General features: G+C 38.4%; 2 protein-coding genes across 2 annotated transcripts; both read right to left on the bottom strand.

The window, feature by feature from the left end:
• Positions 1 to 40,159: 40,159 nt before the first annotated feature.
• On the bottom strand, positions 40,160 to 48,485 carry LOC105034691 (eukaryotic translation initiation factor 5A-2). Its single transcript, XM_010909937.3, has 5 exons — positions 48,206 to 48,485; positions 43,364 to 43,486; positions 43,219 to 43,275; positions 43,047 to 43,121; positions 40,160 to 40,668 (listed from the first exon to the last, which is right to left on the bottom strand). Exons 1-5 carry the CDS (start codon positions 48,326 to 48,328, stop codon positions 40,567 to 40,569), a joined length of 480 nt encoding a protein of 159 aa, XP_010908239.1. The 5' UTR covers positions 48,329 to 48,485; the 3' UTR covers positions 40,160 to 40,566.
• Positions 48,486 to 56,932: 8,447 nt separating this feature from the next.
• LOC105034690 (probable LRR receptor-like serine/threonine-protein kinase At2g24230) lies at positions 56,933 to 60,293 on the bottom strand. The gene is given in 3 exon segments (XM_073256172.1): positions 56,933 to 58,311; positions 58,314 to 58,631; positions 58,634 to 60,293. Coding segments are annotated over 3 exon segments (2,562 nt in total). The 5' UTR covers positions 59,775 to 60,293; the 3' UTR covers positions 56,933 to 57,208.
• Positions 60,294 to 72,089: the final 11,796 nt, after the last annotated feature.

Raw genomic sequence — 72,089 nt, 5'->3', positions numbered from 1 at the left:
GATATTAGAGTTTAGGTTATGATACTAAAAATATGATTTAAGTGGTATTTGAGTTTAAGATTATAATTATTCAGAATTATAATTTTAGTGATATCTGAACTTAGGTTATGATCATGAGGAACATGATAGATATAAAAGAGAAGATTCAATATTTAGATTTCGAATCAATAGATATTAAGATAAAATTTATGCATAAGTGGCATATGATATCTATAATAGAATTGACGAGTTATATCTTGGATTTCAATCAGTAGGGTGGTCTGAATATAAGAAGAATTGACCCTAGAAGAAAGCGGAGGTATTGATATGTTATGTTGAGCATACTAGATGATTTTGGAATGTTAAACTTATATGATTGAAGATCATGATATTTTTTTCTAATTTTGATGATAAATGTCTAAGCATTATGAATTTTGGACTTATCAAAAGAAAGTTAATTAGGATATGATCTAAGAAAAAATTACATCATATGAGAGAAAAATATTTTTGAGCATTGAACCTATAAGAGGTCATATATAAAACTCAATTTAGATGAAAAAAATATACTTGAATTTTATTATGAGAATATGAGATACACATCTTGGTAAAATCTTTGGTTACTCAAAATATCATATTCTGAATATGATTTCTTGATCTTTCAAGTTCCATTGAATTTCAAATCAAAAGCTTACTTTTCTAAGTAGATCAAAAGTATTTTGATATTGTTATTATATTAAAGAAAAAAATTTATTTTGTCAGAGTATGATATACAGATTATGATGAAATCTTTAATAATTCATATTACCATCTTTGGATTAGATTTTTTTTATTTTTCTTGTGATTGTTGAAGATGGTGAAGTGTATTAATTATTCAAGTCAAAGTTTGGATTTTTTTTTAATTGAACTAAGACATCTTGCAGTATTAAATTTTGAATGACTTATACAAGGGACAAGATTTTATATGGATTTATTGATTAATATTAAGGGTTGTGATGAAAGAAGCTCTATAAGAAATAATCAAGTTGATTCTACTTAAGGATGTTGGCTTGAGTTCTTCTAGTTTGTCAAGTTAGAATTAATTCTTTTAAAAAGAAAGATTGATTTAGAAATTATCTAAATGATTATAAGGTAAATCTAAAGTTAACTCTAATTGATTCCAGACATGTTGGATTTTTGAAGAGTGATGAAACTTATACAATAATTTCAAACATAGGAAGTGGATCAAGATTTAATTATTATATGCTATATCCAAAGGTAGTAAAGATAAAGAAACTTAAAATTTTATCCTAAGTCTTATATGAAATTTGAAGGTTGGATCTATTCTGGATTGATCTAACATATAAGGATATTTTTTTATCTTTGATAGACTTATATAATTTGATAAATTAAGATCAGAGTGTGCAGCAAAAGCATAGTGGATTAAATTGATTAAAAATATTAATCTTTTAAATCAAAAGATATTATGATGAAATACATTAGTTGTAAATAAGGAAAAATTTTATTGATAATGAAAGGATGCTATAAATTTTGATCTAATCTGATCATAGCCAGATAATTTTTGTCAGTAGGTTGCTTCATTGTAGATAATATCAAAAAATTCTAGATATCTCAAGTTTATTAACAGCTTGATAGTTCTGATATTAGTTCAAACTTAGAATGTCCTGACATAGATCTCATATTTTTTTAAAAAAAATTTAATATTGTTACTTGGACTGATATAGAAGATTGAGATTTTCTTAAGATGAGAGTCTACATATAAAATTTGTTGGAAGGTCAAAAGAAAAAAAAATCGATGATTGTGAAGAGTGCCCGATGTTTGATTTTTATTTATTTTTCTATCGAGGGTAGTCTGAGATAATTATAAATTTCGAGTGAATATATTAGATAAATAACTAGAGTATTTTAATACAAGATCAAAATATTACTGTTCTTCAAAAAAAAAATTTGAGAAATCAATAAGAAGGGATGAGTTTGAGATTTTTAATAATTTTTGTTATAACAAGATTATGAGAAATAAATAATAAAATGTAAGACATTATTGGAAGCATGAGAATGACATGAAGAATGGATATTTTAAAATATATACCTCAAATAATATAACTTAATTTTGAGGATGAAATTTTTTTAAGGGGGGAGATTGTAACAGCCCAGGTTCTTGGGCCTGTAAACCCTTGACGGCCCAACGAAGAAAAAAAAATTAACGGAAGGAGGAAGACTCCTAATCGGAGTCTTCTTCCTCTCTGTTTTCGATGAAATCAGACTCAAGGAGTCCGACTAGGGTAGAAGACCTTCCCTATAAAACCTCCTTCCCTCCCTTAAGACTCTCCACCGACGATCTTCGAGCTTGATCTCTTGATTTCTTCCATTGAAGTCGTGACCTCTCATACTCGTGCTCGTCGAAAATCAGAGCCGACGATGCTGCTGAAGCTTGAGGTAAGCCCTTCTCCTCCTTTCTCTCTTCCTTCTCCTCTCTTCCATGGCTTCGTGCACTCTCGTCGGCCTTCAAGATCGTCGAAAAATCCATGAAAAGGGTGAATCCTGTTTTGCTCTGTTTCAACCGGATCCTTTCCTCTATTTTTCGGCCACCAACACCGTCAGTTACAGTGTCTCAACTCTAGGATACAGGACCCTCATCCCTCTATCCCTCTTCCTTGAAGGTCTTGGTCGTCGGTGATCGGTCAATGATCGAAAAATAAAAAGAAAAGGGGTGGATCCCCTATTTTTCAAATTTTTAAATATCCTGCCGGCTGAACCTCATCGTCGGCCATCCTTTGCTCCACCGCCGCTCGACCTGCTGTTAGACCTTTGACGAAGCCATCGCCCTCACTGGAGTCAAGCTGGAGCCCCTCGTCCGTCCCCTGTTTCAGCCCAAGGGAGGCCGTGGGAAGAAAAGGAAAAAAAAAAAGAAAGAAGAAGAAAGAAGGAAAAGAAAAAAAAGAAAAAGAGAAAAAGAAAAAGAGAAAGAAAAAGAGAAAGAAAAATAAAAATAGAAAAAAGAAGAAGAAGAAGAGAGAGAAAATTTTTCTCTCTCCTCTCCCTCCTTCTCTCTCTTTCCTCTCTCCTCTCTCTACATTCTCTCTACATTTTCTCTCTCTAGATTCTCTCTCTAGCCTTTCTCTCTCTTTATGGATTTTATCTCTCTAGTGTCTTTCTCTCTCTGATTTCATCATGAATCATAGGATAAAATTGATATGAAAATATGACGACCTGAGATTACTCTGAAATTCGTGCAGTAGATTAGATTTTCGATCCGATCTTTATTCGAAATTGATAACATTAGTCATGATTAATCCATATTGAGTCACCCGGATATGACCTCTGATGATCTCGATCATGATTGCCTCATCAGAAGGATACAAAGATTCTTTCCTCACTTTCTCTCTCTACTTTCCTCTCTTCATGGATTTTTTTTCTCTAGAAGTCTTATGGATCAGTGGAGGAACTAGATACTTAGACAAATCCTAATTTTGGTTAATCCTGAGAGAGGTCCTAAATTTGTGTTATTATGATCGATTATCGGATAATTTTCTTCATATATGATTTTTATATTTGATTAGGATTATGAAGAGATAATTGTCTGTACAATATTGAGTGAAATATTTTGTTAAAAAAATTCATAAATCAAAGAAGAATATTTATTTCTGTGTTGGATCAGTCACCGATAAAGGTAAGAATCATGTACATGATCATCATTATATATGTTATTTTACCATTGATTTTATCTCATTGATTTTGCATCGTTGGATTTGAGATCGATGAATTTGTTATATCTGAGACACTATTATTTATTGGATGTGATTTTGAGCATGAGTATGTTATATCAATACATATGTATCAGCGATTGATGGCATGATTATATGGGTATGATATATTTATTACACTGTAAAATTTGAATTGATTAATGAAGTTAAATATTATAATTTCATAAAAATAAAAAAAAAAATGATTTGGACTGACCTTGTCATGTGGAATAGCCTGTCAGGAGCTTATGCCTGAGATAGCCCCCACAGGCTTATATGTGGAAGAATCTGATCTGAGAAAATCATGAATGATTTGATCTGAAAAAATCATGGCCACTTTGATCCAAAAAGATTATGAATATTTCGATCCGAGGAAGATCACAGAAATCGATCCGAATAAAAGATCGTCGCATGATCCTGGTAGTCCAAAGCTAAAGCCAAAAAGAAAAAGATTAAAAATGATGTGATAATAGAATAAAATAGAAAGATAAGACATGAAACAATCATTGAATAAAATTATTTCATTTATTAACATATGATAATGCATCTCTTTTGATAAAATAGATAATCTATAAATATTTACAGTATTCTGGACAGTGAACATCGACTTTTATGTGTTATTGCTTATCTTTATTTTCAGATTATATTATTATATTGGTGTGATATGGTAATTCTTACTGGGCTGTAAAGCTCACACCCCTTCATCTTTCTTTTTTCTCAGAGTTATAAGATGTCCATGGTTGGCTATGGTATGGATTTGTGAGTGAGCGGATGCATAGATAGAGTACCGTTAATACCTGATCAGAGGATTGAAGGAATGTTAATTGTAATTATGCAAATTTTATGAATTATTATTGAAATTAAATATTATGGTTGATAAGGTTGTAATGATTTAATTTGGCCTTGCATATTCTTTAGGACTTGCTCTAAGGAGTGTGCAGCCATCACGTATTCGATTCGGATGTTGGGTTCGGGGCGTGACAAGCTCGATCAGGTGGATGCCTTCCATAAGTGCGAGCAACAGGTGGTGTTAGTCATATCTGAGCAGATTGGTGATCCTTGGCTTCTGTTTAAGATGTATGTGAGAATCGAGAATAGCAAGTAGAAGATGCTTTGGTCTGAGATCTTCAAAATGGTGATGTAGGGCCTACTTTCTTTTATCATTGCAGACTTCAACTGTATAGTGGAGTCCCATGAGAAGATGGGCCGTAGGCAGTACGTGGATAGTATTAACTCCAGGGAGTTCATCAGAGACTTGGACCTAATTAATCTTGGCTACACCAAGCCTAGATTCACTTGGTGTAACAATCGAATTGAGGCTGCTAGGGTTTGGGAGAGGATCGATCGGACGTTGGTCACCACCACTTGATTTTAATGTTTCTTGAGGCACTAGGTACAGCACCTTCTGAGGATCGCTTCAGACTATTATCCCTTCTCATCACCACTGATGGCCTACCTTGTCTAAGACTTCTTTAGATTTGAGAAGTTCTAGATCTTCTATCCAAGATCCTAAGATCTAATTAGGGATGTTTGGAGGATATCGATCCATGGTGATGCGAGATATCGGATGAGCAGAAGGCTTGAGTTAGCACAATGTAGGCTCATCTGATGGAACCAATTGGAGGTTGGTGACATCTTTAGGTAGATTAAGGGGATGGAGGTGGACATTGCAGAGCTCCAAAGGAGAGAGGATCAAGAGAGGGGTCTTCGGGAGCCTAACTTGAGGGAGCTTCGACACTAGCTCTCTGTCCACCACTCTCTATTGAGACAGCAGGAGATGTTGTGGAGGCAGAAGTCAGGGGCATAGTAGATCAGGGAGGATGACCAGAATAATAGGTTCTTTCATCAGTCAATGATGATTTAGAGGTCTATCAATCGCATCAAATAGCTGAAGAATAGCAATGGTAGAGTAGTGGAGGGCAGTGATGAGATCAGAGGATAGATTCTACAATTCTTTAGATCGTGCTGGACTGCCCCCTTGGGCAGAGATGCCCCCCTCCAGTGATCCAAGCCTATTTGCTGCATCTCTCACTACTACAAAAGGACATATGGCAGATTTACTACTGCAGCGGTTCAAAAATCGCTATCATAGAATCTACGCAGCGGTTATACATAACCACTGTTATAATTTTGACCTATAGCAGTGGTTATTCGTAACCGCTATCACAGGTTGCATATAGCAGCGGTTATTGCATAACCACTATCACAGATCAAAATCTATGGTAGAGGTTACACATAACTGTGGCCATACGTCTGATATATAGCAGTGGTTAATTAACCACTGCCATAGTTTTGACCTATTGTAATGGTTATATGTAACTATGGCTATATCTCAAATCAATGACAGTAGTTATTTATAACTGCTGCCATATCTTCCAACTATGGCAGCGATTATACTAACCACTGCCATATGTAGTATGGCAGCGATTATCTAACCACTGCAATGGACCTATAGCAGTGATTTTGTTTAACCGCTACTATATAGAAGAATATAAATTTTTTCATATTTTTCTCTGAATATGATATAGATTTGAAATTTAAAGCTCATCTTCATAGTTCATTATCTAAATAATTATTGTTAGAGTATCATGACAAAAGATCGCCTTGATCGATAGCCCTAGCTATGTTGATCAATATAATTCGATTTCGACGGTCAGGAATGACTGCATAATAATCTGATTGATAGAGATCATCGATGGATCCAAAAATTTATAATGATCTTGATGACATTTGTAGCACACTATCAAAATTTTATTTTAATCGAACATTATTATCATGATCAATTTAGGATGCGATGATTTTAATGTTAAATAAAAAATGAGTGATCAAAAAGTCAAACTGCATCCGATTAAGATGATTTTTTAGATAATGATCTTTGCTATCACTTTAATTGTTTGAATGGTGATGATCATAAAATTCAAATCACATATACATGAACCATTGGAGAACAGATATCGAAGTTGTAAGAGAAGAAGGAGCTAACTCGTATTTGTTTCGATCGAGAACGGATATTGAAGTTACACAAAATATCAATCAGAATCTAAAAGGTGTCACTTTAATTATTATAAAAAATTAAATAAATCTTATCCTTCAAATATGAGCTCATTCTTCTCTTGCAACTTCAGTATTCATTCCTCGATCAAAACAAATACAGCTAGCTCTTTTTTCTCTAGCAACTTCAGTATCCATTCTTCGATGGTTCATATACACGTAATTTGAATTTTATGATCATCACCGTTCAAATGATTAAAGCAATAGCAAAGATCATTCATCTAAAAAATCATCTTAATCGAACGTAGTTTGGCTTTTTCATCATTCATTTTTTATTTCATGATTAAAATCATCGCATGCTAAATTGACCATTATAATGATGTCTGATTGAAGTAAAATTTTGATAGTATGCAAAAAATATCATCGAGATCATCATTGTAAAATTTTGGATTAATCGATGGTCTTTATCTATCAGATCATTATGCGATCGTTCATGACTGTCGAAATCAAATTTTATTGATCGACATAGTTAAGGCTAGTGGATCGAGGCAGTCTTTTATCATGATACTCTAACAATAATTACTTAGATAATAAATAGTGAAGATAAATTTTAAATTTCAAATTTATATTATATTCAAGAAAAATATAAAAAAATTTATATTTAGGCTCTATAGCAGTGGTTGAGTAATAACTGCTGCTATAGATATATTGCAGCGGTTTCTAAAACTGATTCATAGGTCTATAGTAGTAGTTGCCATAACCATTGCTAAATATCTGTTGCAGTGATTGATAACTGCTGTCATTGACCTATTTGAAAATTTTTTCACCTCGCACCCTATCTTCTTCATTTCCCTCTTCCCTCTCTCTTCTGTCTTCCCTCTCTACCTGAAACCCTACAAGCCCCATCGTTGGCTCGCTCGCTCGCCGCCCCCTCCCTCTAGCGCTGCCACCGACTCCACCCCCTCGCCCTGCCTCCCTTGACCCGACCCCCTTGGCCTCGCCTCCCTCGACCCCAGCCCCCTTTGGCCGCCGCCCTCCTTTCTCTAGTGCCGCCCCCTCCCTCGGCCTCGACCCCTTTTGGCCCCGTGCCTCGCCTCCCTTAGCCCCGGCCCCCTTTAGTCGCCGCCATTCTCCCTCTAGCATCGCCCCGTCCCTCGGCCCTGGCCCCCTTTGGCCACTGCCCCCCTCCCTCTAGCACCTCCCCCCTCCCTCTAGCGCCACCCCTCTCCCTCGACCCTGGCCCTTGTTGGCCATTGCCCTCCCTCTAGCACCACCCCCCTCCCTTTAGCGTCGCCCCCCTCCCTCGACCTTGGCCCCCTTTGGCTGCCGCCCTTCCTCTAGCACCACCCCCCGCCGCCACCCCCTTCCTCTAGTGCCGCCACCGACGACCCTCGCAGCTCTGCGTGACCCCCTCCCTGCAGCAGGTATGATTTTTTTTTAAATTTTATTTCATAATAATAACTATAATCATTTATAATATTTATAATAATATTTATAATAATTTATAATAATATTTAAAGAAACCCCATTGGTGGGTTCTCGACTGTGCCGACGGTTGTGGGCTGTGCCGGTAGGTTCTGGGTAGTGCTGATGGTTGTGGGCCGTGCCGTCGGGTTCTAGGCCATCGAATTCTGGGCCATTAGATTTTGGGCAATGCAGGTGGGTTTTGGATCGTATTCACAAGTTCTGGGCCATACCGCAGATTTTGAATCGTGTCCATGAGTTCTAAGCCATGCCGATGGGTTCTGGGTCGTGCCTATGAGTTCTGAACCATGCTGGCAGGTTTTAGACCATGTCAGAGGCTGTGGGCCGTGTTGTCAGATTTTGGGCTATGCCGACGGATTCTGGGCCATGCGATGGATTTTAGGTCATGCCAGCAGGTTTTGGGTCATACCCACGAGTTCTAGGCTATAGAATTAATGTAATTCTTGTTTTAAAATTTATTGCATAAAATTTTCTTTATGTTAGTGTTATTTATTTATGCTCTACTAATATTATTGTTCAATAACATGTTATATTTGTTAATATTCATTATCGAAATATCATCTAGCTTTCACGCCTGCTGCTCGATGGGCCACGCGGAGCTCTGCCTCTGCATCCACCTCTGCATCCGCATCAGCTTTGGAGGCACATACTTCTCCTACCGCATCAGCTTCGGCTTCGACTTTGACTTCGTAGGCATATCTTCCTCCCACCAGCACATCTGAGTCTCCAATAGCAGCCACATCTCCGGCATATACTCCACCCATCGATCTAGCTCCATCGGCATCCATGTCGCACGATTCCAGTGAAATTAGATTTTCATGGTGTCAATTATTTATTTATTTATTTTTATATAGTTATTGTACACTCTTATATATTCGTAATGTATTTTCATTATAGGTGCATTATCTAGTAGGACATTTCATGATCCCACATGCATCCTGTATATGTGGAACTGCCATCCTCAAGTCATGGTGGAGTACGATCAGGAGGGGAGGCCAATAGGAGAGACCGTATGGAAGATGCATTCTTTTTTCGGAGTGCTTGTGAGGCAGTCCGATATCATTCCCATACTGTCCGTAGACTGACGATTGATGGACCTCAGGTCAAAGACCAGATGTGGGAGGAGATTTGGGTAAGTGTATCTTAATTATATATATGTATGTGATATGTTTACACTATATTTGATTTGAATAATTTCGTAATTGACTTCTAATAATTTTGTACAGAGGAGGTACAACTTTTCAAATCATGAGAGGGCTCAAGATATCCGACTGTAGAAGATTGAAGAGTTGTACCGAAACTACAAGGTCAAGCTCCACAAAAGATGGCTAAAGTACCGTAGAGATACTGAGGAGGATGGTCAGGCATTAGAGGAGCCAAAATTTTCAGATTTAATTTGTAACTTATGAATTTTTTATTACACTGATAATTATATTTGATTTTAACTTATGTGATTTAAATATTTTTTAGGCTGCATCTCGTCAGAATCAGAAGAATCGGATTGCTCAGAAACACGCACACTCTCGATCGTAAGTCTATGGCTAGTGGTGTGCAGATAGGTAATGAATTATAATCCTTTAGTTTACAAGTTTTTAAATTATTATTTTTTTACATATTTCTAACAAGCTGATTGATTGTTATAGCTGACGAGAGAGGAGGTGATATCCAGCCGTAGCACCATCTTTCGATCGAGTCATACGAATAAGAAGGGCAGGCTGATGAATATCATGATCGGGAGGATTTTTGTAAGTAATAACTAGAGTATGATTAATATGATTAGTATTATAGCATTTCTTATGAGATTTTATTTGAATTTATAATTACTAAAGTAGTTAGACGTGTTTGCGAGTGAGGGCCCAGACACTTCTAGCTCCTATGACCATCTGTCTCAGGTCTTGGGACCTGAGCACTCTGAAAAGATTCGTTGCAGGCCTGGACATACGCCAACGAGCTATTGGTCTAAGATGAGCATCTCTTCACATGCTTCTGAGGTCGTCAGTCAGGAGTAGCTTGACGAGGCCTTGGTGTAGGCAGCTCAGGCTAAGGAGTGCGCATCTCAAGCTCAGGAGCGTGCATCTCAACTACAGAACGTCATATCCACTATGGTGATATAGCTCTCCGCTCATCTTGGAGTTGATTTTTTGAGCATTTAGGATATGTTGGCTAGCATTTCAGCTCCAGCCTCTCTAGCTCCTGCTCCAGCCCCTTCAACTCCTGCTACAGCCTCTCTCGATTCTGCTTCAGTCCCTCCTGATGATGATGAGATGCTTGAAGAGGAAGATTTTGATTTAGAAAATTTTTGATATATTTTATTTTTATTTAAAAATATTATAATATAATTTGATCAGTAATATAATTTGAGTATTTGAGATATATTTCTGTATTATTATTGAGTTTTATATGAAATTTTTGGTTCTTGTAAGTTTTAGTTTGAGTAATTATATATTGAACTACGTCTACTAGATAAAAAATAGCAAATTTAAGTGGTTGAAAAGTTACTAACTATAGAAAAAGGCTATGAACCGCTGTCGTAGCAAAAAAATCACTTCATAGCCTACGCAGCAGTTGCACAACTACTGCCATGGTTTTGTGCCTACCACTGCCATGGTTTCATGCTAATCGCTGCCACAAATCTATGACAGCGGTTGACAAACTACTTCCATAGATCTATACTAGCGGTTGCATAACTGCTACCATAGTCTATGGCAGCAGTTTCTTAACCATTACTATATAATTTAGAGTAGCGGTTACCCAATCGCTACTATAAAAGCTATAGCAATGATTGAATAATCACTGCTATATATGATATGGCAGCGGTTATCTAACCGCTATAATAGCATCTATAGCAGCAGTTTTTCCAACTGCTGCTATATTATAAGATATAGCAGTGGTTGAATAACTACTGCTATACCTAGAATATAACAACGGTTATATCAACCACTCAATAATCGCTGTCATAGACTATGACGATGATTGTTAGAAAATCAGATAGACTAGCATGTATAGATTTCAAAACATTATCCAATCAAGTTAAGAAGTTAGTCCTTATCTCATAAGTCACTTGTCTTTTAATCTAATTTTCTTTCTAAGAAAACTAGATCCAACTGAAAAGGCCCTTACCTCAAATGTCAAGTGGATGTGGCACCCTCATTTTATAAGGCAAGATTTAGGTGCCACTTGATTTATAAGGTAGGTAGTTGGGGCGCCAACTCTTGACATCCTTAGGATTTTAAGTGCTCAAGAGAGGAGGCATGGCCCTCTCTCTTTCTCCTTCCATGCCAAGGCAAAAGAGGGGCAGGCTCCTCTCTCTTTCTCACACCCACTCCAAGGGATTGCGCCCTTTGGACTTTCCAAAAGGAGAGGCTTGCGCCTCCTCTCTTCTTTCCAATAATTCCATGCTACATAAGAAAATAACAATGAAGAAAATGATGTGATTAGTTTGCCAACTAGTTGGCTTGATCCAAATCTTTTGGGTCCTCAAATAGGTGCCTAGCTAAACGCAAATCAAAATGGATTTGATTAGGTTCAAGGCTATGGACTTGATCTAATCCTTATCTAATAAGGAATCGAAGTCCAGAAAAGAATTGAGTTTAACCATGTGCTAGCATGGTTCTCTTAAACCCTATAGAATTTACTAAATCCTAATCTAATTAGAATTTCATAAATTCAATTGATTAATTCAAGATTAATCCCTTAATGTGTGACGCCATAGGTTTCATTCCATTTGGTAGTAAGACATATTGTGATTTCTATCACAATATCATCGAAACTCTCTTCGATGAGTTGAAATAATTCCAACTCTGTCCTTCGAGGATCATCGATCATCAAGATGATGTTCGATGAGTCCCACAATCTGCTAATGATCCTAGCAGTATGTAGTGACAATCTAGTAGAATGAAAGTGTGAACCTCTAGGTGCAGTTATCGTATGATTCAGTCTTCTATTGTGAGTTTTGACTTGACGGAGGTCATGGAGAACTCGTCAGACCTTTCTTCAGTCATATGTAGATTGGCTCGATTGAGTTTACTTGTGAATCTCATAGAAACTCTTTTTCAGTATTCACACTTGCTTTGACCAAAGATTTTCTGAACTCTGTCTCACAAATCGTATAGGACTTTTTCTTTTCTACCAAGATCGATAGATTTTTCATGGTGTATCCTACTCCTAATAGCGCACCTGAATCTACTGTAGACAATATACACAGTAAGATCCAAATGATTAGGGACCAAAAAAATATACAGTCAAACTCAGTAGCCTCGCTGCAAATAGTCGATGACACTGTAGGTCAAAAAACCACTCATACCACTACAGCATTGAGATAACCACTGACGAGTGAGTAGACATCTAAGTGGTTTCTTATATTGGTCATGCTTAATGTAAGTTATTCTTTAACAACCATCCGCACTCTCATCTAGTGTCCCTACACTGCAATCTGAGACTTATTTGCCCATAAGAGAGGTGAACAATGCACCTATCTTAAATGGATTGATTACTATCCTCCATAATGATCTTTTGATCGAAAGCATTTAGAAACTAACCACTAATTAATATATATCTCAAATTTTTAACACCTTGAGAATATACAAAAATTATTTTTGTTAATTTTTAGAATAAATCATGGACATATAAATATGATTGAAATAAAAAATATCTTTTATTAATAATAAAAATGTTACAAGTATAAAGATAAATCCTGAAAATATAAAATATATCAGTCAATAATTGACTTCTAGGGCACTGATCTAACAAACTCCCACTTGATCTAAAGTCAATTGGCTATATATCTAAGCCTATCTTCTCAAGGTGAGCTTCAATTTTTTACTGGTTGAGAGACTTGATCAGCAGGTCCATCACATTTTATGCAGAGTCAACTCTCTGCACCTCGATAAACTTCTTCTCGAGGTATTCGCATATGATGTGGAACTGCTGTTCTATATGCTTGGACTTTTGGTGAGACTCGAGCTCCTTAGTTAGGGCTATGGCACCGTTGTTGTTGTGGTGTAGTTTAATAGCATCTAATGGCATCACATCCAGCTCTGCAATAAACTTCTTAAATCAAAAAGCTTTCTTAGCAACTTCAGAAGCAGCGATGTACTTGACTTTCATGGTCGAATCTGCAATGATCGGTTGCTGAAAATTCTTCCAACTAATCGCACCACCATTACACAAAAAAATATACCCCGATATAGACTTTCTATTATCAACATTAGTCATGAAGTCTGAATCGATGTATCCCTCCACTTTGAGCTTCGATCTTTCACCAAAGATCAAGAATAAATCTTTAGTTCTTCTCAAGTACTTAAGGATATTTTTCATTGCAATCCAGTATTTTTAAATAAGATTCGCCTGATATCTGCTCATGACACTCACGACAAGAACTATATCAGGTTGTGTACATAATATGGCATATATGAAACTTTCTATTGTTAAAGCATAAGGGATCTTGCTCATGCGCTGGATCTCCTCAGGTATGTTTGGGCACATCTTTGGAGAGATAAATACCATGTCTAAGGGATAAGAGACCCCTCTTGGATTTTTTCATACTGAACCTCTTCAGTACCTCCTCTATGTACATTCATTGTGAGAGTCTTATCATTCTCTTAGATCTATCTTTATAGACCTTTATACCAAGAATATAGGAAGCTTCTCCTAGATCTTTCATGATGAATTCTTTTGACAACCATACTTTGACCCAATGTCAGCATAAAAATATTATTTTCAATCAGGAAGATGTCATCCATGTATAATATGAGAAATGTAATAGTGTTTCTATTGATCTTTTTATACACACATAGCTCCTCTTTATTTTTGATGAAATTAAATATTTTGATCACATCATTAAAGTGAGTGTTCTAACTCTGAGATGCTTGCTTGAGTCCATATATAGACCCTTGCAGTTTGCAGACCTTATGATCACTATCATTGAATATGAAACTCAAGGGCTGCTCCATATAGATATCTTCTTTAAATATCTATTTAGAAAGGTAGTTTTCACATCCATCTGTCAAATTTTATAATCATAAAAAGCTATAATCGCAAGCAAGTGCGGATGAATTTCAGTATGGCCACAGGCGAAAAAGTTTCATGATGTCAATGCTTTCACGTTGACTATAATCTTTTATAACCAGCCTTGTCTTATAGGTCTTTACCTTACCATCCAACCCAATTTTTCTTTCATAAATCTATTTACACCCAATAGGTATAATACCTTTAGGTAGATCTACTAAAGACCAAATCTAGTTGGAATGTATGGAGTTAATTTCTGACTTCATCATTTTCATCCATTTCTCAGAGTCAATATCTAAAATTACCTCATCGTAGGTCTTGGGATCATTCCTAATGTCCCTATCTCCCACAAGAAATGCTTTCTCTAGATTTTTTGTAAGAATACCTAAGTACCTTTCCAGAGGATAAGAGACCCTACTTGATCTACGAGGTAGAGGAGGTACCACATCTACTGGCTCACAACTGAGTTCAGATTCTTAGACTCGATGCTCTTTAGAGACCTTCTCTTTAAGCTCAATCCTCCTACCACTGCCTCCATCTTGGATAGATTCTTTTTCTAAGAAGACGATATGATGGCTCACAATCACATTATGATCCTCAGAAAGATAGAAGTAGTATCTCATAGTTTTCTTAAGATACCCTATAAAGTGAGTCCTAAAAGATCCAGCCTCTAACTTGTCCGCCTGCTGTTACTTGACATGGGCTGAATATCTCCAAATCTTGAGGTATCCAAGAGTTGGCTTCTTACCATGCCATAACTCGTATGGAGTGGTAGGAACGGATTTAGAAAAAATTGATTCAAAAGATGAATTACAAAAAGTAGTGCATGTCTCCAGAGAAAGACAGGAAGGTCTATAAGGATGGGACCATATCTAATAGGGTCCGATTCCTTCTTTCGAATACTCCATCGAGCTAAGATGTCCTTGGAGGTATCCATTGTGAGACTATACTGTTATTCTTGAGATAGGCCTAAAATTCTCCACTAAGATATTCACAGTTTGCTCATTAATATTAATACTCGCATCCATATGCAAATGATAAAGACCGTCAATGAAGAAAGCACGTGCAATAACTTTATTTTCAAAATAAATTATACATATAATTATTGAAATAAAAATTATAGTTATCCTGTACCAGCATAGATATGAAAATTAAATTTCTACTGGCTATATGTACATAATAGCAGTCTTTCAAAATTAAACTAGTTCCTAATGGTAATCATAGAGGGTAGGTTCCAATGATCATAGCAGCAATCCTTACTCCATTACCGATCCAGAGAGTGATCTCATCTTTTCTCAGTGCTCTAACTTCTTTAAAACCTTGCATAGAAATGCACAAATAAGTACTTGAACCAAAATCTAAAACCCAACTAGAAGAAGATGAAACCATTAGATTAGTTTCAATTTCGAGCAAGACAGATGTACTTTCAGAAGGCCCATCCTTCTTCATGTTCTTCATAGTCGTCAGGTATGCCGACAGTTTCTTCTCCAGTGGCCTTCGACATTGCAATGAAAATACTTTTTCTTATCGTTAGCCTTCTTCAAAATCTGCTTCTTGGGCTTGACCTCGTTCTTTTGCTTCTTCGCAGGCTTCTTCTTTTTCTTGAAAGAAGACTTTCTCTTAGAGAAAGTCTGCTTCACAGTCAGAACCGTATCCTTAAACTTTTCAAGATGCCCTCAGCTGTCACCAACATGTTCAATAATTCGAGCAAAGTGCTATCAATCTTATTCATATGGTAGTTCATAATAAACTGTCGATATGAATCAAAAAAAGACTGGAGAATGAAATCCACCTACAATTCCTTATCCATGTTCATCCTAAGCTTTGAAGCTCTTCGATGTCCTTGATCATTGTCAAAGAATGATCATTGACGGACTGCCCATCATGCATACATTTTCACTCTGAATAGTCTTCAAGAGATCTCAAAGCGAGCTGTGTAATTTTGCTCACCGTACAACTCTTGCAAGTGAGTCAGCATCTCCCTGACAGTCCTCATGTCTTTATGCTGGCACTGAAGATTATTAGACATGGACGCTAGAATGCAACACTTTGCCTTATTGTCTTTATCCATCTACTTTTCAAGTGCAGCTCATTGATCAGGGGATGGATGAGCTGGTAACATAGGTACATCTTGATCAAGGACATTGATTAGTTTTTCAGAACTGAGAATGATTCTCAAATTTTAGAGTCAGTCTTTGTAATTCATTCTGATCAACCTATTTGTATCAAGAATACGAACTAAAGAATTGAAACTCGATATGGTTATTTGTAGAGAGAATAATTTTTAGTTAGATGTTTGTACTTATTAAATATTTATTTTAGAAACTTTAAAAACAAACAAGGCTCTCACTATTTCTTCGAATCTTCTACACTCCTTGGATGAAGAAATGAAAATCTATACACGATTAGTTTTTAGTGAGCACTATGGTCCTATTGATCCATACGCATCTCATCTAACAGTTATTGATGAGATAGACCAATGAGTGGACAACACTTTGTCTATTACTTCACTAAGCAAGATGCAGCAGGTTTGTCTCTAAGTCCTATGGCCTCACCTAACAGTTATTGAGATATTTCTTAGTTAAGTCAGACTCATTGTTCACTAGCGGATGCAAAACTATCATTGAGATCCTTGCCTAACAGTTATTAGGCCTAACCCCATCTCTATTTCGGACATCAAATATCAATAGAGTGGTTATATCTTTTCGATGCAACCGAACCACTATAACCAGTCGAGAACGATCAATACCAGAAAGACACCCACATCTCTACAATGATGGAAGACCTCTAGACTTAATATTTAGTGAGAAGATTTAGATTTAGGTCTCTTCTAAATTAGTAGATATGATATCCGACTGATCAAGTTCAGGTCAGCACATCCATATGTCTGACTATCCTAGTCTGCATGGGTGAACTCGAGTCAACAAGTAATCTTGTACGAAACTAAATCTCCTAAAATGGTAAGATAAATTAAGATGAGTGGGGGTCTCCCCGTTGCTTTTCTTGAACACAACAAATTAGTCAGATCAGACAATAAAATCAATTAAATAACCACCATCTAGATATTTGCCTTAGACATCAAATTGATCGATTAGAATCAACCAGGTTAACCTATTAAAACAGACTGTAACCACTGAGCCAAATTAGATCTTGAGTTAATCAATTCACATTAAAATGTAAATCAATATGATCAACTACAACTAAAATTAACTTTGAGCCCTTTTGACCTAATCCTAACCAACAATTGATTAGATTCAACCAATTGTTCAAAATCGACAATGGATTCTAATCTGATCTAATAAATTGACCTTAATTATAGTTAGATCACTAAATCTAATTTATTCAACCTATACCCACATGCAATAACATAATTTTTAAATTTTAAAAATATTTTTTAGATTATATTTCATTGCATATGGCTTATGATCTTTGTTGGGTGTAAAATCTCCCCCAGCCGAAGTTCGTGTCAAGAGTGACCCCTCAAGGATTCTACCGGCGTCCGACCTTCGGCGACATCTCTCCGGCGGCCGAGCCTCCGCAGCATTCCAAGCTCTGCCGATGGATAAACCCCCACCAGTGTAGGTCGGATTCCCCACGATGGGCAGACTCCACCCAAGTTTCGACGGCGGTCGACCACCCACTAGACTTCGTCCGGACTCCTACGGAATTCAGACTTCGTCCCCGACTCCGACTGCAGGAAGACTTCGTCCGGACTGCTACGGGAGCCGGGCTTCGTCCCCGACTCCGACTACAGGAAGACTTCGTCCGGACTCCTACGGGAGCCGGACTTTGTCCCTGACTCTGGCCACAGGAAAACTTCGTCTGGGCTCCTACGGGAGCCGAACTTCGTCCCCGACTCCGGCTACAGGAAGACTTCGTCCGGACTCCTACGGGAGCCGAACTTCGTCCCCGACTTCGACTGTAGGAAGACTTCGTCCGGACTCCTACGGGAGCCGGACTTCATCCCCGACTCCGACTGTAGGAAGACTTCGTCCGGACTCCTACGGGAGCCGGGCTTCGTCCCCGACTCCGACTACAGGAAGACTTCATCTGGACTCCTACGGGAGCCAAACTTCATCTCCGACTCTGGCTACAGGAAGACTTCATCCAGACTCCTACGGGAGCCGGACTTCGTCCCCGACTCCGACTGCAGGAAGACTTCGTCCGGACTCCTACGGGAGCCGGACTTCGTCTCCGACTTCAACTGCAGGTAGACTTCGTCTGGACTCCTACGAGAGCCGGACTTCATCCCTGACTTCAACTGCAGGTAGACTTCATCTGGACTCCTACGGGAGCCGGACTTTGTCTCCGACTTCAACTGCAGGTAGACTTCGTCCGGACTCCCACGGGAGCCGGACTTCATCCCCGACTTCAACTGCAGGTAGACTTCGTCCAGACTCCCACGGGAGCCAGACTTCGTCTCCGACTTCAACTGCAGGAAGACTTCGTCCGGACTCCCACGGGAGCCGGACTTCATCCCCGACTTCAACTGCAGGAAGACTTCGTCTGGACTCCCACGGGAGCCGGACTTCGTCCCCGACTTCAACTGCAGGTAGACTTCATCCGGGCTCCTACGGGAGCCGGACTTCGTCCCCGACTTCAACTGCAGGTAGACTTCGTCCGGACTCCTACGGAAGCCGGACTTCATCCTGGTCTCCTACTGCAGGAAGACTTCGTCCGGACTCCTACGGGAGCCGGACTTTGTCCCCAACTTCGACTAGAGGAAGACTTCATCTGGACTCCTACGGGAGCCGGGCTTTGTCCCCAACTCCGACTGCAGGAAGACTTCGTCCGGACTCCTACGGGAGCCAGACTTCATCCCCGACTTCAACTGCAGGTAGACTTCATCCGGACTCCTACGGGAGCCGAACTTCATCCCCGACTCCGACTGCAGGAAGACTTCGTCCGGACTCCTACGGGAGCCGGACTTCATCCCCGACTTCGACTGCAGGAAGACTTCGTCCGGACTCCTACGGGAGCCGGGCTTCATCCCCGACTCCGACTGCAGGAAGACTTTGTCCGGACTCCTACGGGAGCCAGACTTCATCCCCGACTCCAGCTACAGGTAGACTTCGTCCGGACTCCTATGAGAGCCGGACTTCGTCTACAGAAAGCCTCTGACTGAGCTCCTACAGCAAATGGCCCTCGCCTATAGTACTAATGCTCAAGGCACCCAACAGTAGACGGCCCGCCAGCAACATCCGAGCTCCTTTTAGATGGATAGCCACCTCTCTCCGTCGGGTGCTTCAATCGAGCTTCGGCCGACAGGCCTGGACTCCCTGACAGGCCATAGTAACGGCCACGACTCTGCTCCACCTCCTGCGATGAATTCTGTGCGGCTCCATCACTCCCTGGCAGATCATAATAATGGCCACGACTCTGCTCCACTTCCTGCGATGGATACCACACGGCTCCTCCACTCTCTGGCAAGTCACGACAACGGACGTCGCTCCACTCCCCGCAACAGACTCCACGTGGTAGGTCACAGTGATGACCACGATTTCACTCCACTACTCTTCATAACAAGCTCCTTTTGGCCCCGAATGATCCACTGCCAGACGGTTACAAATGTCGCTATCAATTTGTTGCACCCTCCGTCTATAAAAGGGGGACCCCAGATACGTTAATCTCTAAGCTCTAATTTCTATCCCAAAACTCTGCTAAAATTTTCGTTCAAGCACTCCATTCTTGTTGAGGCAGAGAACTGACTTGAGCATCGGAGGATTTTGTCGGAGCACCCCCAACTCCGGTTTAGACTTCTTTTACAGGTCCGGCGGCGACCGCGACTCCCTCAACTCCAGCTTCTCCGACGCAGACGGATTTTTGCACCAACAATCTTGAAATAATTTCAGATCTAAACTTAATGTCATATATCATATATATAAAGTTTCAGATCTAAACTATAAATATATATCACATATATATTAACTTTCAAATCTAAAATTAAATTTACATATATCAAATATATGCATAACTATATCCAAAATAATGATTAAAATATTTTAAAAATATTTTTTAAAAAATTAATTTGCATCAAACTAGGATAATCTTTTCAATATAGGGGATAAACCCTATATCAGGATAACCTTATACCAGTTGATGCAAACTTTTAATCATTCTAATTTCCGATCTAACATAAGTAAAGACATATCATATATATCTATTTTTAGATTTAAAAGATATTGATCTAAATATTTCAAAAATAATTTTTAAAATCGATCAATCTTGTGCTAGGATAATTTTTTCAATATAGAGGTTAACCTTATATCAGGACAACCTTATAATAGTACAAGATCAATTTTAAATCATTCAAATTTTTAGATCTAATCCAAAAATCAGATTATATATGTCTTAAAAATCAGTGGCTCTGATACCATTATTAGAAAATCAGGTAGACTAGCATGCATAGATTTTAAAATATTATTCAATCAAGCTAAAAAGATTAGTTCTTATCTCATATGGTCACTTACCTTTTAATCTGATTTTCTTTCTAAAAAAACTAGATCCAATTTGAAAGGTTCTTGCCTCAAATGTCAAGTGGATGTGGTGCCCTCATCTTATAAGGTAAGATGAGATGTGCCCTTGATTTATAAGGTAGGTAGTTGGGGTGCCAACTCTTACACTCCTTAGGTTTTAAGTGCTTAAGAGAGGGGGCATGGTCCCTCTCTCTTTTTCCTTCCACACCAAGACAAAAGAGGGGGCGGGCCCCTCTGTCTTTCTCACGTCCACTCCAAGGGATTGCGCCCTTTGGACTTTCCAAAAGGGGAGGCTTGCGCCTCCTCTTTTCTTTCCAATAATTCCACGCCACATAAGAAATAACAAGGATAAAAATAAGAAGATTAGTTTGTTAACTAATTGGCTTGATCCAATCTTTTTGGGCCCTCAAATAGATGCCTAACTAAATCAAATCAAAATAAATTGAGATTAGGTTCAAGGCTATGGATTGATCCAATTCTTATCAAATAAGGAATCGAAGTTAAGAAGAATTGGTTTAACCATATACTAGCATGGTTCTCTTACACCTAATAAGATTTTACTAAATCTTAATCCAATTAGAACTTCATAATTTAATTGGTTAATTCAAGATTAATCCTTAATGTGTGACCCATAGGTTCCATTCTATCTGATAGTGAGATATATTTGATTTCTATCATAATATCTTCGAAATTCTTTGATGGATTGAAACAATTCTAATTTATCCTTCAAGGATCATCAATCATCAAAATGATGCTCGATGAGTTTCATAATCTATCAATGACATCTAGCAGTATGTAGTGGCAATCTAGTAAAATAAAAGTGTGAACCCTAGGTATAGTTATCGTATGATTCAGTCCTTCTATCGTGAGTCCTGACTTGATGGAGATCATGGAGAACTCGTCAGACCCCATCGTCAGTCGTATACTAGATTGGCTCGACTCGAGTTCACTTGTGAATTTCGTAGAAACTCTTTTCCAGCATTTACACTTATTTTGATCAAAGACTTTCAAACACAGTCTCACAAATCGTATGGAATTTTTTTTTCTATCAAGATTGATAGATTTTTCTAGATGCATCCTACTCTAACAGTGAATCTGAACCTACTATAGCCAACATACACAGCAAGGATCCAAATGACTCAGAATCAAAAAATATGCAGTCAAACTCAGTAGTTTCACTGTGAATAGCCGATGACACATAGGTAAAAGACCACTCATGCCACTATAGCATCGAGATAACCACTGATGAGTGAGTAGATATTTAAATAATTTTTATATTGATCATACTCAGTACAAGTTGTTCTCTAAAACCACCCGACTCTCACTTCAGTGTCCCTACATTGCAGATCTGAGACTCATTTGCCCATAAGAAAGGTGAACAATGCATCGATTTTAAATAGATTGATCACTATCCTCGTGATGATCTTTTAATTAAATATTTAAAAAATAATCACTAATTAATATATATCTCAAATTCTCAATACCTTGGAGTATACAAAAATCATCTTTTGTTACTTTCTAGAATAAATCATGGACATATAAACATGACTGAAATAAAAAATATTCTTAATTAATAATAAAAGTATTACAACTAAAAGATAAGCTCTAAAAATATAAAATATGTCAGCCAACAATTAGCTTTTAAGGCACTCATCTAACAACAGTGACAGTGGCAGTGGTTCTCTACGGCAACAACGAAGTGGCAGCAGTTGAGGAACACTATTGTAGGCTATGGCAGTAATTTTTTTGACTATGACAGCAGTTGTGAACCACTACGGTAGCCCTTTTTTGTAGTAGTATTTGAGGAGGAGAATGAGATCCTGACTCATCCTGTGTCTGTTTAGAAGGTGAGGGGGCCCTTTGATCTTTCAAAGAGGATAAAGCTTAGGGTTTGATGGCTTTCCTCCCTCTTTTTTTGATGAACTGGCCTATTATCAACAGTGAGCTGGTTGAGATGGTGCAGATGTCTTTGAGTCTAGAGGCATCTTAAGGAGTGAAGAAGACGCTAATCACCCTCATTTTGAAGAGACTTGATGCATCGATCGTGAGTCACTTCAGGCCGATCAGTCTTCGCACCACTCTCTATAAAGTGTGTTTGAGGGATCTAGTTAGATGTCTAAAGCTAATTGCTCCTTGCTTGATCATCTAGAGTAGTGTGCTTTTATTAGTGGCTATTGCATCATCGATATGTCTTGCTTGTCCAAAAATTTATGCATGATCTGCGGCTTGCACCCATTCATTGAAGTTTGATGGCAATCAAGTGGACATGGAGCAGATCTATAATTGGATGAGCTGGTAGTTTCTGCATCAGATACTCCGTGAGTTTGGCTTCCAAGACAAATGGATCGATTAGATCATAGACTATATAGAGACTCCGAGCTTTGCCATTCTGATCAATGGCACTTCGACAAACTTTTTTACTCAACTGGAGGTTTTCACTAATGGTGCCCCCTCTCCTCCTATCTTTTTATTTTATGTGCTGATGCTTTCTCCCATACTCTTTGGGTAGTGGTCTAGAGGGTAGAGTTAGAGCCTTACTGGCCTAACCCTAAAAGTCAGCCACTCTTGCACCTTATTTTTGCATATGACTACTTGCTCATCAGTTGGATCTTGATCCAAAACATAACTTGCTTTGCGACTATTGTCGAGGCCTATTATCGAGCTTCTGGCTAGCTCATGAATCTGCAAAATCTACTATCACCTTTAGCCCTAAGATGAGGATCCAGATAAAGCAGGTGATTCAAGACAATTGGAGATCCCTGAGTAGATAGGGACCCTAACCTATCTGGGGGTCTATATCAAGAGGCAAAGACTTCGAAGGGCGACTCAGGCACATAAGTAGCAGATCCGAGATCTTCTCGACTGCTAGTGAGCCAATGCTCTCTCCATAATAGGCAGGACCACCCTCGTGAGATTGATCCTGAGTTCTTTTGATCAACCTCTTAGCATTTTTGTTTTTTTTCAGGGTTTGGAGCAGCATTTCAGATTTTCTATTGGCACTCCTAGTGTTTACTTGCTTTTTAGATCGGTCTACAGTTTTGGATGGGCTTGAATCTTGCTGTCAAAGAAGCTATGATTTTAGATATGCATATAGATTCCTCATCCAGTCTGATTGTTTGTAGAGTAGAGTGAAGAGGGCTCGTGTGGAGCATGGAGTCAAAGGTCCAACATCCAGACTGATCGCAACTGCTCATTCATCTGGAGAGAGATTTGCAAAGTAACCTAAATATTTAGGACTGTAATCTCTTTTAACTAGAGTTCATTCTTTGCAAGCTCTCTCTCTCTCTTTTTCTCACTATTGATTTGACTTTCTATTTGCATCAACAATGGCCATGAGCAAATACAATGGATTCTTAGGAATTGCCTGGTGCACAGTGACAAATTATGACAGGTAGACAAATTATAGCTTTAAAAAATAAAGGACAAAATTATCAAAAACTTGAGAGGAAAATAAAATGGAAAGTATTAATATAAAATCCTTTACATTCCTTACCAAAAATTTTTTTTACATTTGTAGATGGACATAAAAAAATATCATAGCATACAAGAATCCCATTAAATATGCTTTTGAAAATATTAATCAACTTTAAGGCTATTATAGCAGTTCTATTACAAAGTGTGATATGTCATAATAGTATAAACTAACATTACAAAATTAAACAATATATCACATATAACAAGAGAATGTAAATAGTAGATAGATACTTTTTTTGTTTCCTTCCCACAAGGTGGGCAATTCTTACACATATAATCTGTTTAACTTGTTTCAACTTATTATAGATTGGATTAGGTTATTTATTTAGAAATGATTAGATGTGGATCAAAATTTTTAATCCATTTAATAAACAGATCAGACTCTGATTGACATACTCTTAATATATCTTGTATCCAACTCAATCTATTGATGCAAAAATCCATCTTGAGGTTGGATCGACTGGAATTGGGCGGCGATGGCAGGTTGGCGATGGTTGAATGACGGTGGTAGGATCTGCAAGAAAAATTTTGATCAGAGGTGGATCTGGTGGAGACCCTCTGATGCTCAAGTTAGAATTTCGACAATAGATAGAAAGGAGTGAGTGTGTTGGAAGAGAAGAATTTCATATCTGGAGGGTCTATCTTTAGGCCTTTATTTTAGGTGGAGGCTGATGAGCCGTGTAACCATATGAAGAAATCATAGGGTGATTAGGCGTGACGTGGTAGTTATTGCACCTATCTTTTCTATTCTGAAGACAACGGATATTACGGGTGCTTTTGAACAAGGCACAGAATTTGAGAATCTGAAAAGATCAATTCTTTCTCTCCTGATACATGAGGACGCATTCATTAATAGCATGACTTGACAACTAGAAATCAAGAACGTGGAGAGCTTGCTTTGCTTTACTCATGGTTATTCTCATTTTTTAATGGGTGGCGTGAGAGGCCTCTATGGGGGTCAACTATCGGAGCTGAGATTGGAGGCTGACGCTGGGACATGGCTGATGCTGGGCATGGAGGATGAAGGAGGCCAAACGACCGAAGGAGGGTCGATAGGCAATGCAAGCACCAAGGCCATCAAAAGGGCTTGTAATCTGAGGCGGGGGTTGGAAGAGCGCGGAGAGTGCAGGCATCCGTGGCCACCTTTTTGCTCTTCTCCACCTTTTTCTCTTTTCCTTTTTATCTTGTTGTGTGCTCATGGGAGGATGGGACAAGAGGCAAAGAGGCAATTAAAGCCTCTGTCAGGTCCAACTGACCCAGGGGAGTTCTCAATGCATATGCCATGAGAAGAGCGGCTTGAAAGTCCTTTGTTCCACATCTTCGTCAGTATAAAATAACCTCCAATACTAGCCCCCTACTCTTGAGTCTGAGTTAGAATTAGATTGGATGAAGGAGTACATCAGGATTGTGAAGATGTACTAAGAGCACCTTGTTCTATCCCAATTTGGTTGCTAGGGTCTTTGTCGGCTTTGCTCACTGAAAAGCGAGGGGCTTCTAGAATTTCATAGGTTATCCCTCATTTGTTGCGGAGTTGATGGGTTGAGAATCTTTATAGGTTAGCCCCCCTTGTAGATTTCGATCTTTAGCTTAAATGAATATCGACGGACTTCGGGGGTCTTTATTGGTTGTCCCTGCTCGTAGACTCCGATCTTTGGTCTGGATGAATATCAAGGGCTTCGAGGGTCCTTATTAGTTGTCCCCGCTCGTAGACTCTGATCTTTGGTCTGGATGAATATTGATGGGCTCCAGGGGTCCTTATTGATTGTCCTCGATCGTAGATTCTGATCTTTATAGCTGTTGATTTGCTGAAGAGCGGGGAGCCTTTTTCATATACCAGTGACTCACTAAAGAGTAAGAGGCCTGGTGTTAGTGTTGCTGATACTGTTTTAGCCAATTTATTTCACATTTAGCTTTTGAGAGCTCGACTTTAGAGGGTTGAACTTTGGAGATCGACCTTTGAAAGGTCAGCTTTAGGATCCCGACTTTGAAAAGTCGGTGACCTTGGTTTGTCCATAAAAGTTTTGAGTTTTGCTTGGTTCCTTCTTGTTATTTGCTTCAGCTTGGACTTGAGAGCGACCTCAGTTTGAACTTCGGATTAGCTTGGATCTGGCTTCAGATTTGATTTGGATCTACCTTGGGACTGGCCTGGATTCAGCATCAAGTTAGCTTGAATCTGAGCTTCGGATCAGCATGCATCTGCCTTCAGATCTGCTTGGATTTAGGTCTCAGATCAGACTTGGATTTGACTTCAGATCAAGCCTAGATCTGACTTCAAATTTGTTTGATCTTGACTTCAGATCTGCTTGCATCTGAGCTTCAGATCTACATACATTTGACTATTGAAAAATATGTCATAAAGTCAATCATCAATCTGTTGATGATTGAGCTTATTATAAATTATATATGAATTTTTTATTAATAAAAGTTATTTGATATTTTCATCATAAATCGTACATCTTATTTTTGAACTCTTATATTATGATGAAGTCTTTAGAATTACTTTCAATCGATAAAGAAGAATTTATTATATAGTTATTAAATTAGTTCATGATCAAATGATGTGTTATTAACTAGAATGATAACATTCATCAAGTGTAGATCGTTATGAGCCTTATGGATTGGTTGTCCTCGTAACCAAAAAGTGTGGAGACATTGGTATGGCATACAGGTGAAATATAAGAGTATATTTCACAGAATGTGATCCATCTCGGAGCACTCTACTGTCAAGAGTAGCTCGCAAAGGATATGGGTATAAGTGTCCTCCAACCTGAGATCACCACGATGACTTACAAGCAACTCACTGTGCTTTGGTGTCAAACTATTTGAATTTTTAATTTAGTGATGAAAGATTTCTGAACATAGTCAAGTATTTGTGAAGTCGGTGTATGATCAAGATAGGATTGACCGCTTCTAATTTCAGGAGTTAGTGCTACATTATGTTTTAATTCAGCAAAACCTTGGTCAGGATAGTCCTTGTAAGAAATCACAGGATTTATGAGGTTGAGACACATTATGTATGTACTGACTAAGAGTTGATAGTTTAACTCTAAAGTCATCCAGGGTATTGAAGGTCAAAGGGATAAATTATATGGTAACCATATGCCAAGGGTTCTTGAATGTTACTGTGCAATTATTCGACCTATTCAGACATCGGGTACCATTGTTAGATGATCATTTGATTAATATAAAAATTTATTTCTATACTATCAGCTTAAGTTCGAATCTATGGGGTCACACACAAAAGAAGTTTCTATCTGATCAGATGGCTGATCGATGATTGAGAATCGTTCAAGGGTATAATCGTCAATATGATTGATAATTAATCTTATGTAAAAATTATAATAAAATAATTATTAAATTATCAAAAAATTAATTAATAATTAATTATTAATTAGCTCAATTTAATTGAGCAATGAGATTTTGATCAAGTCTAATTGAATTAGATTCAATTAGATTTGATCCGATTAGGTCATAAGATAACCTAATCGCTAAGAATATTTGATTCCTGATTTGATCAGGACTTAGACTCGATTAATTTTTTATTGGATTAAGATTTAATCAAATTTATTTGGTACTTAATTATATTAGGTTCTGTTATGTAATTGGGTTTAACCTAATTTGATTGGGATATGAACCAGATTGCAAGAGCCTAGAGTCCAAATTTGATGGAACTCTTCCTTGCACCAACCACCCATGTCCATGCCAACTTTCATCATGCAAATTCAGAATTTGTGTGATGAATTCCCATGCTAATGAGAGGGTTGTCACCCTCTCTCAATGCCCCATTGTGGATAGGATAAGTTGTTTAAGTTTAAATTCAAATGGGTTTGAATTTGAACTAAACAACCTAATCCTTATCTTGTGGTTTCATGATCCTATCCTCATCTCCATGCCAACCTTAAGAAGGCCTCATTTTTGTGTGACAAAAATTAGATATCTGAAAGGATTACCATGAGAAAAATTTTGGTGGGGCATGAGGTAGTGGGGTGGGTCTTCTGTGCATGAAATAAAGAAAAGTTGGTTCCTCTTGGGCGTGAGTTTTTGGTGTGGGTACCCTAGGATTCTATCTAGAGTTTTATGGGAAGAGAGAAAAGAGAGTTAACAGAGTCTTCTTCTCTTCTTCTTCCACCACCTTACCTCCTCCTAAGTGTCCTTCTCTTTCTCGAAAGAGTTCAAGAGAATCAAAGAAAGAGAGAGATCGACCATCAAGAAGGTTTCCATATGAGCTAGCACTCCCTGAGAAATCGATCAATGCAAGGGCTTCATATGGACGTCCTGTAGAGGCCGAATATCCTGTGTGGCTGTGAGCAGCCAGAAGGACATTTTTACCATTATTTTCAGTTATGGTGATCAGCTACCTGTGCTTAGGTATTGGATTTTAAACTCAATGATATTGTAGATTTGATCTACTGGTGGATTATTTTGTTCCATGCTTGCTGATTTTAGATTTTAGATTTTATATGCTATATATATTATATCATAGATCCTAACGTAGGTGTTTTTAGATCTGATTTAAAATATAATTTATAGATTAAATTATTTAATCTGATATACTTTCGTCAAAAAAATTTTAAATGCATGCTTGAAACGCCTGCTCGTTTCTTTAGTGGTATCAAAGTCAGGTTCGTTATGACATAATTATATGTGCATATAGATTTAAAATCTAATTTTAAATGAAGTATGAGATATTTTTAATCTGATTTAGATGTGATCTAAAGTAGTGATCAGATCTGAAATAATTTAGATTAGATCTAAATTTTTGCATATATGATATGTTAGATTAGATGTCCTAGTAGCCCAGTACTCTGATTATGCATCATCAGGCTGTCCGGTCATAAGAGCAAGTAGGGTTTAAAGATCCTCTCTTCCTATTTCATGTGTTCTCTTATCGCGTATAGGGGTACCACTGTGATATCTCATGAAGAAGAACCGTGAAAGGAATAAAATTTACTTTTCTGCAAAATCCTAGATCTAAAAATCTTAAGATCTGTTGTATGTGATATAAATTTAATTTGTACGAAAAGAAATAATATCTAATCAATAAAAAATAAAATTTAGAATCATAAATAAGTTTAGATTAGATTTAAAAATAATTTATGATTAATTTTATTGATGTTTATATAAAATAATTTAGATCTAAAATTTTGCAAATATTGCTGGTATGTCTGCTGAGTTGACTCAATTTTGATCTGAACGAATTCAGTACCCTGAACTGAGCTGGTTCAGTTATACAGGCTGAGGATGAAGGTTACTGTTCATCACTAGTGAGCTGACTAAATCTTAGAACTCAATCGACCTACTGTGATGAGTCGACTCAGTCCAGAGGTGAGCCGAATCAAATTTTAGAACTGAATATTTATGCGTAAATAATAATGTAAAGGAGTTTATATTTAAATAATTTTAATTAATAACCTAAACTCATATTAATGCTACACTTAATTAAGAATTAAGAAATGAATCTTTAAATTTAGAAATATAAATTTAAGATCTAATGATATTGCATAAAATATGGGGGCATGGGTTAGCTCAAATCAGATTTTTTTTTTAACTGGATTAGACCTAAGATTAGAATCAAAGAATTAATGGACTAAATTATGTAATTGATCAAATCTAATTAAAAATTGATTTAGATTAGGTCAAGACACTCTAGATCAAATATAATAGTTATAGTTGGTCAAGTCCATATCTTTGATTAGACCAAATGGATCTGATTGTGGCTCAGTGGTCGAGTACGAGTCATTAGGCTAATCAAATCGAAACTAATTAATCAGTTGGTGTCTAAGGTAATTCTGACAATTTTGATTAATAATTTTTAATTGACAACCACTTACTTGATCATTTCGATGGTGTCTAAGGCAAGCTTGGTAGACCCTTCAACCGATCTCACTTGACGAACTTGGTGAATTATATTTTGATTAGGTTGCTTTGTGATTCGAGTTGACCCATGCCATTAAGATTAATCAGTATGACTGATATAGGTGCCTTTCAACTAGCTTGTCACTAGTCCTAATTAATGACTTGGTGAAGTCAGTGAGAGAATTTCTGATTGCTGGTTGATTCCTTCTCTATCTTCTAGAATCATTTAACTAAATCTCCTAAATTATTAGATCCTTAAAATAAAATAGTTATAGGGATAACTAGATCATAACTTCTCATTAAGGTAGATGGTAATGGGTCTAATCATCTCGGTAAATATTGGAGGCACCTTCTATCTGGTATTTATTTAGATATTGAAATTATCATTCATTATATGATGATTCAGATGTACTATCTGATGAATAGTTGGATTGGTCGGCCTTCCTCGGATCTGATCATTCATTAGTTAGATTCACTGAGTATATTTATGTTAATGGTTGGACCTAACCAGGACTTTCAGTAGAGGTACTTTTTACCTGCTGAATAGATGCCTAGGATAAAATCATTACTTTAAATTATTTGGAGAAATAATTAGTTAGGAACCTACCCATAGATGTACATGGATTGGCCGAGCTTTTCTCAGATCCATATGCATGCAGTCTGTATGGATTTTAGTACCTGCTAAGAAATTAAAGTAATTCTTCGAATTGGAGGTAGAGGCTATCAATTCGTATAAAATAGTGAAAGAATGTTTAGACTAAAATTCAAGTCTTTAGGCTTAATTAATTCATATACTAATTGGTCCTTATTTTCTTTTCAGTTATAGCCACTACATTATCACTCTGATCACTATTGGACAGTGATAAACTGATGGAACCTAATTTCGATGGTTGGTATCGAAAATTAAAGATTATCCTGAAATATGAGTAGATCTTGTATGTACTTACAGATCCGGTACCTGAGAAGCCCACTCCGAATATCCATGGTGCGGTTTGAGACACTTGCTAGAAATGGCTCAACAATTGAACCATGATTCGTTATATCATACGGGCAGCCATGAACGATGAGTTTAGCTGCAAGTTCAAGGATGCTCAGCTGGAGAAGATGTTACAAGTGTTAAACGAATCTTTTGGCACTGCCGACGATGTTAAGAGGTACAAAACGTCTTGTGTCATTTTTAATGCTTGGATGAGAGAAGGGGCATCGATCACCGATCATGTATTGTATATGATTGAATAGATCGAGTGCCTGAGTAAGCTTGATTTTTTCTTGCATGAGCAGTTGGGGAAAGATGCGATATTGAATTTTTTGCTAAAGTCCTTCCTCCCCTTCCTTAGTCATTATAGAATGACTAAGCCTGCAATCAACTACCATGATTTGTTGGGGTTGCTGCAGACTTTTGAGAAGGATCACCAGCTCCACAAAAAGTCAGTGAATATAGTGGGAGGGTATTCTTCTGGGGGCATCATCCCTTTAATAAAGAGAAGAAGAAGAATAAAAATAAGAAGGTGCAGCATGCTGGGGTGTCTAAGTCCGGTCAGACCAAAAAGTTTAAATCCGATCAAAGTTAGACATAGTGCTTCTACTATAAGAAGGAGGGTCATTGGAAGAGAAATTATCCTCAATACATTACTTTTTTGATTCGAACAGACCGAATAAGAGAAAGAAGCAAGTAGTTGCTGGTTAAGGTAACTATATGATAATATTTTGTAACTTCTCTATTTGTGATACTATGATCTAGGTATTAGATACTAGAAGTCCCATTAATATTTGCAATTCGATGCAGAAACTTCGGATCAGTAGGAGGTTTGGAGATGGTGAGAGATTTCTGAATGTTGAAAATAGAAGATCAGTTTCAGTTCTAGTTTTAGAAATTGTCAAGCTTATTTTTAATTTGAATGTCATTATATTAAGTGATTGTCACTACTATCCAACATTTTGATGAATGTAATTTCTGTAGACCTTTTGGCCAAAGAAGATTATTGTTTATCAATAAATGAAAACTTTTGTGATATCATTGTGAATGTTGTTACTGTGATGAGTGGATAGTTAAAAAATGACATTTATATTTTATCATAGTTTGTTAGTATAGTGTACACATCTAATAAACACCCTAGATTAGATAATATCTCCGATATCTACCTTTGACATTATAGGCTAGGTCATATTAACAAGAAAAGGATAAACAGGTTGACTTAAGAGGAAATTCTCGAAGTCAATGATTGTGAATCATTGCCAACTTATGAATCCTGTCTTCTTGAAAAGATGACTAAGTCATCTTTTATTGAAAAGAATGAACAAGCCAATGAAGTTCTAAGTCTAGTACATAGTGATGTATATGGACGATGAATACTTGTGCCAGAGATGGATATTACTACTTCATTACATTCACCGATAATCTATCGAGGTATGTGTATGTCTATCTTATGAAGCATAAAGTCTGAATCATTTGAAATATTCAAATGATTCCATAATGAGGTTGAAAAATAAATTGAAAAAGTATTAAAATCTTCGGCCTGATCGATAAGGTGAATACCTCTTCAGTAAGTTTTGACATATTTAGAAAAGAATGAGATTTTCTCTCTGTAGACTTCTCCTGAGATACCGCAACATAATGAGATGTCAGAAAAGAAGAATCGAATCCTGTTAGACATGGTTTGATCTATGATAGGCTTAGCAAGTCTGTTGATCTCCTTATGGGGATATGCTCTAGAGTCAACTTGTTATGTATTTAATAGGGTTCCGAGCACAATCGCAAAAACTCCATATGAGATATGACTGGACGTAGGCCAGTACTCTCTTATCTTAAGAATTGGATTGTCCGATTTATGTCAAGCGTTTACAGATCGATAAGTTTAGATCTAGGTCTGACAAATATCTTTTCATTGGGTATCTGAAAGAAACTAGAGGTTATTTCTTCTATCTTGCTAATTAATAAAAGGTGTTCATCAGCAATAGGATAGTCTTTTTGAAAAAAAATTTTGAAAAAGAACTGATACTACTAAGGTTGAACTTGATGAAGTTCGATCAATAGAAGAACCGACACAAACAACTAAACCTACAGAATCAGATTTGATTAGATCAAATCCGAAGCCCATTATAGAGGCACTCTTGAGAAGATCTGGTAGAGTACTACGTCAATCAGATAGATACTATGATTTCTTGATCTGAGATGATGATCATGTTAAACTTGATGAAAATAATGAGGATCCGATCACCTACATGGATGCCATGCAGAGATCCGACTTTGATAAGTGACTTGAAGCCATGAAGTTCGAAATGGAGTCCATAAAAATCAACGATATATAGACATTCATTGATCCACTCGAAGGAGTAAAATCTATAGGATGTAAGTGAATTTTCAAAAGAAAAAGGGGTGCAGATGGAAAGATAGAGACCTATAAAGTCTGTCTAGTTATAAAGAAATATCATCAACGTTATGGTATTGACTATGATGAGATATTTTCTCCTGTGACAATGCTTAAATTTATTTAGATTATGCTTACGATAGCGGCATACTTTGATTATAAAATCTATCAAATGTATGTCAAAATTATTTTCCTAAATGGAGAGCTAGAAAAAAAGGTGTATATGATATTACTTGAAGGATTCACATCCATAGATGAATCAAAGATATGCAAACTTCAGAGATTCATTTATGGATTGAAGCAGACATCTCATAGTTGGAACATGCATTTTGATAAGATGATCAAATGTATGGCTTCATTAAGAATGGAGAAAAATCCTGCATATACAAATGGGCTAATGGTTCTATGGTTGTATTTTTATTTTGTATGTGGATGACATTCTTTTAATCAAAAATAACAACCCTATATTACAAAAAATAAAAGTTTGGCTATCATCACAATTCTCATAAAAATTTAGGAGAAGCATCTTACATCCTTGAGATGAAGATCTATAGAGATAGATCTAAGAAGTTCTTAGGTTGTCTCAGTCCAATATATTGATACTGTACTGAAGTAGTTCAGCATGAAGAATTTTAAGAAAGGCTATCTCCCGATAGATCATGAAATTTCTATTTTTAAGAAGGATTATTTATTACTTCTTAAGAGAGAGAGTATATGAGTAGAATTTTATATACCTCGATAGTGGGATCTATTATGTATGTCATGACATATATAAGATTGAATGTGGCATACTCACTAAAGGTAGGAGTAGATACCAGTCTGATCTGGATGAGAACCACTGAAAGATTATAAAAATATCTTTAAGTAATTGAGAAATACTTAAAGATCAGTGGCTTATTTTTGAAGATTCTGACTTAAAACTTGTGAGATATACTGATTTTAATTTTCAATCAGATCATGATGATAGTAAGAGTATATTGGAATACATATTTATCCTAAATAGTGAAGTAATCTACTGAAAAAATTTCAAGCAGCACACTATGGTCGATTTAATTTGCGAGGTGGAGTACATCACGACATCGATACTGTCAAAAAGTTGTATGGTTGTGAAAGTTCATCGATGAGTTTGGAGTGCACCCTCCATTGATGGTCCTGTTTGCTGTACTGTAATAGAATTGGAGCCATAGCACAAGCAAAGGAACTGATGTCCTATCAACGTACTAAGTATATTCTGCATTGCTACCATCTTGTCTGAGAGATCATAGATCAAGATGATGTTGAGTTTTAGAAGATCGACGAAAAGAAGAATCTGACTGACCCATTCACTAAAGCCCTTGGGATCAAGGAGTTCAATGATCACAAGTGAAAGATGGATATTCGATACTGTTCTGATTGGTTTAGCCAAGTGGGAGTTTTTGAAAAATATATCCTAAAATCAATTATCAATCTGTTGACGATTGGGCTTATTGTATATTGTATATGAATTTTTAATTAATAAAAGTTATTTGATATTTTCATCATAAATCGTATATCTCTTTTTTGAACTCCTGTGTTATGATGAAATTCTTAGAACTATTTCTAATCGATAAAGAAGGATTTATCGTATAGTTCTTAAATTAGTTCGCGATCAAATGATGTATTATTAACTCGGACGATAATATTCATCAAGTGTAGGTCGTTATGAGCCATATATATTAGTTATCCTCATAATCAAGGAATGTGGAGATACTGATATGGCATACAGGTAAAATATAGGAGTATATTTCACTGAACATGATCTATCTCAGAGAACTCTGCTATCAAAAATAGCTTGTGAAAGATATGGATATAAGTATCCCTCCGACTTAAGATCACCATGGTAATTGCAAGTAACTCACTGTGCTTTGGTATCGGATTATCTGAATTTCTAATTCAGTGATGAAAAATTTTTGGACACAGTCAAATACTTGTGAAGTCGGTGTATGATCAAGATGGGATTGACCGCTCCTAGTTTCAAGAGTTAGTACTACATTTATTTTAATTCAGCAAAATCTTGGCTAGGGTAGTCTTTGGAGTCACATGACTTATGAGGTTGAATATATTATGGATGTACTGACTAAGAGTTGATAGTTTAACTCTGAAGTCATCATGAGTACTGAGAGTCAAAGGGATGAATTATACGGTAATTATATGCTAAGAATTCTTGAATATTGCTTTGCAATCATTGACCTATCCGGACATCGGGTACTATTACTAGATGGTCACTTCAATTAGTACAGAAATTTATTTCTATGCTGTCGACTTAGATTCGAATCTATGGGATCACATATAAAAGAAGTTTCTGTCTGATCAGATGGTTGATCGATGATTGAAAATCGTTTAAGAATATAATCGTCAATATGATTGATGATTAATCTTATGCAAAAGTTATAATAAAATAATTATTAAATTATAGAAGGATTAATTAATAATTAGATTATTAAATATCTCAATTTGATGAGCAATGAGATTTGGATCAAGTCTAATTGAATTAGATTCAATTAGATTTGATCCGATTAGATTATAAGATAATCTAATTGCTAAAGTGTTTGATTCCTGATTTGATCAGGACTTGGCTCGATTAATTTTTTATTAGATTAAAATTTAAATAAGTTTATTTGGTGCCTAATAAGATTAGGTTCTATTATCTAATTGGATTTAATCTAATTGGATTAGGATATGAACCAAATTGCAAGAACTTAGAGTCCAAATTTGATTGAACTCTTCCTTGTGCCAACCACCCATGTCCATGCTGACTTTCATCATGCAATTCAGAATTTGGTGATGAATTCCCATGCTAATGTGAGGGTTGTCGCCCTTCTGCAATGCCCCATTGTGGATAGGATAAGTTGTTTAAGTTTGAATTCAAATGGGTTTGAATTTGAACTAAACAACCTAATCTTTATCCAATGGTTTCATGACCCTATCCTCATCTCGACGCCAACCTTAAAAAGCCTCATTTTTGTGTGACAAAAATCAGATATCTGAAAGGATTATCATGAGAAAAATTCTGGTGGGGCGTGAGGTAGTGGGGTGGGTCTTTAGTACGCGAAACAGAGGAAAGTTGGTTCCTCTTGGGCGTGATTTTCTGGTGTGGGTACCTTAGGGTTCTGTCTAGGATTTTGTAGGAAGAGAGAAAAGAGAGTCTTCTTCTCTTCTTCTTTCACCACCTTACCTCCTCCTAAGTATCCTTCTCTTTTCCAAAAGAGTCTGAGAGAATCAAAGGAGCGAGATCGGCCATCAAAAAGGTTTCCACGTGAGCTAGTGCTTCCAAAAAAATCGATCAATACCAGGGCTTCGTGTGGATATCCTGTAGATGCCAGACATCCTATGCCACTGCAAGCAATCAGAAGGATCTTTTTATTATAATTTTTGGTTGCGATGATCAGCTACCCATACTCAGGTATTGGGTTTTGAACTCAATAATATTGTAGATTTGATCTACTGCTGGATTATTTTGTTCCATGCTTGCTGATTTTTGATTTCAGATTTTATATGCTATATATATCATGTCATAGATCCTAGCATAGGTGTTTTTAGATTTGATTTAAAGCATGATTTATAGATTAAATTATTTAATCTGATATGCTTCCATCAAAAAATTTTAAATGCATGCTTGAAATGCCTGCCCATTTCCTTCATTGGCTGGATCTGGGTTTCAGATAAACATCATTTTGACTTGGATCGACCTTCATTTTGAGCTTCGAATTGGCCTAATGGTCTGACTTTTACTTTGGCTCGGGTGCTTAAAAGGCCCATGATCCTGCAAAAAGAAAATGGAGATGGAACTTGAACAAAAGACCTGTTGTTCTGCAGTTGGTTCCGCTATATTTTTGCTTTGGGTGGGTTGGATCGGCTTTGATTTGAACATCGAATCCAATTGATCTGGATTTGGCTTGGATTTGAGCTTTGGACTGGCTCTGCTCTGGCTTCGGATCATGCCTTGACTTTCTTATAATCTTCATAATCATGAAAAATCTCCCATGTATGATTTGCCATTAGTTTGGTTGGCCTATCGCCTTCATATATGGAAAGTTAGGAACATCAGGCCTGTTGCTTATTGGGGTTTTACTCAGTTCAAATATTTTATTTATTTAATCTCTTTCTTCCTCTCACTGTAGCCCAAGCAACATCTTTAGAGCTTATGGGGAGACATCCTCGCTAAAGGTCCCCAGACACTCGGGTAGGTCATGCGGAGCCGGGACCCATGCATCGGTAGTCGGGAGATGCTAGTGACGATCAACGATTATGGGCAGTTTGTGATCAGAACCAGATCCAAAATCGTCGATTGTCGCTTCATTGCATAACTTGAATCGTGCCGTCTTCATCATTCACCAGGTGGCTTCGGTTGATTGGATTTGGGAGAGATCGGCACTGCGAGTGGAGGGATTGGCCACGGTGAGTGTGCAGGGACTTTGGACCACTCGCAAGGGGCCTCGGAACCAACAGGTGTGAAGGTTTGGTGCCTACGGAGGCTTCAATCTGACCTATTGCAGCTGGAGTTGTTCGGCCAGGATGGATGCAGCTGCTGGCATCGTCCGAAATCACAGGTGGGTGTGCCGAAGGGGGCTCGAGCCCGCGATTGCTAGCCTTGGTGTTGTCACAAGCTCGATGGGAGCTCAGATCTGGGAGGGTCAGGTGCCATCGGAAGTAAGGATCGGCCTTTTTAGTTTCAGGAACGATCGAATTTAGCTCTAGAGGCCCTACTCGAGCAAGTTCAATGTTGTCGACAGCCCTTATGGTGACTTCGGAGGGGCTCGCCTATGGGAGTATGAGGTTGCTGCAGACAGCCTTGTTATCGAAGAAGCACCAAATGCTGGTCAGGTGAGAGGCCCTTGTAACAAGATGGGATTTGCAAAAGGGTGCATCGAGAGCCCGGATCTAGGCAAGATCGGTGAGGCGAGGGGTTCATCTTGCTTCGATTGGTCTCTTTTCTAGAGATCGGCTTGCTTGCGGATGGAATCGGTGTTGGCGGATGTGAGGATGCGTGGAGGAGACCGAACCTAAAGTTTCGATGAGGTTCGGCACCGCGATGGGAGGTACAGTCCGGCCCTGAGTTCAACGATGCCATTGGGGATGCCCTTAGGTAGCTTCGGAGGTGCCTAGTTCAAGGCGGCCTAGGTGGCTTCGACGGAGGGGCGAGGTGGCTACGGAGCTCCAGACAGGTGACATCGGGACCGCCAAGGACCAGATTAGCCAATGGAATTGACGGCAAGCACGTTGGCTCGAAGGGAGTCACTCCGGATGACATATGAATATATATATATATATATGTATATATATATATATATATATATATATGTATATGTGTATGTATATATATATATATGTATATGTGTGTATATATATATATATGTATATGTGTGTGTATATATATATATATATATGTGTGTGTGTATATATATATATATATATATATATAAAAGGTATGTTTCCTGTTACCTCGTAAACAAAAGAAAACCCTCCAACTAGCAACTACCTTTTCCCCTTGTGAAAATGAGTAAAGAAAAGAAAAAGGAAAAAGAGCAGGGAAAAAAAAAAGGGCTCCACCCGCTTATCACATCTTAGGTCTCATAAAAGTCAAATTTTCAGTGGCTTCCGCGAACAAAATTTCTCCAAACAGCATTTTGCTTGCACGCAATGGTCATGGGAAATTGTCATTCTTGCTTCTGTTCGCTCCTCGTGGCTTGAACTGACCATCCAGTGATTCATATCTAGCACTTTTGGGCTTTGACCCAACTGACCGTCCTCAATATAAAAATCAAGCTAATTTATCAAAATAATATTAATTTTAAAAAATTATGAAAATAATAATCATCAAAATTTTTTTATCAAAATATTTTATCAAAATACTATCCAATAAAAATGATGATTTTATTTATCCAACCAACTGCTGATTTGATGAGATGGCATGACGAGTCAGTGATCATCCTACCATCGACTTAAAATTAAAAAAACCCCACTCTCCCACTACCCACCTCTCCTTCTCGGTCCCGTCTCCGTCACTCAGGAAAAAAAAAAATCTAAACACCCCACCTCTCTCCCCACCACCCCACCTCTCTCCTTCTCGTGTCCCCTCTCCCAACTCTCTCTCGATGATTGGAGAATCTAATAATCTTTCGATGCAAGTTCAATGATTATTCAAAATCGCCTATCATGACTCAAATTACTGACTCCACCATCCACATGACGAAAATTATGATGAATCAGTATATAAAATTGACCTATGATAAAGACTTTATTTTAGACAGTATTTTAAAAAATATTTTATAAAAAATATTATTTTTATAATTTTTTTAAATTAATATTATTTAAATAAAATTACCTTAAAATCATAATCCTTACAAACTTCCAAGATCAAAGATAAGTGCACCTTGTTATCTATCTGTAACATAGTCCTGTACTCTTTTCCCCTTTTTCCCTTGTTTACGAAGGAATTATATCCTATATTACATGGACCAATTGATGGTGCGCACCAATGACAGCTGCTTGTTTGTATCGAATCCATTCATCAAGTGCTCATCTCTGAGTAACATCGTAGGAAAAATGGCTGTGATTGGCATGGTACACCGCCACATGGTGCAGGTAGGATAAAATTTCTCCTGGTCATGGCATGTAAACAAACATGCAACAATCCTACAATCTTTCAACACTAGCAAGGACAAACAAAGTACCATGATCAATCCATATATTCTTGATCTTAACTGGTACTAGATCAATCTATACATGCAAGCCAAAAAACTGCATGAAATCAACAGGCACAAACTCAATACAAGCTTATTGAATGGAATATAGATGAACGTTAACAGTACTTACACATATCTCCAGGCAGGGAAATTGTCATGCACTGCAAGTCCAGTTAAATACAATCCCAACATCATGAATAACCCAAGCATACCCGACGATGACATCAAAGCATGATCCAATGTCCCTTCTACGATATTCTAACAAATGAACGCCATACAGTACACATGTTCATTGAAAGGCGTTTGATTAAAGAGACAGGGAGACTACGCAGTCTTCATAAGTAGCAATAAAGAATATCTCCTAACGAAATGGACTTGCAAATTGAAGGGGGAGATACAGATAACGGGATAGGACAATATGTCAAGGGGAGAGCCTAGGCTTCTTACTTCCCCATGGCAGGACTCAGATTTTTGGTTCAAATCAAACTTATTTGGGACCAATGTCCTTCAAAGCACAGATCTGTTCTTCTCCCATTGCTGACATGACAGTCACCACCAGATCCTTGCCTTCAGCAAAACCATCTTTAATCTACAGGACAAAATAATGAGATAAATTGAAATTTTAACATTTATGTATCACTGGTTTCACAAGCATCTCAAGAAAACCAGCTTGACTTGTCAATTAGTTCATAGTTTGTGAAACATGCTTTTTATTTGACCATACAAGCCAGAAAATATACAAACAAAAACTGAGTTTTCTGAAGAAAATAAGTATGCATCCAGTACCTGGATCCAACCAAAAGTTGGCTATATATCTACAATGCCGACCAATACTTTGGTTGGTTAAGCCAGCAGGCTCAGCACAGGTCAGATTCACTTTTATACTGGAGTGGCTTGGTTTGGGCTAATCCAACATACCCAGAGATCACACGGGTCAGGTGGTTGAAATCCAATAGCAGCAGCTCCAATTTTACAAAGGCAGTAACTAATCAACATACACAAAGTCCAAGGGATGGAGGGAGATAAAAAATTAAGGTACCATTCAAGCTTATTTGACTCCCCAACTGATTTGCCATAAGTGTAACCATTTTAATTGTCACAAGTGATAAGTAATCCATCTATTTTTTAATGATTTGCCATATTTGTTAAAATTTTAATTCTCATAAGTGATAGGTAATCAATTTATTTTTTAAAAAATAAAGTGGAAATTGAAAAGGCCAGTCATACAAATAGCCATTGGTCAACATTGTTAAGTCAGTAATCTAGCAAGAGGTGGTCAAAACCTCACACAAGTCCTTCACTTCAATCGTTATTCTGATGTTAACCTTTTAAAAAAAAAGAGAAAACAGAAAGCCAGAAAGCTTGTAACTGATGATGACAACGCACCAAAAAAAATAATGACAAGGCTATATCAAAATGATTGAGATTTCATTTGTGACTATCATAAACACATTCACATCAACTGATCCTGAAGTTTCCAAACATAACTTGATTCATAATACCATTATATCACCCTCATGATGTTCTAGTTTAAAAGCATCCCGACAAAAGCCTGCCATATTCATATGACATAATAGACTTCTAAATTGAACTTTGAGACCTACATCAATTCCCTAACGACATCTTGGTTGACAAACTACCATATTCTCAGAAGTTCATAGAAGAAGTACTAACCAAAATCCTAAATGACAACCGAATCCCAGAATGGCTGGACACCATTCATCATTATAAAGATCAGATGGCATAAGCCACCAGTTTTTGCCTCCCACATGGTGTGCCACAAGCATATCTTTCTTTCTTACCACCTCCCCCCTAATCACATAATCAGATATCTCGTACTAAAGATTTCAGTACGATAGTAAGAAAAGTCATCTAGCACTCCTAAGGCAATAATATGATTGAGACCTACAAGAGATTGGTTTATATAAAGTTCAGAAGTTCAGTCTAGAAAAAATATCATCCTTAAGGGCAATATAATGAATGGGCATTAATAATTCTGTAAAGCTAATGAGGCTGCCATTAGTTCCAAGTGCTTATAAAAAAAAAATAAAAGTCAAATAGTCACTGGGTGGAGGGAGAGTGAGAGGGCACAGAAAGAGGGAGACAGGGAAGTGGAGAGATGAAGAGGAGGGGGGGAGGAGACAGAGGCCTAACTAGTAGATAGCTGGCATCATCTGTCATTGGCATCAGCATCTGCAATTATAGTGGAGAAATGTTTTTTTCTAAAAAAAAAAAAAAAGGCTAGCAGTCAAGGTTCTCAAGCTACAGAGACCTTGCATGAGGTGAGCATGAATTCGAAACTAGAACTAAATGAGAAGCATGTCTTAAAGGTAATTGGGCTGGTTCAGCCCTTGAGCCACTCAGAACTAGACAGTTCCTAGCGGTTCAGCCTGAGAGTGTAAGTTTTGCACCAGCTCGGTGCATTTACAAAACCAAGAGGCTGTATTATCCCATTCAGGCCCAGTATAATTCAAAGCTGCCCAAAAGGGGTGGTTCGGTATGGTTCAGTATTCAATGGGGAAAACAATTGCCATCAATAATAACCACCCCTTCCCGTATGAGGAAGGACCTAGGTTCAAACCAAGCATAATCATTTAAAGACACTTAAAATTGAAAAATCTTTTAAAGCACAAAATGACTACACAGGCAATTAGTTGATTAAATGAACCCATATAGATCTCAAAAGGGTTCCTAACTATATACAAAGGCACTCATGAAATCGAGGCAGATGAACAACTTTCTGTCCACTCAAATTTTAGATGGGCTTCAAAAAAAACATTTAGAACCACAGATATAGGCTTGGGCTCAAAACTTTCAAGCCACTTGTTATAGTCAGGCCAAACTTTACAGGCCCATTTCAACCTTCTACAAACCCCCAAACTGGATAGATTGCATCAACAGAGTTCCTGCTAAATACGGACCCTCCCATAAAAGTTGCAAATTTAAAGCTGAAGTGGAGGCACTGACCTGGGCAAGCAGAGTTTCATCAGTGGGGAGTCTTAGATCATCCTTTGTGTTTCCACTGTCAGTCAGTAGACTAACCTGAAGGACCAGATTCAGACAAATTGGTATTCTGAGAAAACAGCTTCTATCATCAAAAAACAAAAAAGATGCTGAATAAGTCAAAATATGGACATACAAAACCATCTTCAGAAATATCAATGAGTTGGTAGTCAGTGCGAGTAACATGGGGAACCTGCAAAATGTAAAGACATTGAATCCAATAACCCACATCCTAAATTATATTAAAAAAATCCATCTCACTCAAAGGAGTAGAATCATACATCACAGTTATGGGATGAGGGCACAATATCTTCAAGCTTCTTAGCAGTGAAAACATCAATCGCCACAAAGTGACACTTGGCATGACCATGCTTGCCGGTTTTAGAGGTTGAAACCTCAACAACCTGTAACCATGGAAATCATAAAAAATCAATCAGAACTCCAAAGTTAACTTTTGGATTGGGTCTTTTATTTATTTATTTTTTAAAGAAATTTTCTTTTCTTCGTTGGGGTTGGGGGAGTGCAGATGGAAGCTTTTGTTTTTCAGCAAGCTTAGAAGAGTGTTTCTCATAAACAACATGTAAGCATGAAAGAAACACTACTAATTATATTCTAAAGTCCAGCATTTGCCGTACCACTCTGTATCAGGCCATACGGGGCGTATCGTACCATATCAGTATGCCGAACCGCCCCATACCGACACAATCATACTATACCGTACTGCATACGATACTATAGTAGGATTTCACTGGTATAGGATCCAGTACCAAGATGGCGAACCTTATTCTAAACTATAAAATACAAGTAAGAAAAGCACATTAAAAATGATAGAAGATACGTCAAACAATATCTTCGATTAATAATCTAGAGAAAGTAACACTAAGCAGAAAGTGTTATGGCATCCCATGATCTCTGCACAATCGACAATGAAGGAAATAAACAAGTATCTGCTTGTTGAGATGGATAGGCTATCATAAAATTGGATGAATTGTGCACACTGAACACAGGCCTGCACGTACATCAAATAGAATTGACTGTAATTGGGACTGGCCCATTAATCAAACAAATGTTCTAAATGGCAACCAGTCTAGGCATGTAAGTTGGCAATGCAGAAAGCTTCAGTCTCGGAACAATGACAATTACTACTGAAAACACAAAGATGATCCATATGCATGAGACTTCGCAAACAAGGCTTCATGAGGAAATGTGGTATATCCTAATTCATCAAAATGCATGGTCTTGATTCAGTGAGTTCATTCTGCTTAGGCAAGCATGAATAAGAGGAATTCTGAACAATCCTTCTTTGAGATGAAACCATTCAACCATTGCAAATTAAATTTAGCACCTCTACTGCTTCAACAAGTATGAATACTTAATGTAGAGAAACTTGAAGCTGAAAAGAAAGCCAGATTTAGATATAAAAAGAAAATTTGAATCAGCATAACAATGGAAACTTTTTGTTTTGGCAAAAAAGACAGCATTCCACAAAAATCATTCAAAAGAAGGAACTAATTTTATGACAAGGTTAAAAAATGAAAAACTTTTGAAGAACCAACAATCAGAACACGTGACATGTCAAAAGATCACATTTGACACTACTAATTTGCTTCTATGCTGAAAAAGGTTGCAGATATCTCAAGTTCACATGGCCAGGAATTTCAGGTTCATAAAAACATTTATGGAAGGGAAATATTAAAGCAAACTTGACCAAAGCCTGTATAGACATATATCAGTTGGTTCATGAGATAAGAAATAGAGACTGTTTCTTCTGCAGGACATGTACAAATAAATGCTGATAACAAGAGCACGAAGGAAAAAACATACTTCAGCATGAGTATTACACGGAGAACCATATTTTCCAATAGGTATCTTCCTAAGTTATCAAGTTACACATACACCAACTTAAATTGGATTTGTGAAATAAAGGTTTCATGTCAGACAAATAAGTGCCGGCACTGATAAAAAATTTGTGGTCAACCAGATGCAGAAATTAAACCATGCACCTGTGGTTCTAAAATGATTTAAAGAGGATTCAGTGTATGATTGTTAGAAGTTGCCGTAAGGTCATATAAGCTAACTCAATTGCATTATACTAAATAAAAAAAGTGGGGAGGAAGAATTTGTTAGATGCCTCTTACTAAAGGAGTTGGTGGCTGAAGTGACTGAAGAATCGCATTATATATTGAAAATGATGAAACATAATAAGAAGTTGTCAACAAAACACCTTGTTTAGATATCTTGGTTTTTTCTTCCTAGCCTCCTCTTTTCTCAATGATTTTCATTATAATGTGTCTGTGGTCCTTCAGACATACACATGGCCCAAGAATCTAATAATAAACCATTACATAGCTTTTAAAATTCACTGCTTGTGCTAACAGATGGTAGCTCAGCCGGTCGGCATCCATCTCTCCAAGTTGGAAGTCTCAAGACCATATTCACACTCACACACACACACACGTGTGCGCACACACACACCAAAAAAAAACTCATTGTATTATTAAACCTCAGACTCCAAATCCTCATGTCAAACCTCCAAAGGACCCTAGAAAACCCAAAATTTTGTCTTAGGCCAGTTTATGGACAACAGGCTAGTAAGCCCTAAAAATTCTTGGTCAATTCACCATTTGACCATAACCACCTCCTCATCACTTGTACGTGAACCCAAACAAGCGAAGGCTACGCCGTTAAGCCAGCTTATAGAAAACATATCTATATTGGTCTGCGGGAACAAAGAAAGATGAGCATCATGAAATCCTGTATCTAGGCTAAACTTAATTGAAAAAATTAAAAACGCATGACTAATAAAGGAAAATAACAATGGGAACCCAAGTAAAGGCAATGGTTAAGATTTACCACTTGATCATTTTCATTGACTTGGGTTAGCATAAAAAAGAATGGAAAAGCTTATGTTGACATACGTAATGTCAACATAGGAATTCGAAATCTAAGGTTATATAAGCCATAAAAGGCTCTAAATGAGAGAATAACCAAATTCTAGTGTTTGGTGATATTTCTAAGAGATTATGAAAGAAAACAAACAGCAATGCCCAGAATCATTTTGGACCTAAGAATCAATCATAAGGCTTAAAATCACAATACAAAGAAGGGTCATTATAACACATGTTTCATTAAAAACGTCTTTTTATGACAAATTCCATAATTCAAACCCATACAACCAAGAAAAATAAACATCAGAACTACTTCAAGCAACAATTCTAATGACTTTTAACATTGTTAACCTAAGTTGATTCAAAAATTGCATTTATCAATGCTAGTCATAATAGGACCAAAAAATAAAAGAAAAACAAAAAATTCAACCCATAAATTACAATAAAGTCAAAATAAATTGCAAAAGTTGCTCCTGATACAATACAAAACATGGAAAATCTAATATGTCAGAAGAACATCCTTTCATCAGCTTAGATTAAATGGCAGATTAAGCTATAAATTTGATCAACCACAAAGAAAAACAAGGAATTCCATAAACAACTTTTTGCAATCTAAGTTTAAGATCACATTATATTATTGCTTAGTAAATTAAGTAGTACGTTGTTGATGAAAACTAAAATCACTTCAAAGTCTTTATGATCAGAATGTCCACATATATTTATTGATCTTTAAAGCAAAGTGAAATATAACAAATTCATGTTGCCAAAAATGCATGTTGAATCTGAGATTCAACAATGTGACCCTGACTGCTTCTACTTGGTTTTGAACTGGTGCAGTAGGTGGCCTACAAGGATCCAGAAACAAAAGCCCAGAGGAAGGATGAACATTTAAATACCATCATTTTTTAGACTGCCACTAACCAAAAAGAAAGAAAGAAATAAAAAGAGGCATGGCAGCTTTAGGTTCACTAATCTCAATAAAACAGACAATATGCCTTATAGCCATTAGATATGGGACTTGTATAATAGTTACTCAAATAACCAACCACATAGGCATTGCACAAGAATGTTACTCAACTATTTTTCTACTCTTCTACTTCCGACATTTTTTTTCCCATCAAGATAACATTTTTCATTGTAGTAATGCAGGGAAACAGGTATGAATATCTAGAAGTCAGCACATCAATGTAAAATTTAAAATGATTACTAAATGCAATGAATAAAATAATTATCAAGCCCATTTTCAGATTTATTTTACATGAACAAACTAACCAAACAATCACTGCATTTCAAGTTAACCCTGCTTCCTAAAATATGCAAGTTTTTAACTTTGCTGTTAGTTTCGCCATAGATTTATAACAACATCCTCGTAATCACTAACCTAAACCTGTCTGATTCCAAAACGTTTCCATCCATACAACATGCCATGACCAGATTTTTCTAGTTGCCACAATCTATCTTATTTTAATAACGTAACAACAAAAATCCAACTAAACTTTAAGCACATAGATCCACATCAGTTCCATTAAGATACCCAATATTCATCTCTTCCTCATGTCCTACAACAAAACAAGACTAATACAAGTGATCAGTCCAGGATAAAACATTCAGAATACTTTCTACTTTCTACCGTACTGGTATACCTATGTAAATTATTTCACTTACTATTTCTTGACTCTTGTTTTCTTCCTATTGTACCAGCCAACTTCTTTTGTTTAAATTAAACAAATAATAGTCATGACACCTACCATTGGATTACTACACAGAGCCCAACAAGATCGCATAACATGCATAAGCTTCTTCATTTGATTTCCCTTTCTTTCAATAAGCTACATCATCTTATGGATTTAATACAGCCACGTATCACCTCTAGAGAATCACTTACCGATCTTAACTCCCAAATCATGCAAACTATCAATCTTACTTTCTCCAGATCATCACATCCATTTGCATAGTAATTACCCAATCAAAACAACGACAAATAATCCAAATCAAATCCATAATATTTCCAGAGCAGTCGACGAGAAAACAGAGCCAAAATCAAATCCCCATCCGTAATCCAAACATAACCATCACTTTTTTCAATCAAATGAAGCAGGAAGTGCAATCAATACAGCATCAAAAGAGAAAAACGACACGAACACGCACAAAACAAGCAAATAACCCAAAAATTCAACCAAAAAAACCGAGAAAAATTAGGGAAAGAGAGGAACAAGAGATGGGGCTATCGATTACCTTGCAGGGTCTGCCTTTGATCACGATGTACCCATTCTTTCTGATGGTCCCAGCCTGCTGCGGGAACGTCTTCGACGCGCCGGCGTCGGCCTTCGACTCGAAGTGATGCTCCTCGTCCGACATCTTCTCCTCCCTCTCAAGCCAAAAATGGAGAGAAGGAAAAGAATCACTGAACGGAACAACCAGGGCGACCCGGACTTCTTTATATGTATCGCGCTAGGGTTTTGCTTCTCGTATACCCGCTTAAGTTGGAGAATCTTCGCCGTCTGATGGCTGGGCGTCTCCCCATATCTATCCGAGCACAACAGTTTATCCGATGCGTGGCACAAACTCGAAAGTTGCAATATTATCCTTGACTCGTAAAAATGTCGGCACGTGATTGGAACTTAATGTGTGATTGAGAGAAAATAAAACATCATAATATGGTTTCTTCTTTTCTTGTTGTTATCCAATCATGTCTCGTCCTTTTTACCCAAAAAAAAAAAAATCATGTCTCGTCCACATCAGAATGGATAAAATAAAAATGGGCATGAAGACTATGTGCACATGGTATTTACTCTAAGAACGACGATACATGTAGAAAACTACAAATCAAATTTTCCCTCTGCCATACGTTCTCGCTGTCGTTCACTCTTGAATTGAGGGCTAGATGTGGACCTCCACCGGCAATCCGTGAATGCTTTTTCTCATCCTTCGGCTAGAATCAAATTCGTGGCCCTATGTGTCCCTTTATGGGCGTCATCATCTCACATCTCTGGCTTAAGCAAGCATGCGAAGTCTTCACCAGAAAGCAATAATTGTCATGGAATAGTTAATGGGTAAATTCCATGCTTACACGAGTGGGTCCGCAGTCCGCAAGACGGCTATTTGTTATCTGTATATGGGGAGCTTGAGATTTCTTGGATGCTTTCTTGGATGCTGGACGCGACCTACTCGCTTTATGAAGCGGGCATCAAAACATTATCACTTGGCAAGACAATATCCCAGATACGTTTCATGATAAATTAAAAATAATTGTAAAAATAAAAATACAACAAAAATAGAGTATCGAACATATTTTCTGTATTAGATTTTTGCCTAGACTTTTGCGATGTTAGAAACTAGCGCACAAGGCTGGGAAGTTCTCACCTAATATAGGACCCGTAACTACGTTGGTGAGTCACCCATGAGTGGTTCGTCCAAGTCCCAAGTAATAGGAATAGATGTTTCTAAGACCATCCATTTCAACTACTCCGTACTGCATGCACCGGGTGCAATTGGATTGTGCAAATTTCACGGTAGATAACACGCCACGCGGCCCCTTGTATTTCACCGATTTCTGATTGCGCGCTCTCCACTGTGCCTATGCTCTGGGATTTGCCGTGGTTTACTTGCACCTCGTGCATATAATAATTTCTCCCAATTCAACGAATCTCCCGTCTCTGTCCATCACATGGTTGCAGAAACTACTGGGTCTACCATTATAATGCAGAGAATTTGAACGTCTAGCCGTGGAACCATTCGCCATCTTTATCAGCAAACTGTAAGGCCCTTTTAAAAAAGTCTTCTGCATTTTTAGATTAGTCTCGCATGCAAGGATGCAATCTAGCTCAATTAAGTCGAATAGCTAAAAATTTGAATTCAATTTGTATTAAAATATTTAGATTCGAAATTCAACTCGAAATTGATCTAGTCTTAATATTCCAAGTTCGAACTTGATTTGATGAAAAATAGACAAAACTCAAAATTAATTCAACTCGATTCGAATATTAACTAAACTATATTCGAACTCAAATTCAAACTCGAAATAGAATCTTAATCTACTAATAATATATGTCACGCCCCCGATCCGAGATTGTGAATCGAGGGTCATGACAACCGCCGCATACTTATGAAGAACTCTCTCTATAAGCATGCAAGGTATCTCATCACGATATCAATGCATCACAGCGGAATAAATTCAAATAATTATTATTCAACCTTAATTCAAGTAATTAAATCAAATGTCTTACATCCAATAAAATTTTACTAACAATAAAACAATAGGTCTAAGTTCAATGAAGTTGACAATGCTAAATCTCACCTCTAAAAGCTCTGTCCCAATATTTCTTCCCACGCTCGAAATTATCTGAATCTGAAAAATAGAAAGAAAGGTAATGAGCTAGACAGCTCAGTAAGTAACAAACATCTCAACTAGATAATTCAGATATTATATAATTTTCAAGAATAATGTTGCAAATAAACATAAGAGTATATTTCATGCTGATTTAATACAAATCAAATATTTTCAAATATTCACATATAATATAATCATAAATCCGATTCGATTCAAAACACTCGTAACTCAACAGTCTTGACTATGACCAACGTTTAACCCCCATTGGCGGAGTCTACAGAATACCAGCGCACAACCCCCACTGGCAGGGTCCACAAACACGAGCGCACAACCCCCACTGGCAGGATCCACTGAGTACCAACGTATAATCCCCATTGGCGGGGCCCACTGAAACATAGTTAGACTGAGAGCATAAATCCGATCTGTATCAAAATATTTTGTATCATAATATATCATAATTTTTCACTGAATATGTGCATAAATCAACATACCATAACATTTTAAAAGTACTTTTCTTTCAAAACATAATTTCATAAATCATGCATAATTTCAGAGAATAATTATTTATTTTCAGAATAAATACGAAATATCTCGAGAAGATGATTCATTACTTACCTTTCACGGAGCACTGAAAGAATGGATCGACTAACTTCTAGGAGATTCTTCCGTGCCTATTATCCAAAATTATATTTTTACATTAATTTTAATTCAAAATTCAATCTAAATAAATCTCAAATCAAAACCTCACTTAAAATCAGACTCTTTCCTAAACTCGATCAAAATATCAGATAAAGTCTTCCACTACGCTAATCCTAGAGGAATAACTTTAGAGAGAGAGAAATCCATCAAAGAGAGAAACAATCTAGAGAGAGAAAGTAGAGAGAGAAAGTCTAATTCCAGAGAGAGAAAGTCAGGGTTCAGACTGAAAGAAGAGAGAGAAGAGAGAGAAACTCTCTCTCTCATTTATATATATATATATATATATATATAATATATATATATATATGTGTGTGTGTATATATATTTATTATTATTATTTTTTTTCTTTTCTTTTCTCTTTTCTCTTTTTTTCTTCTTTTTCTTCTTTTTTTTTTCTTTTCTTTTCTTTTTTTTTCTTCTTCTTTTTTTTTTCTTCTTTTTCTTTTCTTTTCTTCTTTTTCTTCTTCTTCTTTTCTCAGGCTCCTTCCAGACCGAATAGGGGACCGGCAGTCCCCTCCTTTGCCGGGCCGTTCAGGCCGCGGCCGTCACGGCGGAGGCCGACGGCAGAGGGGGGCCACTCCCCCGGTCACGGAGAGGCATGGCCGGCGATCGATTGCGATCGCCGGCGTCGGAAAATCCAAGGAAAAGAGGTCAAAACAGGGGTCTCTTTTCCGACCAAGAATCGGCGACTCCCGTCGTCGGCAGCCGCGCACAAAGGCATGGGAGGAAAGGGAAGAAAGAGAGGAAGGAGAGGAAGACTCACCTCGGCCTCCAGTGACCCCACCGGCGGGTAATCACGGCGAGAATCAAAATGGTGTCCGCGGCTCCGATCGGGAAAAACAGGGAGAAAGAGAGAGGAAGGGGGCCGATGTTGGGTTTCTAGGAAAAGAGGAGGTCTTCTTATAGAGGGCCTAGGACTTCGAGAGGTCCTAGGACTCCTAATTTGCTCGGATCTCGTCGGAGAAGAAGACTCCTATCGGGAGTCTTCTTCCCAGTTTTTCCTCTATTTTTTTTTTTTTTTGAATGGGCTTGGGTCTGTTAATCTGGGCTTGCGTTTTGGGCTATGACATTCTTCACCCCTAAAAAGAAATTTCGTCCTCGAAATTTTTCATACCTGTCACCATTGTATTGGAAGCCTGTGCATTCTGTTGAGTAAGCGCATACATTCTTCCTTGGTTTTTAGGAATCTGTCCACCCCCCTTATATTGTCCTTCATAAGTTCTTTGGCCAACTTGATTTTCAGTATTTAGCGGGCAGCTAGCAATTTTATGATCCATCTGACCACATTTGAAGCAAGCACATGTTGTGTCTTATTATCTATTGCTCCCTTAGCTGATCTTTTGATGTTTTTATTATTCTGCCCTAGTGTATCATTTGATTTTGCTCTCTTTCTTTATTTTCTTTTCCTTTCCATGCGTTCTTCATTGACTTCTCTTTCAATTATCAGTGCTTTATTTACCACATCGGCATAAGTTGTCAATTCATATGAAACCACTTGTTTTCGAATCTCAGTTCTCAGTCCCATCTCAAACTTGTGAACACGTTCTTGCTCACCATCCACTAATCTCGGAGCGAATTTTGCTAACTCTGTAAATTTTACTTCATATTCAGTCACACTCATACCCTTTTGCTTCAAATAAATAAACTCTTGCTCTTTCTGGATCCTTATACTCCGAGGAAAATACTGATCATAGAATGCAATCCGAAATCTTTTCCAGATAAGTATTTCGCCGTCTTGTTCATACTTACGCTGTAGTCGCTGACACCAGTTGTATGCTTCTCCTTGTAGTAAATAAGCTGTATATCGAATCTTTTCTTCATCAAGACACTTTTGGACAGTGAAGGCCTTCTCCATGTCCATTATCCAGTTATCAGCCTCCAAAGGTTTAGTAGTCCCCTTGAAAGCTGGAGGAGCAAGCTTTTTAAATTCTGAAATGTTATTCCGTTGTACTGGTTGCTCTCCATGTTGTGGTGGTGGATGCTGATGTTGTTGTGTATCTCATTGTATCTGCTGTTGTTCAAGCATTTGCTGCTATATTTATTGTTGTGCTTGTACCATTCTGATTAGGGTCTGCATTAACTGAGCCATATCTGGTTCCTGACGTGCTCTCGAAGTACTCCCATTAGGATCTACGACTCTCTCCTCCTGAGGGGTGCCACTGATCAGATGGGGAGTGCTACCATCCCGTGGTTGTGATGTCTCTCTTGCAATTCCTTGAGTAGTTCTTGTCATTCTACGGGGAGGCATGATAACCTTGTAGTAGTAAAACCTTATTAGATTCATTTATCTATTTGTTAGGATAGATTTATTATGATGCTCATACTTTAACGTCCCAATATTCCTAATGTTTACCCACCTACATTCATACTATGTCAAATTCTATGTGTCATAATTTATCCACTTATGCTCTGATACCATATTAATTGTCACGCCCCCGATCCGAGATTGTGAATCGAAGGTCATAACAACCGCCACATACTTATGAAGAACTCTCTCCATAAGTATGCAAGGTATCTCATCACGATATCAATGCATCACAATGGAATAAATTTAAATAATTATTATTCAACCTTAATTCAAGTAATTAAATCAAATATCTTACATCCAATAAAATTTTACTAACAATAAAACAATAGGTTTAAGTTCAATGAAGTTGACAATGCTAAATCTCGCCTCTAAAAGCTCTGTCCCAATATTTCTTTCCACGCTCGAAATTAATTATCTGAATCTGAAAAATAGAAAGAAAGGTAATGAGCTAGACAGTCCAGTAAGTAACAAATATCTCAACTAGATAATTCAGATATTATATAATTTTCAAGAATAATGTTGCAAATAAATATAAGAGTATATTTCATGCTGATTTAATACAAATCAAATATTTTCAAATATTCACATATAATATAATCATAAATCCGATTCGATTCAAAATACTCGTAACTCAACAGCCTTGACTATGACCAACGTTTAACCCCCATTGGCGGGGTCCACAGAATACCAGCGCACAACCCCCACTGGTAGGGTCCACAAACACAGCGCACAACCCCCACTGGCAGGGTCCACAAACACCAGCGCACAACCCCCACTGGCAGGGTCCACTGAGTACCAACGTATAATCCCTATTGGCGGGGCCCACTGAAACATAGTTAGGCTGAGAGCATAAATCCGATCTGTATCAAAATACTTTGTATCATAATATATCATAATTTTTCACTGAACATGCGCATAAATCGACATACCATAACATTTCAGAAGCACTTTTCTTTCAAAACATAATTTCATAAATCATGCATAATTTCAGAGAATAATTATTTATTTTCAGAATAAATATGAAATATCTCGAGAAGATGATTCATTACTTACCTTTCACGGAGCACTGAAAGAACGGATCGACTAACTTCTAGGAGATTCTTCCGTATCTATTATCCAAAATTATATTTTTACATTAATTTTAATTCAAAATTCAATCTAAACAAATCCCAAATCAAAATCTCACTTAAAATCAGACTCTTCCCTAAACTCGATCAAAATCATCAGATGAAGCCTTCTACTATGCTAATCCTAGAGGAATAACTTTAGAGAGAGAGAAATCCATCAAGAGAGAGAAACAATCTAGAGAGAGAAAATTCTAGAGAGAGAAAGTAGAGAGATAAAGTCTAATTTTAGAGAGAGAAAGTCGGGGTTCAGACTGAAAGAAGAGAGAGAAACTCTCTCTCTCTCATTTTTATTTATTTATTTATTTATTTATTTATTATATATATATGTATATATATATATTTTTTATTATTATTTTTTTTCTTTTCTTTTCTTTTCTCTTTTCTCTTTTTTTTCTTCTTTTTCTTCTTTTTTTTTCTTTTCTTTTCTTTTTTTTCTTCTTCTTTTTTTTTCTTCTTTTTCTTTTCTTTTCTTCTTTTTCTTCTTTTTCTTCTTCTTTTTTTCTCGGGCTCCTTCCAGACCGAACAGGGGACCGACAGTCCCCTCCTTTGCTGGGCCGTTCAGGCCGCGGCCGTCACGGCGGAGGCCGAGAGGGGGGCCACTCCCCCGGTCACGGAGAGGCATGGCCGGCGGTCGATTGCGATCGCCGGCGCCGGAAAATCCAAGGAAAAGAGGCCAAAATAGGGGTCTCTTTTCCGACCAAGAATCGGCGACTCCCGTCGCCGGCAGCCGCGCACAAAGGCACGGGAGGAAAGGGAAGGAAGAGAGGAAGGAGAGGAAGACTCACCTCGGCCTCTGGTGACCTCACCGGCGGACAATCACGGCGAGAATCAAAACGGTGTCCGCAGCTCCGATCGGAAAAAACAGGGAGAAAGAGAGAGGAAGGAGGCCGATGTTGGGTTTCTAGGAAAAGAGGAGGTCTTCTTATAGAGGGCACTAGGACTTCGAGAGGTCCTAGGACTTCTAATTTGCCCGGGTCTCACCGGAGAAGAAGACTCCTATCGGGAGTCTTCTTCCCAGTTTTTCCTCTGTTTTTTTTTTTTTTTTTTTTTTGAATGAGCTTGGGTTTGTTAATCTGGGCTTGGGTTTTGGGCTATGACAATATATATATATATTAATATATATATATTATAAATAAAAATAATATTATTGAAAATATATATATATTCAAATAGATTCGCTAGCTTTTGAATCGAATATTTTGCTACTCAAATTCGATCCAAAAAATTAATCAAACTATTCAAACTCGATAATAACCTAATCGAATCGAATTCGAATAGCTTACGAGCGACTCGACTCGTTTGCATCTTTACTCATATGCATCCATTCATCTTCCCATCTATTTTCATGTCCCACATCAATAGCCTACTCCTTTTAAGCCACGGATGCTTTCCATCACCAACAAGGAACATGCTCGGCATTTGTCTTTGATGATGAGAAGATCAGTTGTTACCTCATATCCACCTGGCATTGGACTAAAACTAAGGGCAGAAATTACTGTTGACCAATTTATCAACAGCGGTTGGTTTTAAGAAAATTGTCTCTATGCTTCCCCGAACCTTGTTGATCAGTCTCTCATTATCTTGAAATACCCGACAAAATTCCACTCACCTACATACCTCGTTCATTCACTTATTAGCTGGCCCACATCTTATCAAATGCCCATCTCACCCACTCGAGGACACAAGATCTGATAAGATTAATTGTTTCGGAAGTCTCCATGCCACTAGAGACTCGGACCATTGAGGTAGAAAGATAACCAATCAGAACGTTAAAGCCTATTCGCATGTAGATCTGAATCATTGTCACTAATCTGTATCATACGCTGGTGTTTAACTTTTGTGGGAGTATCTTCTCAAAAAAAAAATATTTTGTGGTAGTGGAAAGAATACGCAATATTAAACAAGTGATGGAGGCTAACCATGTTCTCAAGACGGTATACTGAAAACCATCTAGATAATGGAACTAGAGTCAAACACACCAAACATGCACACCAACCAAGCCATGAGATAAATAATAGCATGGGGGTTACCATCATGAAAGTCTCTACCTAATCTACTTTCAAAGGGATAACATAATAATGTTTGTCATCGAAACTGAGTAGTTTCTAGTCGATTTTGCATCAGCAAAGGGCAAAAGATGGCCTAAAGCTTGGAGTGGCCTGTCGGCCAGCATTTTGGTGGTTGGCGCCATCATAGTTCAAGAAAACAGCTGATGGGTGGAAAGAAAAGTGCAAATCTTTTAAGAAACGAATACTCCAATAGGCTGCATGATCACTGGCAATGATGTTAATTAAATTATCAAGAAGTGGGAACCTATTGTCGTCATCCAACCTCGATAGGGATGGAAGCTGTGAACTGATAGAAAATTTGAGTATACATGCGTAAAACTATGATAGGATGCCTCTATACCTGCTAAAATCTCAGTTTAAATCAGGACCCAGCAGCCAGCTAATGGAATATTTTTTAGGTGATACTCTGTTGGTAGAGAAGAAAATGAGTTAAAAACATCAAAAGCCACTTTGTTTTACTTTCATCCATGGAAGGTTGGTTGAAAAGAGAAAATGGTATCATGGTTGTTTTGTAACATACGTAAGAAATGCAGGAAGAAACCATGTAGAGGAAAGAAGCCAACGGCAAAATGTAAAGCTTCTTCTGAAACTCAACCAGAAAATTGAAAGCAAGAACTACAGTTCAGAAATAGTTCGGAACCATTGTACATCTCCTTCCACTGGAAGATTGCTAGAGGAGAGCAAAGCCAACTCTCATTCTCCATTTCAGTGATCAGCTGCTTTGGGTTCGATGTCCTTCAAGAGCCCAACTATTTGCTGCATGGAAGGTCTCTTTGATGGTAGGTCAGCAGTGCACAGATAAGCAATCCTCAGTGCTTCCTCCATTTGTGTCTCCGATCCAGTCTCCCGAATCTTAGGGTCAATGACCGTTGAGGCCTGATTCTTCCTTACCAATGTCCGAGCCCAACTGACAAGAGTAGTCTCCCTCTCTTCATGATAGTCATCTCCAAGCGGTTTCTTCCCTGTAATGAGCTCAAAAAGCACAACACCGAAGCCATATACATCAGACTTCGTAGTTGCTAAGACATTTTCTGACTCCGAGAACTCTGGAGGAGCATAGCCTAGCGATCCCCGAGATATCTCATCCTCCGAGCTAGCTCCAACAATCCTTGACAATCCAAAATCAGATAATCTAGGCTCCAATGCTGAATCAAGATAGATGCTACTTGCCTTCACATCTCTGTGAACAATCTGGGGGTAGCATCCATGGTGGAGAAAAGCCAATGCCCTCGCTGCTCCAAGTGCAATTTTATGCCTAAATCTCCAAGTAGTCATCCCTTCAGTTGTGATGTTCTGGATAGTTCCAGTATCTTCTTCCCATGTATCAGTGCTCCAATCCTCAATTGCCTGCACTCCTAATGGCAGGTCATGAAGCAAATTCTGCAGATTCCCATTCTCCATGTAATCATATATTGCAATTCTCTGATCTCCCGCTAAGCAATAACCTGTTAAAGGGACTAGATTCGGATGCTTGATCCGACCAAGCCTCTCGAGCTCTTTTGCAGCTTCCTGCTCCGTCACTGTAGATCCATGAACCAAAACCTTCACGGCTACATGAATTCCACCTGGTAGAAAGCCTCGATAGACTGGACCGAACTTCCCCTCGGCTAACAAAGTTCCCCGATCGAAATGTGAAGTTGCAGTCAAGAGGTCGGCAAAGGTAAAGTTCAGCAATGGCTTCTCAAATATGACAACAGGGACTGAGGTAGCACTCTTGACATCAGCAACCCAGGTCGACGAATCCGTCTGAAAGGAGAATGGGCCTGAAACAGCTGGTTCCTCCTTGTATGAGAGTTGCTTAACGCCCATGATCTGGTTCTCTTTTGGAATCCGAAAGCAAGGCACGCTAACCCTGTTATCAAAAAGAAAACTGATAAAGTAATGGCCAATGCTAGCTTGAGCCCTTTATGCTTCGCTCCCTTTGTTCGGATAAGATCTGGATTTGCTGCGATCGGGCAGTCATTTTGGGATCCGATGAATGCTGTGTTAAATGCTTGGGGTGAGAATTTAGCAGCACAAAGTGTAAGGTTGTTGTAGGAGAAGTTGAAACTCATCATGTTGGATAACTTGTCTAGCAGAGGCGCGGGTATTTCGCCAGTGAGATTGTTCATGGAAAGGTCCAGAACTTGATATTTTTGTTGCTCAAATCAAAAATATGGCCAGTTATATGATTATGTGAAAGGTCTAGTGTCTTCAAGCTAACCAATTTAGAGATTTCAGCTGGAATTTGGCCAGTCAGGCTGGTTTTTGACAAATTGAGATATTCCAGACCAGAAAGCTGCTCTAGCATAGGGAAATTCTGATGAGAAAACCTATTGAATGCAATATTAAGGTGTCTCAGCGACCTGGCTCGGCCCAAATCTCTGAAGAACTCTCCACTGATTTCATTCACAGACAAATCAAGATAAACTAACGAAGACCAATTGTAGCTGGAGCTGATGTTTACCTGAGAGATGTGGCCTTGGAACTGGTTGTTACTGAGGTCTATGACCTGCATTGGCTCCCGAAACACCCCGAGAACCGAACCCTGAAATGAATTGCCTGAGAGATTGAGATAGGTGATGGAATGTAGCCCTGATAAGTCCGGCAGCCTTCCATTAATCTCATTCCCAGAAAGATCCAAGAAGCTCAAATTTCTGAATGCATCACTGAAACCATCTGGCACAGTCCCATTCAGTCTATTGCTCGAGAGATCGATGGAAACCAAAGACCTACAGCCAAGAAACGAATCCGGAATGATCCCCTCGAACCGATTGCCACTGAAATTGAGAAACCTCAAGCTCGAAAGTGAGCCCAATGCTACCGGCATCTGGCCGGAGAAGACATTGTCAGAAAGGTCCAGGCTTTCCAATTCCCCAAAATTCCCGAGATTGTTTGGAAGAGACCCCTTAATCTGGTTGGAAGAAAGATTGAGGCTCCTGAGAGATCTGCCGAGTCCCCAAATATCCGAAGAGAGACCAGTGATGTTATTGCAACTGAGATCCAAAGTTTGCAGCATGCTGAGCTTTCCAATGGTGTTCTCCGGGATGGAGCCGGAGAGCCCGAGGCCGGAAGCCAACAAGGCGATGACTTTCTCCTTCCGCTCATCACACAAGACCATTTTCCAAGAGCAAACTGAAGAAGAGGAGCCATCGCTGAGAGAAGCAGCCTCCACACCCATCTTCCGGATGAAATCCGCGACAAAGAACTCATCTGTGTTGGGCTGCTGAGCGGGCGAGCACCTCAGCAACATCACCACAGCAAGGAAGCAAGCAACGACCCGCATACCCATTGGGACAAAAGCCTTAGGAGAAGACGCTAAAGATACCAAGATGCTCGCCTAGAGAAAGAGGTTCTAGGAAGAATAGCATTTCAGACATCAAAAGACTCCATTTTTAGAGCATCTTGAAGAGTTCCAAGTCCTCATTGAAAGGCTTCGTGATTAGGAAAAATAAATATAAAAAAAGGATCTTTTTTGGAGGACAACAGAACGTGAGCTCACCTTGTCTCGTTTCGGAGGTTCACGCGAGAAAGCCACAAGGACAGCCCAGCTGTCTAAGCTTTCTGGCTTGTGGTGAGGGGTGTGAGAATCCTCTGGCTTTCTCCTGCCTCGCTTCAAACTACAGAGAGAATGGTCTTCCACTCTCTTTCAGCAAATCTTCTTCTTCCAGGGAGACACAGAGAGAGAGAGAGAGGAGGAGGAGGAGGAGGGAAGGGAAGGAGGAGACCAAGGGCAGTGAGGAAAAGAGGAGGAGGAGGAGGAGGAGGACGGGAGGGGAGGGGGAGACCGGGGGCAGCGAGGGAAAGAGGAGGAGGAAGGGGCAGGGAAGGTGCGGAGGATAAATGCTGGGGTGGGATTAAAAGGAGGGCGGTAATGGTAGGTTTGGTCGGGGGGAGTAGGGAAACCCTTGTATGCGAATTTAATTTTTATGGCAAGGTAGGGCCGACGGTCGAAATTATGCTTAATAAAGTTATAAGATCGGGATCAGGTCAAGGAACCTTGTAATGGAGGACCACCAAATCTGTAGGACTGCTCTTCGGATGGTATGGAACGTTTGATGGACTTTTGGCTTCACGGAGTAAATGTTCCTCGAACGGTGGGTGTGAGTTAATGAATAGATGAACTTCCTCTATATCTATATATGGATATATATATAAATATATATATAGACACCAAGTCACCTAGCTCCCACGAGTCAGCCACAAAGTCTTAGGTTGGGTGTTGCCTAGATGTTTTTTTTTTTTTTGTCCTTTTGGTATGCACGGGACTGTTGGAATTGCATGCGGGCAATGATGGGTGATTGTGATCTGCCATGCCGCAATGAGTTGTGCTTTTGAAGGGCATGGTGACACTAATTTCCGACTCATTACCATTTTGGGGATAAAGAGGCAGATGATCATATCATTTTACTGTAAGAGCAACCAATAAAATTAGAATATAAAAAATCCAATAGAGCCGGCGGACATATCTTGCTCTATCTTCGAATTTAGTCTCTGAAGTGCTTCCTCATATAAGGTGCGATCTAATCTGCCGTATCGTTCATCTCCTGATAAACATGCAGATCGATACCATAATTGAAAGATGAAGAATAGTCCAGATATCACAAAAAAATGGATGGGCCTCGAACTACTTCATATTATTTCGATCCAGTCGATGTCAATGATAGAATTTTTCTCAATGAAAATTTTCTCTGCTCACAGCTCCTGCTTAACATAGATAATATCTGTCTAGATGGCATGAAGCTCAGCACTCGGGATAAAAGGCTCAAAAAGATAAAAGTCTCCCGCTCTAGTAATTTGATATTCGGATTCTGTATGATAAAGCTCGTACCATCTCTACCATCTTTGACACTGCTATCGAAATTCACCTTGACAAACCTCAAAGGAGGAGGCTCCAAACAAATGAAAATAACTCTTTGAAATGATGCAGGAGCAGTATAGGAGTCCCAAAAATTGAAGGTGTCAAGGGGTGGGCCAGCGGTGTCGAAATGGCTATACTTTGCAATCAAGCAGATGACTCTCTCCAGCACCTGGTGTGCAGGCACTACCTTGCCTTCGAAGACCAAGCTGTTTCTGAAAAGTCAGATCTAATAGGCAACATAAGTCATCCTACCCCCCTAGGTAGAGATCATCTCCTTAGCCATACTCTGACGGATCACGCTCAAAAGGACTCCAACCAAAGGCCACTACTCGCCTCCCAAGATTGGCCGCCCGTCCTTCTCCAAATCAGCCTTATCCTCGAACAATACAGAATAGCATGCTCTGTCGACTCATCTTCCAGCTTGCAGATCAGACAAGAAATCGAAAGCTCCATGCCCCTGTCCTTAAGAAGCATAGGCGTCAAAAGTCAGTTTCATGCAAACTTTTAGAGAAAAAGCCTCACTTTAGGATGGACGGCCACTCTCCAAAGCTAAATAGCCTCGATCCTCCTATTTATCGTCGGTCTATGCATCTCGGATAGGTCTCTCATGGAAATCTTAGGGCAACATGAATCGCTCCACACCTTCAAATCCTAGTTGCAATAAATGGGAATTAGGGTGGCAAGGATCCGATCAATGAATAGATCATTAAAGAAATGAATGATATCCTGAGCTCTCCAGCCCCTACCATCAGTAGTAAATAAGTCACAGACATGCAAATGGTCATTCATCCTGTTGTTGACATAGGTCAGCCAATGGAAAAGTGGCATACTGAAAATTCAGACATCTTGGCTCACATCCATCAAAGTCCCATCCCCAATCTACCATCTAACTTTGGCCAGTACTACTAGCCCATGAGTATAAATCTCCTTCCAAATGAAGGAGCAACAGCAAGTAGCCTGAATTTAGGACCCCTGACTCCATGCCTCATATCGAGCCCTGATCATCCTACTCCATAAGCAATTAGATTGGATAAAGAATCTGACAGCATGTCTGGCGATCATGGCCGTCGTCTTGCTCAATAAGGACTGAATTCCAAGGCCCCCATCTCTCACTGGATAGCAGACTGCCTCCCAGGATAGCAGTTGGATCCCATGGCTATCATGCCCTAAGCCTTATAGGAAGTTTCAGAACCGCTGCTCCAACCTTTTAAGATAGAAACTCGACAAAATCATATTTGCCAAGAGGTAAACTGGGATGGAGCTTAGCACCAATCTCACAAGAGTTGTCCTGTCCATTATGGAGAGGGCGTTGGCTTGCCATTCCTCAAGATGATTTTGAACATGCTGCTCCATGGGCCTACAGTTGGCCCTCCAAAGTCACCGTCTCGTGATAGGAACATCCAGATAGATCAAGGCCTCAGTCTGCTCCTGGATCCCTAACCTCTCTCGAATTGCCTACTTTATCTAGGTCTTCATCCTATGGTTGAAGATGACCATGAACTTTTGTAAATTCATAAGCTGGCCAGATGTTTGATAGTAGGTCTTAACAATGGATGCAAAGCACTTCACATTTCGCACTGAGACTCAACCAATAAGGAGGTAATCATCTGTAAAAAGAAGATGCGAAAGTGGCAGACCCTGAACCACCACCCTTAACATCCGAGACACAGCATCAACATACAAAACGAACAAGGAGAAAGAGAGCAACCTTGACGTAGCCCGACTATGGAGTGAAAAAACTCCATCAGGATATCATTAATCAGAATAGCAAAGCTCGAGGTCTCCACACAATCCATAATCCAATCGATCCACCTATCTTAAAAGCCAAGCTTCCATAGTGTCTATTGAAAAAGTGCCATTTTTCATCCGATCATATGTCTGCTCCATTTCTAGCTTAATCGTCATAAGGCTTCGGTGAATAGGTGCTCACCAAAGATCATACATAAACTTTTAGACAAGCAAGACATTATCAGTGATGCAATGACTGTTAACAAAAGTACCTTACTTCAAACTGATCAAATGAAGCATAATCGGCTTCAGCCATCCGAATAAGACCCTGGCACACACCTTATAGAAAGTAGTATAGAGACTGATCAGTCTGAAGTGCTTCGAAATAGATGCATTAGGCCGCTTCGGAATGAAGATGATTAGTATCTTCTTCCACTCCTTTGGAAGGCCCCTAGACTCAAAATCATCTGCACCACCTCCACCACCTCCCGTCTAACAATAGGCCAATACTAATGGAAGAAGAGGAGAGGAACCCATCCGATCCCGAAGCCTTATACTCCCTGAGAGACTAAAGGGCCCTGCGCATCTCCTCGTAGACACTGGGTGAGTCAGGGCCTCATTCTCTTAATCAAAGACACAAGTCATAGGCTGGGCCCCTTAGAAGGGGATGTCGCTACCCAAAGATGCTGTCTAACAAGATCTGAAGAACTAGAGATCTACCCTCTGATCTCCTCACTGTCATCCATAATTCTTCCATCGCTCTCCATTGGCCATCTGATGTGAATGGCAGAACTTCGAATCATAGTGGACTTATGAAAGAACCTGATATTCTGATCATCCTCCCTAATCCATTGAATTCTAGACTTCTGCCTCCACAGCATCTTCTGCTGTCTCAGTAAGGAATGGTGCACCGAGAGCTTGTGGTGAAGCTCCCTCAAGTTAGACTCCTGGAGGTTCTCCTCTCAATCCTCCCTCAACTACAACTCCGTAATATCTACCTCCACCCTCTCGATCTGTCTAAAGATATCATCAATCTCAAGATGGTTCCACTGAAGGAGTCTGTGCTTGGCTAACTCCAACCTCCAGGGCATCCGGTAGCTTGCATCTCCATGGATCGGCATCCTCTACACCTCTCAAATCAAATCCCATGATCTCGAGTAGAAAGTTAAAATTTTTTAAACCTAAATGGAGCCTTGGGTAAGCATAGGCCGTCAGTGGTCATGAGAATCGGATAGTGATCCAACAATCTTTGGGAGGTGCTGAACCTGATGCCCTTGGAACTATTAGAGCCCCTCAACGATAGCAAGTGCCCAATTAATCCTCTCCCAAACTAGAGCTGTCCCCTATCGGTTGTTGCACTAGATGAATTTGGGACCAGAGTAGCCAAGATCAATCAAACCCACATTACCAATGAACTATCTGAATTCTATAGAGTTAATATTGTTTCCATGCTGCCTACCACCAATCTTCTCATGGGACCCCATAATGTAGTTGAAATCTCTGGTGATGAGGGAAGGCAAGCTCTGCGACATCATCCTAGAGATCTTGGATCAGAGCACCCTCCACTCTCTATACTTGGTGCTCGCATACACTTCGGAGAGAAGCCAAGATCCTCCAGTATGCTTCGAGATGACTAAAGCCACCTGCTGCTCGTATCTATAGAAGTATCCATCCTGATCGAGCCGCATTGCCACATCACTAGGACTCCCTCCAATAGGCCCCTAGACTTCACAACATAGGTACTCCATGCCATCAGAATCTGCCATCTAGCCCGGATGAGACTCACCTCGGAGAGCTGGATCTCAAATAGAACAAAAACATCAGGGCCATGATGTTAGATCAATCGGCCAAAAATGGACCAGTATGAGGGCTTCCCCACCTCATGAGTGTTCTAGATCAGTAGCCTTATAGAGATGACTTACAAGGATAGGGACCGACATCAGTGCCCCCCTCAGTCTAAAAACCTACCTCAATCCTAACTACTATTGAGTCCATTGCCTATAGGCTCACCTCCTTCCCTTAGATGGCCTGTCTCAATTTGGTAACAGCATCCTTATGGGCAATATCCTGACCCCTTATGGATGCATCCATGTACATTGGGTCCTCTCCTCTGAGAGGCATAAGGTCACTCTCCATCCCATGCTCCATCTCCTACTCAGTCTCCCTCTCCTTAGTTGGGCTATCTGAATTAGAAGCCACCTCCTCTATCTGAATCGATGCCTCCCCCTCCTCTCTTATGGTCCTGACTGGGAAAATGAAGACCCCAGGGCCTCCAGTGCTAGTTGCCAACTCCACACGGGTCTTTGAAGAGGCTAGGGTGTAGCCTTTGACTTTGTTCTTCCTAGCAGAACCTTTTTTGGGCTCCTCAAATCCCAAATCCCACCAATGGGCCCAACAGGCACCTAGCCCACATCAAAGTCAATGGGTCAGGCGCACCTGGGTGGGTGGAGCCCACCCCCAACAAAGCCCCCACCCACCTATAGAAAGGCTGGCCCATGCCCTGCGGTGGGCCGAAATGATTGGTGCCCAGGCTTAGGCCACAATGCACCCTATACCAATCTCCACATCCCTTGCATCAGATCCGACTGTTGCTTGGGCTGGGTCTAATGGGAGATCTTAGATGTGTGATCTTGGCTGGCTTGATCCAGCCATCAGATCTGGCCATTGTCAGCCCAGTTCGAGCCCACACAAGCTATATCCAGTCTGAGTTGACTCACCTTCAGCTCTGACTCACATGATTGAGTTGACTTGGCCCCTTCTTCTTTAAGCCCATTGAAGCTTCCATCCCAAGCTGCCATCATCGAGCAGCCACCAACCATAGCCCCATGCACGACCCCTTCATAGCCACTCCCATATCCTCCCCTTCAGCCCAGATGACATTTTCAAAGCATAAACCGACCATCGAGTCTCCATCTCCCCCTTTGGCCCAACACACCTCCTCCAACAAGTGAAACAATCACACCAGAGGCAGATGTCATCGAGGTTCTCATAGATGAACCTTTGCCAGAAGGGGTCATCCAGACCTTTGATTAGCAACCCTAGCCTCAATTGCTAGGAGAGATCGACCTTCATGCATGCCCAGGTGAAATCAAGGTGCCTCTGCTCCACCATGCACTCATCCACTGAGGACAAATCCCCGATCAGGTGAAGCACTTTCGGATTGTCGCCTCTCTCCAGAATTATTGAGAAGGATTCTTCGTGGTGCGAAATACGGATCTCCCACCTAAGGTCCTAACCTAGGTAACAATATCAATACCGTAATAGAAAAGATGAAGAGATATAAAAAAATACAATCAAATATGTGGATCGGCCTAAGGCTTACTTCCACGGATATGCAAGCTTCACTATGAAAGAAAAAATAAATACAAAAGAGATCATACCTTCTCAACTCTCATACATCAATTTTTCTCTCTCTCTCAACAAGAAGTACTAAAATCTTTACAATGCTCTCAAAAAAATCCCCCAAGGAGACTCTTTATGCTACTTTCATAGCTTTTTACTGCTACCACTGCCTGCTACTTACACCAAGCTGCCACTTGCTGCTTCAAGCCACTCTCTTCTACCCACAGACTGTCAGGCCTCTTTTAAAGGCCTAAAATCAAGTTCTGATCGAAATCTAACTTCTGTTAGGACTCAAAATATCTTTCTAACCATTAATCAACCCCACACACATCTTAAACTATCTGATCATGCAAACACACTCTGATCACAGCCCTTGATCGTTAGATCGCATGTTCCTACACATGCACCATGATAGTGGACCGCACGTCCGTAGATGGATCATGCGATGGGTCGCACGCATTGGGCGCATGCTACGGGCCCGCATGCTGTACGCCGCGTGCTATGGGCCTGGGTGCCAGTGGGCCTGGGCACCCATAGGCAGGCCCCAGGCCTGCCTGTAGGCTTACGCCCTACGTCTGTGGGCCTAGTCTGCTAGGCTTTTCTACTATGGACTTCTCTACTGTGAGTCAAATTTAAGGTACTAAAATTCAATAATCTCTATCTCGACTCGACATTCGATCTCACATAACTTTAAAATCTTTGGATGATCTCTCCCCCATGCCCTAGGACATATGCCTGATTGCTCATAGATAGGCAAACATAAAAGTTAAGCTAGATCGATTGATCCCATCTCTGTCATATAATGTGATTTGTCTAACTTCATATCTGCTCGAGATAGCCTCCTGTGGTAATAGAAACTTCACCTTGCGATGTCTCCTGTCATCTTCCCAAGTCTCCATCTCATACCCAATCATCTATACCTGAAGCTCTATCTCGCTCTGAGCTTCCACTAGCTCCTGAAGCTCCATCTCACGTTGAGCTCACTGCCAAGAGATAATATTCTCTATACCTCTTTTCTTCATCACAACCCTACTGTCATACAAAACTTTCAAAATTCCATCATCAGCTCTCCACCTGTAGCTGCTTGAATCCAGTCTACTCAGTAAAATTATATTATTTCTAAATTGGATATGTATCAGATCTTTTCCAATTTTTTTACTCCATCATGAGTCTGTAAGCTGATAGTTTTAATGCTCTTGATCGCACAGCTCGATCCATCAGTAAATAAATAGTGTCCATTGTTAAAAAATATATCCTAAAATCAATTGTCAGTCTGTTAACGGTTGTGCTATTTGATGTAATTATATATGAATTAATTATTAATAAAATATTTATTTATAATTTTCATCATAAACTTTGCATCTTCTATATCAAACTTCTGTATTATGATGAAAGTCTTTAAGACTATTTTAAATTGATAAATGAAGATTTATCATTTAGTCTTTAAATGAGTTCACGACCAAATGATATGCTATTACTAGGATGATAGACATATCAAGTGTAGGTCGTTGTGTGATATATAAGTTGGTTTCCTCTAAACAAGAAGCATGAGACACTGGTATGGCATGCAGGTGAATATAGAAGTATATTTCACAGAACATGATCAACTCAGAACACTCTACTGTCAAGAGTTATTCCGAAGGGATATGGGTATAAGTGTCTCTCTAACCTGAGATTATCATGATGACTTGCTAGCAACTCACTGTGCTTTAGTGTCAGACTATCTAAATTTTTAATTCAGGATCGAAAGATTTTTGACACAGTCAAGTATTTGTGAAGTCGGTGCGTGAGTCAAGATAAATTGACCACTCCAAAGGATTGGAGAGAATGCTTTGTTTCAATTTAGTAAGATCTTGGCCAGGTAATCCTTATGAGAGTCACAGAATTTATTAGGTTGAGATACATAATGGATGTACTACTAAGAGTTGATAATTTAAACTCTAAGTCATCCTTACATCAAGGGTCAAAAGGATGAATTATATGGTAACTATATCCAAGTAGGTTCTTAAGTATTGCTTTGCATATATTCGGTCTATCCAGACATCGTGTATCATTGTAGATGGTTACTTCGATTGGTATAGAAATCTATTTCTGTACTACTGACTTAGGTTCAAACTATAGGGTCACACACATTAGAAATTCTTTTCCGATCGGATGGCGGATTGAAGAGTCCACTGGATGGAGACTCTGGTGAAGAATCCCACTGGACTAGAACTCTATTATTAATGGAAGATTAGTTAGTGATTAGATCACTAATTAGCTTAATTTGATTGAGCATTAAAGTTTGGATCAAGTTGATTGAATTAGATTCAATCAGGTCAAGTCTATTAGGTTATGAGATGACCTAATCGGTAAGAGAGAATTGATCCTGATTTGATCGGGTCTATGGCTCAATTAATTCACTGATTTGATCAGATTTAATTTAGATTATAGGAGCCTAATTAAATTAGATCTATCATATTTTATTTGGATCTAATTGGATTGGATTTGGTAGAAATCTAATTGGTTAAATCTTAGAGTCCCAGATGAATGGGACTCTCTCCCTTGCGCCACCCAGAAAGACTCATGCCTTTTCTCATCACACAAAACTAGTTTGTGCATGAAAAATCAGAAGCTAACATCTTTTTTGTCACCCACTTTGGATAAGTATTAGTTGTTTGGTTTGAGTTCAAGTGGGACTTTGAATTTGAATCAAACTTTTTATCCTACTTTACCCATCTGCCGGCCCTTGTAAGGTGCCTATTTTGTGTGACAAAAGGAATAGCTCAGATTGTTTTTCACACCCAAAACTCTCTAGTCGGACCCCTCTTTAGGTCAGACAAAAGTGAGAAAAAGTTGAGTTTAGTTGAAATTCAAAATAGTTTGAATTGCAACAAACTCTGGCTTTTATCCTACTTAATCTGATAATGCCGGCAACCATAAAAAGCTTATATTTTTGTGTTCCACTAAGTCTCTAATTTTTATCATGAGAAATTAGAGAAAAAGAGGGCCAAACATCCCTCTTGGGGCATGAGATTTGAGGTGGGTTTCTACCATCTTGGCATGTGCAAAGGAGAAGATCTATCTCCTCTCAGGTGAGAGACCTAGAATCATTCTAGGATTTCTGGGTGAGAAAAAATCAAAGAGAAGAGAGTTTTCATCTAATTTTTCTCTACCATCCAGCATCCTCCTCTGATCTATCTTCGATATCAAAAAGGTTCGAGATGATCGAAAAGAAATCAAATTAGATTCACCATCAGAAGCCGACTGCACGAGCTAGCACTCCCACTGAGAGCTATCGGTCCGAGGGCTTCGTGTGGACATCCATAGAGACCGAATGCTTGTGCGACTGTGAGCGATCAGAGAACTTCTAGATCTATATTCTTAATCATGGAGTTTGACTATCCACACTCAGATATTAGGTTCGGAATCCTCACTGTAGTAAATTAGATCTATCATAGTGTGCTAATTTTTTGTCCACATGCTTGTTATTTTAAATTCAGACTTTTATACATATAAATTCATGTCATAAATATATTGATATGAGTTTTAAGATCAGATCTTATGCATGATTTATAGATTAAATAGTTTAATCTAATATTCTTTCGCTGTAAAATTTTTGAAACGCATGCATGAAACTCTTGCACATCCCAACAGTAGTATCAGAGCCACAGTTCTATATGACATGATATTATATGCATTTAGATCTATAATTTAATTTAGATTAAATTTGATATATGATATTTAAATCTAAAATTAGTTATAGATCAAATCGCACAAACTGGTATAAGGTTGTCCCGCTATAAGGTTTATCCCTTATAGTGCAAAGGTTGTCCTAGTTTGTGCTAATCCTTATAAACTCTGATTTTAAATTGAAGTATGTAAAATTTATTTATGATGATTATTATCTAATTTTAATATAATCAAAATATAATAATTAGATCTGAAGTAATTTAGATTAGATTTAAATTATTTAGATGAGATGATTTGAGTAGCAAAGTAATCAGATCAGATTTATCACCAGACCATCCGATCATAGGAGATAATAGAGATTAGATCTCTCTTTTTTCATTCAATTGGATCCTCTTATAATGTATAGGGATACCATTGTGACTATATCCCATGAAGATGAATGCGAAAAGAAAGCTTTACTTTTCTATAAAATTCTAAGATTTTGTATGTGATACATTGTATGAAAAGTAGTTGCATCTAATCTTTACAAATAAAATTTAAAATCATAAATATATTTAAAATAATTTTAAAATAATTTATACTTGATTTTATTACTATTTATATAGAATTATTTTGATTTAAAATTATTATAATTATTGTAGTTCGCTTGTTGGATCGACTCAGTATTGTTTGGGTCAACTCATGACCCTGGTAAGTCAACTTAATTTTATTGAGTTGACTCAATGAAACAACTGAAATTATGATTTATAATTTATTATCAATGAGTCAACTAAATCTCAAAATTTAGTCGATCAATTGTGATGAGTTGGCTCAATCCAGGAGTGAATCGATTTAAGTTTCAGATCTAAATAAACATGCATAAAAATTAATTATAAAAATATTTTATAAAATTTAAAATTATTTTCAAATACTGAACTCCTACCCACAGTCCCAAACTTAACTGAAAATTAAGTTGAATATATTAAATCTAGAATTATGAATTAAAGATCTAATGTCATTCGCATAAAATATGAGTAATGGGTTTATGGGTTAGCTTGATCAGGTCCTTCTAATTGGATTAGACCCTAAGGTTAGAATCAAAGATTAAATGGACTAAGAAGAGAAATTAGATTAAATCAAGATTTCTCTAGAGCCAATACATAGTTGTAGTTCGTCAAATCCATGTCTTTGATTAGACCCAAATAGACTTTGATCTTGAGATCAACGGTCGAACCCAAATCCATAAGTTGATCCAGTTGAAATTGATTACCAGTTGGTGTGTAGTCTTGACCAGTAGTTTTAATTGAGAGCTACTCGTATAGATTGGATCTATGATAAGTTAATGGCATATCCTCCATCGATCTCACTTATCTAGTCAATATGAAAAATCATGTTTTGATCAGATCGCTTAACGATTGGGGTTTGATCCATGCAACTAGGAAATTAGTTGTGACTGATTTAGGTGCTCCTAGTTTGACTTGTCTTAGTCTTCATCATGACTTGGTGAAGTCAGTGGGAGCTTGCTGACTTGTCAATTGGATCGGCTTGTTTATAGTCCATCCTGATATGACTTGATGAAGTCAGTGAGAAGATTGAGATTAGCTAGTCTGTGTATTTAATTTTATTAAATTATGTTAATCAAATCTTTTAAATTATTAGGTCTATAAAATGAGCTAGTTATGGTGATAACTAGATTATAGCCTCCCATTAAGATGAATGGTAATGGGTCCATTATTTCTGATTGACATTGCAGGTGCCATCCGTCTGGTATTTTTTTAAATGATAAAATTATTATTCATCATATGATGACTCTATTGTACTATCTGATGAATGGTTGGATTGATCGAGCCATACTCAGATCTGATTATTCATTAGTTAGAATCATCGAATAAGTTCATGTTAATAGTTGGACCTAACCAGGACTTTCAGTGAAGGCCTATCAACTATTGAAATAAAATCTGAGGTGAACTTAATTACTAAAAATTATTTTAAAATATAATTGATTGAGAACCTACCCATAGATGC

This window comes from Elaeis guineensis, chromosome 1 (genome assembly GCF_000442705.2).
Source record: "Elaeis guineensis isolate ETL-2024a chromosome 1, EG11, whole genome shotgun sequence".
In the NCBI taxonomy this organism is placed as follows: Eukaryota; Viridiplantae; Streptophyta; class Magnoliopsida; order Arecales; family Arecaceae; genus Elaeis; species Elaeis guineensis.
The sequence above is the reverse complement of the archived record's forward strand: the minus strand, read 5'-3'. Positions and strand labels throughout refer to the sequence as shown.

What these genes read in the sequence shown, in the direction of transcription:
- LOC105034691 (XM_010909937.3), bottom strand. Translation starts at nt 48,328, where the DNA reads ATGTCGGACGAGGAGCATCACTTCGAGTCGAAGGCCGACGCCGGCGCG. An exon ending in CCTCATCCCATAACTGTGAT is followed by an intron (nt 43,276 to 43,363) that starts GTATGATTCTAC and finishes TACATTTTGCAG; the next exon opens with GTTCCCCATGTTACTCGCAC. An exon ending in ATGAAACTCTGCTTGCCCAG is followed by an intron (nt 40,669 to 43,046) that starts GTCAGTGCCTCC and finishes TTTGTCCTGTAG; the next exon opens with ATTAAAGATGGTTTTGCTGA.